Here is a 72089-nt window from a genome sequence, read left to right as displayed (position 1 = left end):
ATACAACTAAAACGAGCCTAAGTGGAAAAATACAATTTTGGCTCTAGTCCCTGTCAATCCGTCGGTCGTGGCGGTCGAGCATTTGCTGATGTACACACCACCCCCAAAGCTCTCCAACTCACGGTTGGAGAAAACGTAATTCACATGCACAAATGAAAAACATTACATATGCAGTAAAATCAGATCGATCAAGTCAATAATAACAGAACATAAGCAACCAGCTAGACAATAATAAACAATTTAATCCAACATGTAACTCAAACGCAGCTTTCAGTACAACTAGTTAAGTGTCGATGCCCTTAGGTCAAGCCCTATAGTTATTTAGCTGACCCCCGACTTGCTTAGCCGAGCTGCATTCTGCACACTTAACATCAGCCTCGACTCCCTTAGGCCAGACTTTCAGACCAAATATAACAGATAAATAGATTGTTGAACACGCAATCGAAAACAACAGGAACAAACATGCCTATCTAGATATTCTCAGACACATATATATTTACAATCTCACATATATTCATTTACAGGGGGTCTTAGCCACATTCACAACCTGAGTGCAATTTTCTTACCTCGAGTCCCGAGCTGAAGATGTAGAGCGGTCCTGAGCACGATCCTTAATCCTGAGCCTTAACAGAAACCTTAGTCACAAAGAGACAATGGATAACTATTAAAAGCTAAACCAATTAAAAGATTTAGAATAACATACTAGCCTCCAGTACCCCGAATTCTACTAAACCAGGTAGTAGAATCCTTCCCGAGCACTTAGGTTTGAGTTCCCGAGCCCAAAAACCTGATTTGGCTATTTCTCTCAATTAGAGATGCGGCCCACCCCCTAGGGCCGCAGCGCACTACAAGTTAGAGAGCCCCGAGGCTCTCTTCTGGGGGACGCGAGCCGTGACGCGCCTCTACCTGCGCCTGGGCAAAAATTCAAAGGCTCCTAGCCTCTTCGCACACTCGGGTAGGGACTCGAGTCCAAAACCTAGAATAAACCTGCATATTTTCACTATGTTTTTCCTTAGCCTAATCCATCAAAATCCAACATAACGTGAACCAAATCCATAATTGGTCCTCTACACCTCAATAGTATACTCAAATAAACATAATCACCTAGAAATCTAACCGAAAATCCTCGTAGGAACTAAGAATTCAGCAATACCTTTGAAATTTAAAGAACTTAAGAAAACCTATTCTAACAGCTGAATTTCACCATGAAATCAAGACTTGGACCTTACCTTGATGATGAATTCGACCCTGAGTTGCACCTCAACCAATCCTATCTTTAATTCTTCATAAAGAAATTCAACCCTTCCCTTGAATCACCAAAACTTTAAATGTCTCCCAAGGCTCTAGAGAGAGAGAGAGAGAGAGAGAGAAAACGAGAGAGAGTTGAGAGAGAGTGTTATTCTTCTTTTCTCTTCTGACTGTTTCTCAATTCAGCTAAGTCTATCTTCTAACATCAACAATAAGGTCTAAATTTCCCCTAAGTCAAAACCTCTCATTTTAATGCCCTCAAGGGCAAAACAGTCATTTGCCTCACTTCTCGCTAATTCCTCGAGTAGTCCTACAAATTCCCAATTAATACCCAACTAATCACCAAAATAATTGTATGTTAACCAATAAATCCAAAATACACACTAAGTCCCTAAAATACCCTAGGCTTACCCCGAGCCGAGTATTAGACCCCATTGTGACTATTCCATGAATCCACTCACCAGGATCGTCTCATGTCGAATACTAAAAATATATCCACATGATAATGTGGTCTCAATCATTTCATACATATAATCGCATTTATGCCATCATCGAGCCAAAATTACAAATATGCCCTTATTAACAAGAACAGGCTCACATGTGTATTTAATACACCTAAACATGCATTTATATCAATATTATCATATAAATCATGTATGCCACATAGTTACACATTTAATCAATTAATTTCCCACATATATCGAATTAGGCCCTCCTGACACACTAATCAAGGCATTAAGCCTTGTTAGCATTTTTGGGACGTTACAATAACCATCCCGGTAGGATGTTTGATAACTGCTACTGGCTTCTGGGTCATTTATCCGCTATTTCTCCTTGGAGGATGACCATGATTGCACCCAACTGAATGATAACATTGAGGTTGTTGGCCCCAATTTTGACTCGCTGGTCGTTCGTTCTTTAGTCACCGGAACTACTGACAAGGTCCTGGATTTTTTGGATTAGGAGGTTACCCCCCTCTCGAGGATGCACGCCTCGGTTTCCCCTTAGAATTCCTTCCAACTCCAGACGCTTGTCTACCATAGACTTAACCTTGGTCATAATTGGGTAGCACTTGTTCATCTTGGTGGAGTTGACACTGTACTCCCGGTTGAGCTCCCCTGTTCAAGTGATGACTTTGAGCTTGGGATAGGGGAACCACTTAGTCTCGGGGCCTTACTAGTTGAGTAGGCTTTGGGGCACAACCAGTTGGCCTTTGAACCTCAGCATTTGCTCGACCAACATTCTTAGGTTGACGATTCATTGATCGAGCTCTTGCAGGATGACTTCAAGCAGCCTTACTGCTTTGACATTACAACGGTCATCTTCTTCTTGACGAGCATCAAGGGCTCACTGTTGGTAATCCATCCAAGACTAAAAGCCTTGTCTCTGCTTGTTCAAGGCTTCAGATACAACTTCTTGGGATGTTGCATGATTTTCATGCATAACAACAAACTACTCCTGCATCTATCCCACAACTTCCTTCAGCTGTTCAATATCGGGGTTGAAGTCTTCCCCCAAATCTACGTGGGGCTGATCACGCCCAAATGTTCCTCGTGCAGGCCGGTCGCTAGGTAGAGGAACCTGGTGCAGGGTGCAGAGGAGAAATCTGACTGCTCAATGGGCAGTCATACTGTCCTGTGGTAGAGTTTCCCCCTTGTGGTTCTTGGCTTTGGCTTCTAGTAGTGATACCCATTGATTCAGATAGATATGGTAGATCGTGATCTTAGACTTCAACTTTTAATGAAAGCACCAAAATGTTGACCACTGTGTTGGTCAACGACACTGAGTCAATATGGACGACAGTATATTGTTGGTATTAAAAGAGCAAATCAAAGATACGCAGTGGAGAATGGGCCATTTTTAATATTTATTAATACCAGCCAAGCTCATACACACACACACACACACACACACACACATATATATTAAATCACATACAATCAGATTAGAGATTACCTCTTGTAGACTATCAAGTGTCCTCAATTCTTTTTGTATAAATCAACGATCTTCCTATCCAAGTTCTGAAAGTTCACACCTTGATCTTCCAGACCAATCCTCAAACACACAAGGACATGTTTGGACACGTAGGATTCAAAACGTTGATTTATGACTCTCTAGATGTACTAAACACATGAGATCTAGAGATGTTTGATTGAGAGAAGAGGAATTGAACAATTTTTATGTTTAGGAAAACTATCTCTTCTGTCTCAGAGAAAAAGTCTATTTTTTAATCACATAAAAAAATCATATTCCTCTTGAAAGTATCGCTCTATCAATTTTTATAAAGATAATTAATTTAATTAATTAATCTTTATTTTATTGAAAATAGAATTCAAATTAAAATTATAACTATTTAATTATTTAATCTAATTCATATTTAAAAAGGAATAATTAAATAACTGATTAAACAAATAATTTGAAATTCAAAATTCAAATCCCATGGATTGGGGAATACCTGTTTGTGGTGCCACACTCACTACATAGTGAGTGTGTCGCCCCACATATTATGGTTTTCCCTAATTTTCTCATTTGTTTGTTTAATCAACTCTTAAGACAAGATATTTATCCCAACATAAATATTAGTTAATTCAAATGAACTTTATCTTAAAATATCAGTTTTAAATAAATAAATAAAGATCATATTCTAAATAAGATATTTATTATTCTCTCTCTATATATTAATCCAAACAAGAATAATATTAATTTTAACCTATAGTTTTTCAAAATAAAAATTATATAGTTAAATAATTAATTAATTACTCATAACTATCACATAATTATTTCCTTGCCCTGGAAAATTAATTCATTTGCAATTAAGTCATTATTTCTACAAATCTTTTTTTTGACATCCTTACCCTAGACAATGTAGGACAGAGTTGATCTGGGGATCATGGACATATAATACAAAGCTCCAATAAACCAGATTATTAATTAAACTCTTTAATCCAATATTCTTATTTATTAATTTCATGATTACTCCACTATAAATATGGCATTGCACTCTAAGTATTTATAGAATTATATTTACAAACTTTTCTCTTGTAGTCCATTGATATAATCAATAAATGTAGTTCTGTCCTCCATTTATTGGTTCATTAATTAGAGCTAGTCAAGATTACTGTTTTACCCTTCTAATTACCTCTTAATCCTTAAGTAGCATTAATTCACTAGTGAATAATTAATCAATAATCAAATTATAGATTTGAGCTTAATAACTATTCAGTTCCAGAATTAACACTTAAGGGAACCAATATTCGATCCGTCAGGAAAGTATGGATTTCATAATTGTAATTCATGTTCCCGGCCATTCATGATATTGAATCTCCAAAACAAAAGTCATTAGCCTCATTATACTAAGAAACATTAACAAGTGAATCAAAAGATCTAATAAATACAAAGAGGAGTTCACGAATACTCGAGATTTAGACTAATCAACAAATGATCGTCTATTATGAGAAGAATCAAATCTTTATCTCAAACAATAAGTTTATAAAGATAATTAATTCTTATTGGTCATGTCATATATAATTTCTATTGTATACAACACATTTACTAAGATGTCTATCCACATGAGCAATATGAATCTAGATCACTTGCATCTCGTATGCATAGTAAACTGCACTAGTAACCATTCATTAAAGATTTCATAGTTTAATATGTTACTGACTATTTTTTTCATTATGTATGATCTTAATTCTCTCGTACTAATACAAGATCATATTCTCATGAATGAATAAGGAATTTTCTTGTTATTATCATATACTTAATTCAAACAATAATTAGAATATTCAAGTATAATAAAATTTTTCTTTTATTTAATTTAATAAAATGTATTTACATGATTTTAGAGCATTAATCCTAACAGTGTGAGATTATTACAACAGATTACATATTCAAATAATACTAGAAAAATACATTCAAATAACAGTTGCATAAATATATTGTAATATTTCATGATATCTCAAAAAAATTGGGTCATTCTGTTTGAATGACTTGTTCTTCGAGCAAGCCTTCCTTAAAGAAGCTTCATAAGGTAATTGTGCCTTTGACCAACCTCCTTCCCCTCGAGTAGCAAGCTTGGTAGGTCTTTAATAAGCAGACTGCTGCCTTCATGACGATGAAGCCTACTTGAGCAACTGACTTATCTCGACTAGCTTTAAGGAGTTTTGATGTTTCTTAATGCCACGTGTCATCTTCAAACGCCACGGCATTATGTCCAATTTTAGGTTAAACAAGTACATACAAAGTATGTGCTGCAATTATAATTTAATTTATTTAGAAAAAAATATAATAAAAAAAGTGTGATTGATAAAATTTAAATATGAAAATAGTTGTATATTTTTTATTCTTAGTGATATATTTTTTTACAATATAATAAAATCATTTACAACTAAAACTGAATACATTATCAAAAAGCTAAATGTACAAAGTAATTTTATTATCTCATTTACGTTATTTTATCATTTTTTTATTTAATATTTTAAAGTTATAAATTTTATATCAATTAAATAAAATTTTAAGTGTATTTAGATAGCAATTTTTAAGTGTAAAACTACGACAACTAAACAAAATCTAAAATAAATAAAAAATTAAAAAGCATAACATTAATATTTATGAACTAATTTGTGTATGAGTGTTTTTTCTTTAGCAAATTATATAAATTTAAGGTTATTTGTGTGTGCTTAAAAGGTAAATTATTTTATATTTTTTATTAGTTTGAAATTTAGTGTTCATAATAATTTAAAATTTAGTATTTTTTATGTTTTGATTTATATATCATGAGGATTCTAGTTTTAAAATTAAATATTTTTTAAAAAAAAGAACCTATATATATTTCAATATAAGAAAATATTCAAAAATTCTAAATAAAAAATATGAATTTAAGAAGTTTATTTGATCAACTTTTATTTATTTAATTTAAAACCAAAAAAAAATTATATGTAAATATATATTATTTAATTAATGGCTAGAGCATTAAAATAAGTAATTTCGTATTTAAAAAAAATTGACGAAAAAAATAAATATGTATTTTTATGTCTTATGCCACTATTACATATATGTTTGGATAAACAAAATAGGTTTAATGACAAAATAAATAATTAATAAAAAAAAACAAATAATAAATTTAAGCACATAAATATATTTCGGTTGTAGTTTTGAAAATATAATTAAAAGAGTAATTTAAATACTTTAATATAAAATTTTAAAAAATGTGATGAGAAATTATTATGGCTCGTTAATATTTTTTTTTTCAATTTACTTTCCTTATTTTGATGACTTTATTACTAATTGTTTACTTTATTTAAATAACGATGTTAGAAAAAAAATATTAAATCTAACTGAAAACAACAATTTATCTAAATATCAAATTTAAAATATATAAATAAATATATTCTTTTAGTAGAAAAAATCTCAGACTTATTTATAGACCTTAAATTTGTGGCTCCCCCCTTTTTTTTTTTTAATTAATCTGCAATTTAATCACTGGACCATATATAAGACCTAGACATGGGTTAGAATAATGGACACCCTCACTAGCTATAAGCTAGTACCTAACCTTATCCCGTACGTTTCAGTTTACATTAATTTCAGTGGTTGATAATTTGATTATTCTACGGTGACTATGATATATGGAATATATATTTTTTAATTTTTAAAAATGAAGACTTTGGTATAGAAATTAAAACAACGAAATTATAGTATAAATTACTATTCATGAGATGATCATTCAATTCACAAATGTGGTTGAAATACTAGATGGAATTAATATCTGTGAATTATCAAAATGACTATTTTATTGGTAAGTTTTGATATTTTTTTGCAAAATGACTTCTGTCTAAAATTTCGATTAGCTGTCTGAAAAATTTCGACCAGCTGTTTAGAGTGTCGAATGTCATTTTGCAAAAAATTATCAAAACTAGACCAGAGTGTAAAATAACTTTAAAAAATAGATTATTTTGCCAAATGACCCTTATAAGTATATAAAGACACGTATTCCTAAAAAAACAAGAAGTCAAGTATAGCTTATTTGCCTGAAAAAAGTATAGCAAAGTAATTAATTTATAGGGAAATCTCGGGTGCATTCCCCAAAAAGGGGTACACCGGTGCAACTCCTCTTTAGTTTTTAGTTTTGGAAAGTATTTTTTGGTACAATTTTTTTTATATTCGTGTATATTGTAATTATTTAGAACATTCTGGATATTTTCAAGAAATTTCGAATTTTACAGTACCGAAAAACAAGGATAAAATAGTTTGTTGCACTGTGACGACTTTTTTTATGCACGTGGATGAACATTTTTTTCGGTACAGTAAATTATTCGGAATTTTCTGAAAATTTGTATGATGCTCTAAATAACTACAATATACACGTATATAAAAAAAAATATGTCAAAAATACTTCATAAGCCAAAAATTGGAGAGTGCACCAGCGTGCCCCTTTTTGGAGGGTGCATCGGAAAACTACCATAATTTATATATAGGAGAGTTTAACGTTGTATATATGTTGTCCTTGCTCTAAAATATGTGAATACTTGAATGGTTTAAGCTTTTTTTTTTTTTTTTTTTTGAGAAATACTTAAATGGTTTATGTTGGGTCTACTTTGATGGATGTAAATAAATTATTAACTTCATACTTCTACAAAAAAGTATATTTCATGTCACTAAAAAAATGTCAGTAAAAAATGTTTACCGAAGCTTCTTAAACATGGAATGTTAGGTATTATTCCAAAATGCTATAGGACACATATGGTGCTCAACATCATAAATTAATTGGTGAAATTGAGTACGAGTCCCACTTAAAATGTACGAGACCTGATTCTAAATTGCACCAATAACAGTATGTTATGTCAAGTGGCCTATTATTAGTGTTGGGTACCATTAGTGTCCCTTTGCAATACTTGTCCAAAAATAATGGTAAAAAATATTGCGGTATAGGCATTTTGAAAAGTGACGTCTATTCCAAAGACAAAAGGCATAAGACTAACATCTATAATCCAAATTGAAAGACAAAAAAAAGGCCCACATGAGCTAAAGCCCAAGTCTTTGGCCCTTTTTGAGTAAGTTTATTTTAAGCTTTTAAGATTAAAAAAACACTTTGGAGAATGTTTGGGTGAAAAATAAAAAGTTTTTTTTTTTAATTTAAAAAGTCTTTTTGAAGAAGCACTATAACAATTTTCACTTTTAATGACTCTCTATAATGACTTACACCAATGGTGTAAGTCATTAAAAGTATTCAGGGATATTTAAAGTCTAATGGTCTAAGTCATTAAAAGTTCTTGTTGATGACTACCAAGGTAAGTCATTAAAAGTGGTGGGAGACGTTATTTGTTATAAATTAAAAAGTCGAAAAAAAATAATTAAATCTGACAATGGGAGCCCTCTAACGTTTCCCTTGGGTAGACATGTACACATCCAACGTCTCCCCTGGGAAGACGTGTACACATCGGACGTCTTCCCAGGGGAGACGTTGGAAGTGTACACGTCTTCCCAGGGGAGACGTTGGATGTGTACACGTCTTCCCAGGGAAGACGTTGGAAGCCTCCCCTATATATCTCCTTCCCCGAGCCATTCACCAACCAGACGAAACCAGAGGCGATTTCTGGGCATTTCTTTGGCGATTTTTCTTCCGTTTTCCTCCTCCGAAAATTGATTTGAGGTAAGTTTTTAAGTTTAATTCATGTTTAATAGTTAGGATAATGTACTATTATTTATTTTCTCTAACTATAATAGGTTAATATTGGGATTTTAGGGTATTTTGTGGGTTGCGATTTTGGGTATTGTGGGTGATTTTGGGTGAAATTGATACCGATTTTGGCCGATTTTATCCTCTAAAAACTAATTTTAGGTATGTTTGTTCATTTTAATTAATGTATAATAGTTATGATAATAAATTTTTATTTATTTTCTTTAATTATAATGAGTTAATATTGAGATTTTAGGGTATTGTGGGTTGCGGTTTTGGGTAATATTTGCTTGATTTGAAGAAGATTTGAGATATGATTTCATTATTAAAACAATGCATTATAGTTAGAATGATAGAAATAATTATTTTTGTGCATTTTTTTTATGATTTGTGAGTTTATTATAAATATTTTTTTAAAGTTTGAAAAATGTATTTAATGAAGATTTGAGATATACACAATTGGGATTTAATAGTTATACCATGTTATTTACTATTTTTTTATTTTTTTTACTATATAATTCGAAAATTGTAGATTTTTTTTAATTAAATTTTTAGGTTGATTAAGTATATATATGTGTCTAAAATAAGGAAAATAATTTAATTTTAATTTACATACTAAATTGCATGTATAGAAATAAGTAATTCAAGTATATATGTTTATGATTTTTTATTTATATTATTATATTATTCAAAAATTATATATTTGTATTTATATTTTAATTATTTTATTAACATTGAAGTAGGTTGATTATATATATTATGTTTTATTTATTTATTTATTTAGTAATTTCTTATTTATTAATTAATTTAATTTTTTTGGTTGTGAATTTAATAGCAAAGTGCATTGCAAAGTGAAGTAAATTTTCTAGCTAGGACTATTAATTGCAAGAGGTACGTACATTATCTTATCTCTCGTTTTAGTATTATTAAATTTTTGTTAGAGGAGTTTGAATATCTTAAATATTCATCCATAGTGAAGTAGGTTCTGAGATTAAAATTGTGTGTTGCGGTGATAACAGAAGGTTGAGAACTGTGTGTTTTAGTGAAGTAGGTTCTGGAAAATTTGTTTGTGTGCTGTGGAGCTATAAGGAAGAAACTTATTGTGTGCTGTTTGAATTGTTTGACTTGTTGTTAACAGATGGTTAGATCAGGGAAATGCTGTCCGATTTTGTCTAGAATTATGTATTCTATTATTATATTTGAATTGTGTTGTGCTTATTTGATTGGATTTGATAAGATTAACTAATGGCTAGGTTACTAATATAGAAGAAATGCTGCCCAATTTTTCATACGCTAGCTCGGCCATATGCTTATGTAGTTTTTATTGTTTAATTTTTCATAGACATAGGAGAAGATATGGATAGAAAATGGATGTCAGCGAATAGGTTATCCGTGGAATATAAAAACAGGGTCGATTTATTCTTAAGATTTTGTTCGGAGAATGTGAAAGAACTAAAATTTACTCGTTGCCCATGTATTAAGTGTGGAAATGTAAGGAAAATGGATCTTAGTAAGATCAAACAACACTTATTTTTCAATGGAATCGACAAAAGTTACACGGTTTGGTATATGCATGGGGAGAGAATGCATGTTGCGCCAACTCCACCAAGTAGACCCAATGAAGTAAGGAGGAATATAGTAAAGGAGAATTGTGATGCATTAGATGATATGATTGATGACGCACATTATGGATCCGGAGTAGACCCAGATAAGTTTGAGACACTACTTAGTGATGCTGAGAAACCGATTTTCCCCGGTTGTAAAAAATTTACAAAGTTATCCGCACTCCTTAGGTTGTACAATTTGAAAGCTAAACACGGTTGGAGTGATAAAGGGAAGACTGATCTACTTTGTTTTTTGAATGATTTGTTGCCGGAGTGTAATGAAATGCCAACTTCATTTTATGAAGCAAAGAAAACATTATGCTCATTGGGCATGCAATATGAAAAAATTCATGCATGTCCTAATGATTGCATGTTATATCGGAATGACTTTGCAGATGCAAAAATGTGTCCTACTTGTGGTGAGTCACGATGGCAAAAGAAAAGAAATTGGCCCCATATGCATATTACGTTTGTTGTTGTGATCCGGTGAACTCAGAACTGGAAAACCGTGAAGAAATTGTGGCAGTAATAGTCAATGCTTTCAACCTTTTTCTGACCAGTCTACCAAAACCTCCTGAGATTCCAAATAATATAGAAATTGTGCAACCGAAAGTAAGTAACTACGACTTTAATTATACTTGAATTTTACTGATATTTTTTATATTAATTGCTTGATATTTTATTTAAATATTAGTGTTCGCACCAACCAGACAATGTGGCATGTGGATATTATGTGATGAGAATGTTCAAGGATTACATTGAACATTCACGACCTGGACGTTACTTGAAGAAAGAGGTATGTATATAAATTTATACAAAGTTAACAATTTATTTATTATTAAAGTATATATAATCAAATAATTCAAAATTTAAATTCAAAATTCAATTTTTTTGTATATAATTTAAATTCAAAATTCGGTTTTATTAATGAAAATTCAAAATTTAAATTTGTATATAATTTAGATTTTTTAATTAATATATTTAATTCTATTTCAAAAAAATTAATATATTTAATTCTATTAATTAATATACTGAAAACAATTATTTAATTTTTTTTTTTAAAAAAAATACAAAAACCTATGACGTCTCCCTATGACGTCTCCCAGGAGGAGACGTTGGATGTCTACAACGTCTCCCCATGGGGAGACATCAAATGTCTACAATGTCTCCCCCATATAGTCATTAAATGCCTATTTTGTTGTAGTGAAGTTAGGATTTCTAGCTTTTTTTTAAAACTCTTTTTTGAGAATCTATTTTTTAAATTAGGGTAATTTTATCATTTCTAATTTACTTATAAAATATAGTTTTTAATTAATATCCAAACACTTTAAAAATAACTTTTCATTAAAAAAAAAAGAAAGATCTTTGTATAATTATTATCCAAACAGAAAAAATAAGTTAAAACTTCTATTTATCTTATACTAACCCTAACATCTCATTTTCAACTATTCATAAACTGCCCCATCTCTACTCTTTACTCTCTCTTTGTCCACCTATTCCTCTCTCTCTCTCTCAACCACAACGAAACTCTCAACTCTCGCAATATATATTCTCCTTCTCATATGGCGGTCGTTGCATTGGAATATTGTCCACAACATGCTTAACTATAGTTGGCTAAAGGAGTTTTGTGGCATCATGGCTCGAGCCACAGACCGATATTCATCAAGCACCTCCGTGCCGAAGCCAAGGCGAGTGTTTCACTAGGGTAAACCCATTTCAAACTTTTCTTCAGAGAGACTTCCCTAGCTATCTTTTAGAGTGTTATAACCATTATTGGTTAATTAGTTATTGTAACAGTTTTATACCTTTTCTGTTGTAACAGTCTCTTGTCTAAAACAAACTCTTGTTAGCCTATATATATATATATATATATATGGCTAACTCTCTTCTTGTACTGATATTGAGTGAAATACAAATAACAGAGAGCTTTCTTCTAATATGGTATCAGAAGTCACTACCCTCTTCGATTGATTGCTCTTTTTTTCTCCTCCGGCGTTGATGGCTCGCACCAGACGAAACCTTCCTTCAACCGGTCCAGACCTCTCTAATGGTGCCACTGAAAATCTTGGTCATGCGAGCTCTAACTCTAATCGCTTTGACCCCATCGCACCAGAAGAACCAGAACAAACTCAGCCACCGATTGCCAAATCTCCGGTTGCTCCGTCTCCGATTGGACCCCAACCTTCAGTCGCTCAACCTCCAATCCATCTTTCCTCGATTGGACAACAACCACCGACTGTTCAGACTCCAATTCCACCCATGCTCAGTACCCCTCTGCCTCGTCCAACTCATGAAGACGATCCATATTTTCTAGGGACTGGTGATCATCCCGGTCTTATTCTTGCCTCACCTCCTCTCACAGACAAAAATTTCCTCCAATGGCGCCGTGATTTTAAGATTTCTATTGGGGCAAAGAACAAGACTGCTTTTCTCAATGGCTCCCTCCCACAACCTTCTCCATCTGATTCTCACTTCAACGCCTGGCTTCGTTGCAATCAGATGGTTATGTCGTGGATTATACATTCTGTCTCTCCAGAAATCAAGAGTAGCATTATGTTCTTGGATACTGCAGCAGCCATGTGGATGGAGCTCAATAACAGATTCGACCAAGGCAATGGCCCTAGAATCTTTGAACTCAATGAAAGTCTCATTAGTCTTCATCAAGGTGATGATTCTGTAAGTGCTTATTTCACTAAACTCAAATCAATGTGGGATGAAATCAATAAATTAAGGCCTAGAACTCCTTGTACTTGTGCTGCCTCTGTTGATAACTTTCATTTTCTGAATCAAGATCAAGTCTTGCAGTTTTTAACAGGTCTTAATGAATCATTTCATGCTGTAAGAGCTCAGATTTTGTTGATTGATCCCTTTCCCCCTTTATCCAAAGTTTTTTCCATGATCATTCAAGAAGAACGCCAAAGAAAACTTGGTTCTTCTATTAATCACAACTTGGTGGCTGCTGTTCCAACTACCAATACCCGGCCCAAGAAAATGCGCCCAACATGTTCTAATTGCCACAAACCAGGACATCTCAAAGAAAAGTGTTACTTCCTCCATGGCTTTCCTCCGGGATATGGTGACAAGAGGCGCACTGATGACAACCCTAAAGCCAATATCAACTTGGCTACTGACACTAACCAAACTGGTAGTACCACTATGACCCCTCCCATAATTGATGCTACTGCCAGCAATGCCTCAATTCAGAGCCTTATCTCTCTACTCAGTCAACAACTTTAGAAGAGTGAATCCTCCACCCCCTAAACTCAGCCAATGGTTTCCAACATTACTGGTAACTCATTTTCTTTTCCATCATCTCATTGGATAATTGATAGTGGGGCTACCCACCATATTTGTTATGATCTTGCTTGTTTTTCCTCGTTTAATGATACTAATATTGCAAACACTGTCTCTTTACCCACTGGTTTGCATATTAAGATTCACAAAACAGGGACAATACACTTGAATGACCAATTAACTCTTCATGATGTTCTATATGTACCAGAATTTAGGTTCAATCTATTTTCTGTTAATGCACATCTGAAAATTTATGCTCATTCTTTCTTGTTTACTGCCTGCCATTGCATCATTCAGGATCATACTCGGATTTCCAAGATTGGGATGGCTAATCGAGTTGGCAATCTCTATATAATTGCTCAAGACAAGTCATTAATTTCCTCTTGTTCTAATGTTTTTTCCAATAATTCTGTATGTACTAATGGAAACCTATGGCATAATCGCCTAGGTCATCCTTCAATGTTAATCTCTAATAACATCAATAAAAGTTTGAGTTTTTCTACTGATAAATCTTATGATAGGCATTGCTCAATCTATCATTTTGCTAAACAAAAGAGACTGCCATTTATTTGCAATAACAATATATCTGATACTCCCTTTGCTTTAATTCACATTGATATTTGGGGTCCATTTCAAGTCACTACTACTGAAGGGTATAGATATTTTCTCACCATTGTTGATGATCATACTAGATTTACATGGCTTTATATGTTAAAATTAAAATATGGTGTTCAAACAATAATTCCAGCTTTTTTTGCATTTATTTCCACTCAGTTTTCTACTACAATTAAAGCCATTCGTTCTGATAATGCTAAGGAATTCAATTTGACATCTTTTTATGCTACTAAGGGAATTCAACATTACCATTCATGTGTTGATAGACCTCAACAAAACTCAGTAGTAGAAAGAAAGCACCAACATATTTTGAATGTAGCTCGTGCCCTGGCTTTTCAATCAAATCTTCCACTATCATATTGGAATTATACTGTCATTACAGCTGCATATCTCATTAACAGGACACCATCTTTTTTTTTTTAAAATTCAAAACTCCATTTGAATTACTTCATAATAAAGTTCCTAACTATACACACCTTCGAAGTTTTGGTTGTCTTGCATATATGTCTACTCTTGACAGCAAAAGACATAAATTCACCCCTCGATCTCAAGCTTGCATCTTCATTGGGTTTCCTACAGGTATGAAAGCTTACACTCTTCTTGATATTGAAACAAAACAAGTTCACCATTCACGAGATGTTATTTTCCATGAGGATATTTTTCCTCTATATAAGTCTAACCATAATGTTGATATCACCAATTTTTTTCATAACTCCTTGCTGCCAAAATCAGAATCTGTTTCATACAGGCCTCCTCTCATGCCTTCCGCTTCATCTCCTCTGGCCAACAATAATCCTTCCCAGCAGGATGACACTTCACAAGCTTTACCTGTACACACAAAATCTGGCCGTCTTACTACTCGACCAAGTCATTTAAATGACTATATCTGTACTCATAGTGTTTCTACTTCATCTACTGCTCATCCAATACATAAATATCTCTCTTATGACAGATTTTCTCCTTCTTTTCGTGCAGCCATTCTTACTGCTCATACTACTACAGAACCCTCTACGTATGCCAAAGCTTCTACCAAGCCTGAATGGCAACAAGCTATGATGGACGAACTTACTGCCCTTGAGCTTAATAATACTTGGCAAATAGTTTCTCTTCCTCACGGCAAACATACCATTGGAAGCAAATGGGATTATAAAATAAAACATCAACCCAATGGAGCCATAGACAGATATAAAGCTAGACTCGTTGCAAAAGGATATACGCAACAACAAGGTATTGACTACATTGACACTTTTGCTCCTGTTGCAAAATTCAATACTTTAAAACTTCTTATAGCTCTTGCTGCCACTTTTAATTGGTCTTTACATCAAATGGATATTAATAATGCTTTTTTACATGGTGATTTAGAAGAGGAAATTTATATGAATATTCCCCAAGGATATATACCTAAGGTGAATCTTCCTCCTAATCCGGTATGTAAATTAAACAAAAGCCTATATGGCCTAAAACAAGCCTCTCGACAGTGGTATGCTAAACTCATCTCCACTTTAATTGAAGATGGCTTCAAACAATCACATTCAGATCATTCTCTTTTCATTAAAAATATGTCAGGTGTTTTTATAGCAATTTTGATCTATGTTGATGGCATTGTCATCGCCACTAACAATGATCAAGCTATTCATGACTTCAAAATTCACCTAGACTCAAAATACAAATTAAAAGACCTTGGTCCTCTTCGTTTTTTTCTTGGTCTTGAAATAGGCAGATCTAACTCTGGCATTTCTGTTTCTCAAAGACCCTTTCTCTTACAGCTCTTAAGTGATACAGGATATCTTGGCACTAAAGCTTCATCCACACCTATGGAGCCTAATCTAAAGTTAAGCAAAGATGAAGGAGATGCCCTTACCGATCCTACATCATACAGAAGCTTAATTGGCAAGTTGATTTATCTTACCATTACACGGCCTGATATATCCTTTGCTGTTAATCGGTTGAGTCAATTTTTATCTTTGCCTAGATTACCTCATCTAAAGGCTGCCCAAAAGATTCTCCAATATTTGAAAGGAAGTCCTGGTCAAGGCCTTTTCTTCCCATCAAATAGTCAGCCTCAATTAACTGCTTATGCTGAATCCAATTTTACTGCTCATGATCTCCATCTTAAAGTTTTTTCAGATGTTGATTGGGGTTCTTGTTTAGATACTAGACGGTCTGTCACAGGCTATTGCATATTTCTTGGTAAATCTCTTATTTCCTGGAAATCAAAAAAACAAGTCACAGTATCTAGATCTTCAGCTGAAGCCGAATACAGGGCCATGGCAAACGCAACATGTGAGCTCACTTGGTTACTCAATATTCTCCAAGACTTCGGCATTCATCACAAACAGCCCGCCATTCTCTTTTGCGATAACAACGCTGCCATTCACATCTCCGAAAATCCTGTCTTTCACGAGCGTACAAAGCATGTTGAAATAGACTGTCACATTGTCCGAGAGAAAGTTCACAATGGCTCCATCAAGTTCATTCATGTTCCATCCAAAAATAACATTGCTGATCTTCTCACAAAAGCTCTATTTCCAACTCACTTCAGGGAATTGTTATCCAAGATGAGTGTCAGAAATCTCTACACTTCATCTTGAGGGGGAGTTTTAGAGTTATAACCATTATTGGTTAATTAGTTATTGTAACAGTTTTATACATTTTCTGTTGTAACAGTCTCTTGTCTAAAACAAACTCTTGTTAGCCTCTATATATATATATATATATATATGGCTAACTCTCTTCTTGTACTGATATTGAGTGAAATACAAATAACCGAGAGCTTTATTCTAATACTATCTCCCATCTCTATTCTTACTTTATAGTCAACGTTCATGATTCATTGTCCTCAACATTTTGTGGTTATCCTCGCCTCTGTAAGAAGTATTCATAATGATGATATGTTATTGATGACTATCATCCTGCTGTGGTAATTCTGAATAGTTCCTTGTACTTTCACATGGACTTTCCTTTTTTTTTTTACTTTCACATTATCTTATTTTATGAATAAAATATATTTCTTTATATTTGGTGTTGTCTATAATTTAATAATTACATAGATTATGGTGTTATGTCTACTACTATTGTTTCGATCTCATGCAAGTGTGGTGATCCATCTAGATCCCACTCGAGTAACTACATCATGCGAGTCAGGAATATAATTTACTTTATATCTCAATATACAAATTATTTTTCGATTAATATCTTCTTATTATCTTAACACGTTACAAATGTAGCACATCCTTCAAGAAGAAGATCCAAGTATATAAAAAAAAACTCCACACACACAAAAAATATATCTATTTTGAAGACAATCCTCTTCAATGCAAGTTTTTTATTTACTGCAAATAAAAAAAATTTGAGTATAAAAGTGTATTATTTTGAAGACATTAGCTATATTTACTACCAAAAAAATTGGATATAAAAGTGCAAATTTTGGTATTTTAAAGGCCATTTAATTTTTATTTATTTTCTTTAGGGAAGTGGCGATGAGTAATTATTTTAATAATCCTATTATTTCCATATAAAATTAATTCAATTAAAGTCATCACACACATTTCGGATCGTGACAAGCCTCTACATATATACTCCTAATTAATTTTTCAATAGCCAATATTAATAAAATTTCAAACATATAAAATAAAAAACAAAACTATAGATGTATATCACAGAGAGTAAAGAACAATTACAACGGAGAAGAATCTCTCGTCAAATTAAAGAAGAATATTGATATAAGGATAATATCACTACAAAAATCAGGGCCTATACCGAGAACAAATGTCCTCGGTATAAGCCGAAATGTCCTCGGTATATCTTCTACCGAGACAATGTCGTCGGTATAAAGTTGTCGGTACAGCCGCGTCGGTAAAACAAAACTTCTACCGACGACATTAAAAATGTTCTCGGTATAAGTTTTACCGAGGATAATGTCCTCGGTAGAAAGTGACAAATGTCCTCAGTACAACAAACCCCAATTTCTCATCGTACTGGTATATACCGACATCTTGGTGGTATATACCGAGGACATTGTCCTCGGTATAGACTTGTCCCCAATTTTTTTTATATTTGTTATTCCCTTATTTATTTATTTTGAATTAAATATAAGAAAATAGAATAAAATTAAAACACTTATATTAAAAATATAAATAAAAACATAAGAGTGTATTCGTTGAATTAAAATAAAGACTTGTCTTAAACATGATAATGTAATAGTCAATTGTAATAAAATTCATACATAAGTCCTACTGAGTCGGTGCTCCAACATCAGGATCATCGGGTGGTGGTGGTGGGGCAGATTGAGATCCCGGGGTGATACAATGAGTCCGGACATGCTCCTCTAACTGTCGAAGACGCTCTCTCATCTCAGACAACTCTTCATCTCTAGTTTGTGAAGGACGAAAATCAAATGGAGTTCGATCCCTTATGTTAAGGATACGTCCATATCCTTTCTGGTGGCCCCGTCGTTTTCCGAAGACATTTTGTACCAAAGATATGTCTTCATCTTCAGGCGCACTCGAAACTGGTGTGGAACTCTCAGTATCAGTTGCCTGTGTCTGCTGTGTGTCGCGGTATGCACGCAATTCCTCCTGTGATACAATGTATAATGTAATTAAAATTTTGAAACAATTAAAAATTTGAAAAATGTTTAAAAAAACTTAACGTACCCAAGTATTTTTTGCTGTCTCTGTCACCCACCCTGTGCCTGATTTATGGTGAGTATCCATCCAGCTATCCAGGATGGACTCAAGTTGCTCAGTCTCTAAATTGCGCTGTCACGTACATATATTTTTATAAAATTAAAAATTAAACGTAAATAAGAAAAATAAACTAAAAAATAATTAATTAACTAACCTTTTTATAGCGTAAGGCTGGGATTGACTGAGAACCTCCATAGCTAAGCTCTTTCAGTTTCTTTCTATTTTCCTTGTTGACCACAGAACGTTTCTGCAAAAAGTTATCGTTAGTAATATATTTAATTAAGATAGTTAAGTTTAGCAAGAAATTAATACCGTAATTTCTGGGCGACGGAAAAAATCAATTGCTTTTTGCCACTGCGTATCCGTGCAACCACCATAACGATTTTGTGGCCCATTAATCGTTAAGTGCCCTTTAATATCGTACTTCCAGTCAGAATACTTTTTAGCACACGAAGTATCAATGCCTCTCAAGATCCCAGGCATATGCCCTTCTCCATATCTAGTACGCCCAATATCAAACAAATCATCCTAATTTACAAACATTTATTAGTAAATATCATATATAACATAAAATGAGAATTAACATAAAAATACATAAACTACTTACTTCCAAATGTGCAAGTATTCTTTCTTTCGAGGCATTTGGTACTTTTGACCATTGAGGACAGTCCGGATCTGTGTACTGTCGAACAAGTAATCCGAGCTCTCTTGAGAAATTTGAGCTGTACTCTCCGATCTCTTTATATGTTCTCCCCCGCACATCCCACTCGAGAGGGAGAGGACGCCCCAACTGTTCCCTCTTTTCCCGCGTGTTCAATCCCTTATGGCGTCCACGTTTACTTGGAGGCGCTATTGTATGCAAATTCAATATTTTAAAATTAATATGGATTAATTGTTAAATTTTAAGGAGTATATCAATGTGTAAAATATTACCTCGTTCACAATCAGCTGGGATATCTGCCGGTCCACGTGGAGGATCGCATCCTCCACCATCACCCCCGTGAGATTGAGCAATAACATCAGCCATATCTGTCAAATTAATCGATATTAAAATTACATTTATCAGTTAAAAATGACAATATAAAATTATTTATTGTTAAAAATAATTACTTCAACATATTATAAAATTACCACTTAATTATCACTATAATAATCTTCACTATCATCATTGGTTTCTATGTGTTCATCTTCCTCTTCATCATCTTCATATTCAACATCCTCCTCCTCCTCCTCCACTTCCTCTTCCTCCTCCTCCTCTTCTTCTTCCATTTCCTCCTCCCTCTCCTCCTCAATTGCAACATTATCTATCTCAACAAATTGTAATGGAGCCCCCGTACGTTCAAAGCTGATTTGTGGCAACGGTCCAAGATCAACGAATAATTGGAAATTAGAGGAACTAGTGTCGTGCATAACATCTACTTCTACATCCTCCGCTTGTTCTTCAACTAGTGGGATGTCCCACACATTTCTGTGATGCACTTCTTGGACGACTTTCCAATGAGATTTATTTATAAGGTCTTCAATGTAGAAAACTTGGTTAGCCTGAGTTGCTAAGATAAATTTATCATCTTTGAAGGCCTCCGAACTGGTTTTGATACTCGTTATGTTTTGCTCAAACTTTAATCCTGAAGACCGATTAGTGTCAAACCATTTGCACTTAAATAATACAACAGAACAACCAGAAAGATAAGACATCACTAAAACTTCTTCCAACTGGCCGTAATAAGTACATTATGTTGGCCCAATATGGGAGCTCAAAAAATATACTTTTTTTCCGCCAACCAACTTGCTCTTTTGTACGCTTTCTTTTTTGGCCGCCATAACTGACATGCTTACCAGGAAGAGAATCAGGTATAAAACTCATTTGTGTGAACATTTCTTGCATGGTTAATGGCTGTGGTGGTAATCTCTTTTCAACGACACCATATGTCTTCTTGTCCCTTCTAATGGCATGTTTGATTGGTAAAAAATGTCTATGACCATAAAAAGCAACCTTCTTTTGTAAACGAATAGATGGTGTTGCCACATTGCAAGTAGAGCAAGCATGATAACCTTGAGCAGTCCATCCAGAAAGGCTACTCCTTGCTGGGTAATCGTTTATAGTCCACATCAAAGCTGCCCGAAGAGTGAAGAAACTGCCATCGACTGCATCTCGAGTCTGTACACCAGTCACCCATAATTCTTTTAACTCATCAATCAATGGTCTTAAGAAAACATCAAAATCTTTTCCTGGCGAATGAGGTCCCGGAATTAATAAACTCAACATGAAATTAGTTTCTCTCATGCACAACCATGGTGGCAAGTTATATGTCGTCAACACTACTGGCCACATACTATAAGACAGACTCATATTACCAAAGGGATTGAATCCATCTGCAGCCAATCCAAGCCGCACATTCCTGTGTTCCATTGCAAATGTTGGATTATTTCGGTCAAAGTCCTTCCAAGCTTTCCCATCAGCAGGATGACGCAATACACCATCTTTTTTTATACGTTGCTCGTGATGCCATCTCATATGTTGAGCAATGTGCCTCGATGCATATTTTCGCATTAACCTAGGGGTTAAAGGAAAATAACGCATCACTTTATGAGGCACTTTCTTTCCCTTGGTGTTCTTGTCCACCCATCGATCCTCTCCACAAACAGGACATTTGCTTTTTCCAGCATGTTCTTTCCAAAACAGTGCGCAATCATGCTTGCAGACATGGATTTACTCGTAGCCCAATCCAAGTTTCCGCAACAACCTTTTCGCTGCATAGTGCGATTTTGGAAGCTTATTTGGGGCTGGAAATGCATCATGTAACAACTCCAGCATTCCATCAAATATTTTGTTGGGAATTTTTCCCAACACTTTGAAATGCATTAACTTCACTAGGAAATTCAATGAAGTGTAATTTTGACACCCGGGGAATAATGGAGCCTCGATCTCAGCAAACAAATCGTTATAATGTTGCCCACTCCTGTAGTCAGTTGTAGGTATCTCTTGACCGCGCTCATTCTCCGCTTGTTCGTCATTGTCATTTTGCATAAGATCAGTGAGAACATCCATCATTTCATCTTCATCATTTTGATCTATCCGAGCTCTCATTGGTATTATTTCATCCTTTCCATGCCAATGCCAATTGGTATATTTCCGTAGAAAACCATTTACAAAAAGATGATTTTCTAATACATCAATCGTCTGAAATTCAACGTTGACACACCTCCTACACGGACATTTCACCAATCCCCTTGAGTCAACGCACTGCCGGGCTCTCTGGAGAAAATCCATCACACCAGCCTCATACTCATCGGATAATCGATCTGTCAAATTAATCCAACTCTTGTCGATCGACATTGTATGAATGTAGCACTGCACGTAACACTAATCATCAAACTTACAATCAATTTGTGTGTGTCCTAATTCAGAGAGAGGCAAATGTAAGAGTCTTCAATGACTCACCCTCTCTAAACGGGTCTAAGGCTTCTTGTGATGAACACTAAAAAAATATAATATTATCACTATGTGATAATAACACTATTATATCTTTGGTAATAATTTCTTATTACCAAAGAAAAAAGCAAATATAATTAAATATGTTTTTTTTAATGTCTTATGCTTTTTGAAGTTAATTATGTTGTTTTATGATATCTAACTATAATATATTTCAGTGTAAATATTATTAAACTTATTTAAATTTGACATATTAATTTAGTATTTATTAAATTACATATTTTACTTATGCTTTATTGAATAGTTTGATTAATTTAAACAAAATTTCTAAAATTTGTTTAAAATTTATTTAACTACTTTAGGATTAATTTTTATTTTTATTAAAATTTAGTTGCATAATGTTAATGTTAATTTTTTTTAATCTTAATTTTAAAATATATTATTTATATAAAATAAATAAATTATTCAAAAATTGAAAAAAAATATTAAAAAAAATACAGAAAAATTAAAAACAACTAACAAATAATATTAAAAACATATTTTTAAAATTTTAATTTTAATAATGATTAAAACTAAGAAATATTAAATTTAATTTTTTTAATTTTAATTTTAATTTTAATAATGGTTTTCTAATAATATATTTGTTAATTTTATTTAATCAGAACTAACACATATTATTTTTTTACATATTAATTTAGTATTTATTAAATTACATATTTTACTTATGCTTTATTGAATAGTTTGATTAATTTAAACAAAATTTCTAAGATTTATTAAAATTTAGTTGCATAATGTTAATGTTAATTTTTTTAATCTTAATTTTAAAATATATTATTTTACTTATCAATTCACTATTTATTAAATTAGAAATTTTATTGAGTACTTCTACTAATATTCACAATATCTCTAAATTTTACAATTCTAAAAAAATATTAAATATGTTTACTAATATGTTTAATACACATAAAATTCACCAAAACAACATAGAATTTATTTTAAAAAAAATACTAATCAATCATATAACAATTTTCCAATTCCTAATATCATTTTTACTAATACATATTTTGAAAACCTAAAAATAAATACATTCTATCTAATATAATAATTTCATATTTTTATTAAAATTAATATTATATTATTTATATAAAAAAACATAAATTATTCAAAAATTGAAATTTTTTTTTTAAAAAATACAGAAAAATTTAAAAAAACTTACCAATGCCTTCAATATCTTGCTAGCAATCTCTTTAGTCCAACAAAAACCGAATACCCAACCTTCAAACAAAAATTACAAAATATCATTATACAATTTCATAAATATATATATATATATAAAATGAATAAATCGTTAGAATTACTTTAAGATTTATTACTTATTTAAATAAAATTTCAGGATTAATGTTTATTTTTATTAAAATTTGGTTGCATAATGTTATTGTTAATTTGATTTAATCATGATTAAAAATATGTTATACAACTTATCAATTCACTATTTCTTAAATTATAAATTTTATTGAGTATTTTTAATTCTAAAAAAAATTGGGCAGCATAACGGCTGTATTTTCATATATCCCAAAATTTAAAAACCTGCAAATAATACATAAAAAAATATCCAGTCGCAGAACATACACAAAGCAATACAAATACATTGTAAATGACTATATAATTTATAATTATTACTCTAAATTTTATTAATTATTCAATTTTCTATTTAAAATATCATAATTCTACTAAAAATTAACAACAAAAACAAAGCATCAATATTCATCAACACTAAGAATAAAAAAATTAACAACAACAACAAAATTCAAATTAAATAAACAAAACTCACTCTAATAATCAAAATTTATTAACCAAATCTAATAATCTAAAACTAAAATTATTTAACTCAATCTAAAAAACAAACAATCAAATATTAAATTTTCATATAAACATATATTTATAACTAAAAGTCAAATTATATACCTAAAAAATAAATTATTAAATAATAAATTTTCATACTAATAAATTAATTATTTATCATAGGATTAAACTAACTAAATCTTAAAACTATATATGTATTTTACAAAAATACTACACAATATATTATTTCCTCTAAATTGGATATCACTAAATTTTTAACTAATTTTCATCACAAATTATTATTTTTACCTATTTTAATTACATAATCAGAAATTATATATATAATATAACAAATAACAATATATTAACAATATTAAACAAATTATAAATAAAACCCTAAATATATTTATGCAAAAAATATAAATAAAACCAAAAAATTACAAAGAAAATGTGAAATACCTCTAAAACCGCTGATATACAATGCAAAACCTGAAAAAAATACCATGAAAAACTCATTATAAAAAATCAAAACTGAAAAAAAATTTAACAATTTATACAAAAAAAAAAACTGAAATATTTGTAAATCATTACCTCAATAAGCCTTATAGCCACTTAAATCACCTTTGGAAGGGAAACTTTGACCAAAAACAAAGTTTGTGGGGGCCGAAATCCAGGAAAACAGAAATGGGGGGCGGAGAAATTGGGGTTTGGTGTTTTTCCGTTTCAGAGAAATGAGCTCTCTGTTTGGGGAAGATGAAGATTATAAAGACCCTATACCGAGAACATGTTCTCGGTATAGGGTCCTCGGTACACAAACTAAAATGAAATAACCGCGTAAAAAAGGCGGGAGTCTGAATTAACTATACCGAGTACACGTTCTCGGTAAAGACCTCGGTAAAGACCCTATACCGAGAATCTGTTCTCGGTATAGGGTCATCGGTACACAAACTAGGATAAAAAACCGCGTAAATGAGGCGGGTGTGTAAAAGATCTATACCTAGAACTTGTACTCGGTACGATGTTCTCGGTATAGGACGTTTTTTTTGTAGTGTATCGAGTGAAGAACAAAGCACGTAGTTTTTGTCTCTTTTATGCGTTTTGTTTTACATGGGAAAAGATGAAAGTAATTTGGATAAAAATGAACATATTTGAGGCGTTTATAATATTGGACCACATTTTTCTATAATATGAACATTTTGTTACTTTAGTCCATTATTTGGAAGCATTCTCAATGTTGAAAAAATAAAACAACAACAATATATTAGTCTACACTAATTAACCACATATATTAAATAATTTGTGAGTTACATTATTATTAATGAAAGAAATTTGTCTATAATACAAAAGATATTACAACAGGCAGGAGCTATAGCCTATAACCTCACTATAAATTTGATTATTTGTTTGTCGAACACTATATTGAAACGCCCAGTGGAGTTGCTCAAATATTGATCGACTATTATATTATATTATAAGCAGTCAAATAAGAAAGTTCAAAAGTTGAAGCCAAATAATAATTGGCAACGCAGCCGGCCCCAACATTTCATTTTGTCATATTTAACTTAATTAAAATTAACTTAGTCTTGGCTCAACTTACGCCCATGGCCATGCAAAATCTTACACAGTGTCGCATTAATTAAACTCACCTCCTCATAAATACCACTATATATATATATTTACACTTTCACAAAAAACAAAAACTGTTTATATTTATATAGATCATCACTTCTGTTAATCTTTCTGTAAATAATAAAATCAATAACACATTTACAGTAGTAATGGAGCTTCCAGCGAACCTCATTCCAGATGAGGCAAGCCCGGAGTGGATGAACAAGGGGGACAACGCGTGGCAGTTGACGGCGGCCACGCTCGTAGGCCTCCAAAGCATTCCGGGCCTAGTCATCCTCTACGGAAGCATGGGGAAGAAGAAATGGGCGGTAAACTCGGCCTTCATGGCCTTCTACGCCTTCGCCGCGGTTTTAGTGTGCTGGGTTGGGTGGGGTTTCCGCATGTCGTTTGGAGAGAAGCTTGTCGTTTTCTTGGGGAAGCCAGCGGTTGCCTTGGACGAGAAGTTTCTACTAGGGCAGGCGTTTCTAGGGTTGTTTCCAACGGCCACGATGGTGTACTTTCAGGGAATGTTTGCAGGGTTGACGTTGATTTTGGTTGCCGGTGCTCTACTGGGAAGGATGAACTTTCGTGCATGGATGTTGTTTGTGCCTCTTTGGCTTACGTTCTCTTACACTGTGGTGGCTTTTAGTATATGGTCCCCTGATGGGTGGTTGGCCAAGCTTGGGGTTATTGATTACGCCGGTGGCTTTGTTGTTCACCTCTCTTCTGGTGTAGCTGGTTTCACTGCTGCATTTTGGGTACGTAATAACCACACCTACAGGAATATAATATCTTTCTACGACTAGCTTAATTGTTATCCACTAAATTATCATTAATTTTTGTTTGTTAATAAACTCCAAACCATGGAATATGTAATAAATAATTTTTTATAATTAGTAAATACAATGAGTTAACAGATGAAAATCGTTAAGCTATTAATTAATATTGATCATCAGTTGGGTAAATTTTCCCTCTAGCTGATGTGGCATGATTAATGTGAACATGTCAGGTGGGGCCTAGAACAGAAAAGGACAGAGAAAGATTTCCACCACCAAACAACATCATTCTGATGCTTGCAGGCGCAGGCCTGCTTTGGATGGGCTGGAGTGGATTCAACGGTGGAGATCCATACGTGGCAAGCACGGACGCATCTCTTGCCATCCTTAATACCCACGTGTGCGCTGCCACTAGCTTGCTGACGTGGGTCATCCTTGACACGTTTTTCTCCGGCAAACCGTCGGTCGTTGGCGCCGTACAGGGAATGATCACCGGCTTGGTCTGCATCACCCCCGCCGCTGGTACAGATATCTAAAAAACTCCTAAAGATTTTATTTTTCCTTATTTATTTTATTACAATTCTATATTATTACTACTAATGCTAATCATTACGTTTGAGATCAAAATTTACAAGGCTAGAATATAAAAATAATTTAATGACGTAGGTAATTTAAGAATTAAACACCAAAATAAGTTTTTAATTATGTAACCTTCTTCTTGTAGTTGGGCACTAGCAACTAATTATCATGATTGATGACACAATTATTACTTTTAATTATAAAAAATTTAGGAAACAATATTGGGATGTTGTTAAACTCCGTGATGCGGCATTCGATCATTTTTATAATTTAATTAATATTAATCTTACATATTTTATTTATTTTAAATTTTAATTGTATGATTTTATATTAAATTACACTAATTATATTCGTGGCATAATGTGTGTTTGAATATTGAACCCTAAAAGATATATTTATAGATCATTATTGTTAAGGGCACCAATAATGTCTAATACTTCATGAATTGACATATTATTATTGTTATAAGAGTCTCCTGATCACAAAATGACTTTTTTTTTTTAAAATTATTCTCGCCTAACTTTGAATTTTTTTAAATGATGTCTATCTAATCTAATATCAAGATGTGTTATAAGCACTTTAACGTGCCAATAACTATGGTACTTTATAATGAACTTTTTTAGAAAGATAAAGATTTGACACAATCGTTGGATTAACTTTTTTTGTGAATCATTTTGGAACACGCAGGAGTAGTTCAAGGTTGGGCAGCCATTATAATGGGTGTAATATCAGGTAGCGTTCCATGGTACACGATGATGGTGCTTCACGACAAGGTAAAGATCTTGAGACACGTGGACGATCCGATGGCCATGTTCCACACCCACGCCATCGCCGGCAGCTTAGGAGGAATCCTCGCCGGGCTATTCGCAGTGCCGAAGCTCTGTCGAATCTTCTACATGGTTCCGGATTGGGAGAAATACATCGGACTATTGTACGGCCTACAGAGCGGACGAACTTCGGCCGGGTTTCGACAGATCGGACTTCAATTGGGAGGCATTCTCTTCGTGACCGTCGTAAACGTGGTGGTTACTAGTTTGATCTGCTTGTTCATTCAGCTCTTTGTTCCGCTCAGGTTAAATGACGATGAGTTGCAGATCGGCGATGGTGCCGTACATGGAGAAGAAGCTTTTGTGTTAATCGATGGGGAGAATATTAGTGAGGGGTTTGAGATCAATGCCAAGAAGAATATGGCTTTTGATGTGGAAGAGTATTCGTCTGTAGCGTCGAGATCGATTATGAGTGAACTTCAATTAGTTTAATAAATAATCATGATCGATCAAGTCACACTAGAGAGCAATTTTTGGTAATTAGATTTCAGCTGATTTGATCTTCTCCATAATATATTGCATATATATATTGAACTTATGTAAAACCTGAAAATTTTATCTTATTAACACAAAATGCTAAAATTAAAAGAAATTCATTTATAGGTCTAATATTTGGAACTTTTTATAAATTGATTAGAAAATATATATTTTTACGGTATTTTTAAGTGACAAAGTTACCCAACACTATTTGATATTGTGTCGTACATATCTTAGTTTAGATTACAAATATTTTAGTACGACTTGTACTAACTGTATATCACATGAAGTAGTTGGATATGGACCTTATACTTGAGAAAATTTCTACAATAAATTTTCTTGGTCAATGTCAAAATTATTTGTTGTCATTTTAAGATGTCGAATATCACATGAGTTGTCAATAGTTATATCTAATAATATTTATTAAATTTAAATAAGTGGAACCATATTAAATTACACTAATAGCAGAATGTGTGATATTGAGCAGCAATTCTCAATTTTTTTTACTGATTACTTAACTATCATGAAATACCAAGAAATCAATGTATGTGCATGTAGCATTTTAATTTAATATGTGCTTATAATTCAATAATAAGATAAACTTGAATACCATTAGTTTTATTTAATTTATGTCGACAGAGCTACATAATTAGTCCACCATGGACACAAGTTGAACTGTCGATGTAGGTTATTATTTGCTCGTCATAATTATTTAAAACGAACACGATGATGATGACGATTAAGCCCCAAACCGCTTCTGAAGAAACTGAACCACATCCTTGTCCAGCATGAATGCCTTAGCGAGAACATCAGGGTTGATGGGAGGGTCGGATCCAAACACGGCATTAGCTATGGTAATCACTCCCGGATTCTGGCTTCCTAATCCGGCGAAAGCTAAGGCTGGAGTATTTCCAATATTGAACTGGAAGTGAATCATTCCGACGGGGAACACAAAGACGTCTCCTTTGTAGAGAACCTTGGTGAAGAGTCGGTACCCGTCTCCGTTCGACGAAACGAACCCTACGTACAGTGTTCCCTCTGCCACGAACAGGATTTCAGAGGCGCGAGGGTGGATGTGAGGTGGGTTCAGTCCGTACGGGGCATAGTCGATACGCGCAAGGGATACTCCTAGCTAGTGTGTTAAGCCCTGGTAGGTTGTCGACGAAGACGGCCGTGACGTTGGACCCGACTGCGTTGTCCGTGTTGCCCGGATGTTGATTCCTGAGAAGAAAAAGTCCTCTGCCTTTACCAGCTCCGGGTTCTTGCAGAACCTCCCGTTCACGAACACTGGCATACACATCGCCATAGAAAGGAAAAACAATTAACTTTAAAAGTATGATAATGATGATAATTAGAAATATGCAAAGTTATAGACTTATAAATTTACGTACGCATATGTTTGGGATCATCGATTGCTACGCAAAAGTCCTGAAGAGGGCTGGGGTCGTACGCGCAAGCAATACGAGTTGCCAAAGCTACAACAACAAGTGCTGAAAGGAAACTAGGAGTCTTCATATCTTAATATTATCACTCTTTTTTTAAAAGCAGAAAGTAGTCAATTGAAGTACTTTGCTCTAATGTGTTTCTTTATAGAAATCTTGGCGGCTTAACATGTATTTATAGATGGCCATTCCAGGCGTTCGTAGTGAGCTTCTCTTTTATTGGTCTTTGGTTATTTTATCTTTCGTCTCTATGTTTTTATTTTCCTGAAAAAGATAGGAGGGGGTTTATTGATTTGATGTTTACGTTAGCTATCTTAAGATGTTACTTATATATAGGATATGATATATTCATATCAAACAGATAGTATGTTTTTTTATGTGATCCATCAACTAGTTATGTGTATATATATGTACATGTGTAAATTATTTTCAACTAATTGCTGGTGGCGGGTCGATATTTACTCATGATCCCTTTGTTTTTTACAGGGAAATATCAAAAGGTGCTTAGTTTCTTTAGAGATAATTAATTTTGTATTTATTAATTAGCATTATTCTTTCAATGCTAAATACTATTAAAAGAAACATTGGTTCATACGTTTACAGTTTTTTGAGTTTCTAATTAATTATACATTTTGAGAAACAAAAACAAAATGTCCAAATAATATAATTAGTTGTTAGGCATTTTTCAAAAAACCATAATTATGTTTGCTTAGTTACCAACTTAGTTAAATTCATCAAAGAGTATTAATATAATATACGTACTAATTGAATTATTGTAAGTTATGTAATTTAACGAGTTCTAACTAGCTAGCACTATTTTATTTTCCTTGTTGGAGAGGTCGATTTATCATCTAATATTTTAGCTGACTATTGTATATTCATCGTAAATTCATATATTTACAAACCCGCGCAAAAATAAGGTAAACCTCCTAGTTCCTCTGAGAACTTCTTGACCGTGGTAGTCAAGCGGCTGCATATGTACACATCACCACCTAAGCTCTCCACTCCAGGCTGGGTGAACTTTTTTTTCCCTTTACCTGTACCACATAGCACCCATGAGCCAAAGCCCAACAAAAAAACACAGTAATGCATATAAATATTAACAAATGAGAATTATTATAATCACACAGAGCTTATAGTTCTGAGCAGATGAGTGAATATCACTTGAGGGTCTGGTAAACCATAATGAGTGACTGACAAGCAAGTCACTAGCTTAAACAGATGAGTGACTACTGGGTAAGTCACTAGCTTAAACAGATGAGTGATTGCTGGGTAAGTCACTAACTTAAACAGATGAATGACTGTTAGGTAAGTCACACGGGGCTCAGCACCCACAACCATATGACTAAATAGTCACTGTGGCTCTAAGTACTAGCATTTGGCTAGACAAACGCTTATAGTATTCATCGAACTTGAGGTCAGTCCGAAATTAATGCTCTTCTGAGTCGTTTAATGCAGATGTCGATTAGATCTAATCTTTGTTGGCTTGCGTTGAACACGTTAAGGTTGTTCCTGACTTATGAGTCAGCACTATGTGACCAATGCCCAGTACCACTGCCGAACTTGACTAATAAGTTACAGCTTCACAATTAATACTAACACCTTTGCCAATTCTGACTAATTAGTCAATGCTATGCGCAAGTGAGCGAGATTTGCTAAACATTCCATAATCAATCCATGTCCACATTTACACATTCAACATGCCTCATGAATAACCATGCATGTCACATATGGGGTGCAGTTTTCTTACCTCTGATTCGAGCAAGAATGAATAAAAGAACGACCCTTGAGAACGGTCTGACTCTTAGTCCTTTAGCGGTCACCTAGTCATAACCAAATATAGAATAACATTAATAAAATGAATAACAAAGGATCCCAAACCAAGATCTAGCCTCCGGGACATCAATCCCCACTAATCCGGGTAGTAAAACAATCTTGAGGTCTAAAACCAAGTTCCCGAGGTCAAAACACTCAAACGGCCTCAAAACCACCCAAGAGCCATGACCCTAGAAGCTTGAGTCGCGGCCCCCAGCCATATCAGGAACAAGGGCCGTGGCGCCCAGCACAGGCCAAACCCCACCAGCTGCTTCTTCGAGCTCGGGCCGCAGCACCCAAGAACAAGACCGCGACCCCCCACCCAGAACCAGCCAAAAACTTGATCCTCTTCATCCCAAACCCTCCAAAACATACCTAAACACTTCCAAATCCAAAAATCAAAGTTCCCAAACTTCCCAATGATCTAAAACCATCAAATCCCGAGGCTCAAACGAACCAAAAACTCAAAGATCCACAAAATCCAATTCGAAACCTAGAAACTCTAAAAACTCAAAACTTAAAGCTTAGATTAGCTTTGATTGGGTTGTTTCTAGTCAAATCCTTCAGTCAAGAAGCTTCTAATCTTTCATAGGTCGATATGCCTCGATCCTCGCTTGATTCCGACTCCTAGAACTCAAGATTTCTTCGAAAATGCATCGAACGATAAAATGAACTAACGGGAAGAGAGAAAGTGTTTTTCTAACGTACGTTCTATCTGACAAGCTACTTCAAGCTTAAGTAACCTCAAATAAAACATAGTGCTCGGGGTCCCGAAAACACCCCAGGGACATTACAGTCAAAACTCTCAGAATTTCCTCCTAATCTCAATAACTCCCAATTTATCATCAAATAACATTCTCATTACTCAATATTCCAATAAAAGACTATGTTATGACAAAACCGCTAATTTGAAATATAAGACTGTCTCATGTCGAATAGCTCAAATATATCCCCATAGTAATGAGATCTCATTCATAAATCACAATATGCACCAAAATACACAAATATGCCCTCAACGGGCCAAATTACCAAAACACCATAATAATCAAATGTGGACCCACATGCATGCATATAACATCATATTATAATATAATTCACATAAACATGCTTATTATCAGTTAATGGCATAAAACAGTTATGACCCTCTTGGCCTACTAATCCAGCCATTAAACCGCATTAGGGATTTCGGGGCATTACAATTTAGGTACTTGATTAGGAGGCCGGGAGGGCTATAATTGATTTATTATGCTATTGAATGATTATATGCATGTTTATGTGAATTATATTATTATATGATGATAAATGCATGCATATGGGTCCACATTCTATTATAAGGGCATTTTGGTAATTTGGCCAGTCGATGGTGTAATTGTGTATTTTCATACATGTGGGTGAGTTATGAATAATACCACATTATATGTGGATTTTTTCGAGTCATTCGACATGAGACGATCTTTGAATGCAAGTTTTTGGTCTGGTCATAACAGGGTTAATTTCAGGCCTCGGGGTAAGTCTCGAGGTGATTTGAGGATTAGAAAATTACTGGAAATTAAAGGGTAATGGGATATGATTTATTATCATTTGAGAATATTGGGAATAGCGGGAATTTGAGAGTGTTAATTATGATTAACGAGATAGGTGGGAGATGACAATTTTGCCCTTGGTGGATGTTAAGGCTTTTACTTAGGCATAAGGGCAGTTAGGTCTTTTCACCCTAAAGGATATGTTTCAGCCATTAAGTCTTAGAAGGCTGTAGAAAAAACAGAGCATCATCCTTTCCTTCTCCCGTGCATCATTTCTCTCCCATTTCTCTTTAGATTTTGAAGCTTCTTTTGAGGAACCAAGCTAGGGAACCAAGCCTTAAGGGTTTTGGGTTATGCTCTACCATTAAAGAGGGTTCTAAGCTGAGATTGAGGTGATTTTTTAACCATGGAATCTCTTGTTCTTGCTCTGTTTTCTCATTGAGTTTCAGTTGGGTTTTTGGTTTGAAAGTTGAGTTTCAATGGGAGTTTTTGGTAAAGGATACTTGGGCTATGATGCCTAGGACTTGTGTATATGGTATTTGGGTTCATTTGGGGGTTTGAAAGAAGTTTGGAAGCTTTTTTTTTCGGTTGGAAATGGAGGATTCGAAGGAGGGGAAAAAACCAGGGTGATCTGCCTAGTGCTAGCGCAACAGCGCCCAAAGGGGGGCAGCACTGTAGCGCTACCCTATTTTCTCTGATGCATGTTTTGGGTGTTTATAAGGGTTTTTAGCTCGGGGTCTCAATTCCTAAGTCCCGGGATCGAATCTACTCACCGTTTGGGTATAATTCGGGGTCCCGGGAGTGAGGTTTAGGTCAAGACCCTATTATTGTGGATTTCATTAATCGGAGATTGTATTTGGTTATGACTAGGTGAACGCTAAGGGATTAAAGGATCGATCATTTTCAAGGATCATTCATTTGTTATTTCTCGCTCAAACCAAAGGTAAGAAAGCTGCACCCCATATGTGACATGCATGGTTATTATTGAGGCATGTTGAGTGTTTAAATGTGGACATTGATTGCATATCAAATGCTTATCAAACCTTGCTTACTTGTGAATGACACTGACTTACTAGTCAGAATCAGCAGTGGTGTCAGAACTAGTTGTGAAGCTATGACTTACTAGTTAAGTTCGACAGTAGTTTTGAGCCCTGGTCGTATGTTACTGACCTAAGAGTCAGGAGCGACATAAGTGTCATGAACGCAGAGACGATAAAAGATTAGATCTAATCAACATCTGCATTAGATGACTCATCATGTGCATTAATGCCAGACCAACCTCAAGTTCGATGAAAACTAAAAGTGTTTGTCTAGTCTAAAGGCTAGTTACTTAGAGCCAGAGTCAGAAAGACTATGGTGACCTACACGTCACATGGCTAGGAGGGTATGGGACCTTCGAGATTGACTTACTAGTCATCTGATTGAGATTGACTTACTAGTCATCTATCTCAGAGTGAGAGGCTTACTAGTCATCTACTCAGAGTGCAGGACTCCACAAACATTTATTTGTGCCTACTTGCATGTGTGTCAAGGCTATTATTGCTAGGCATGCACATTATGATTTGATGACATGCTATTACTGTTCATGAGCATATTGAGTTTTCTTGCTGGGTTTCGGCTCACGGGTGCTATGTGGTGCAGTTAAAGGCAAAAAAAAGCTAGACCATCCTTGAGTTGAAGAGCTTAGGTGACGATGTGTACATATGCAGTTGCTCGACCGCCACGGCCAAGGGTTGAAAGAGGAACTAGGGTTAAACCCTATTTTGCCGCTTAGATCGACTGGTTGTAAATATTTTCTTGTAATTGACCTTTAAATTATATTTTTGGGATCCCAATGTATACAGTAAACGTTTTAGTGAAACGTTATATCTTAACCAAAAAATTTAACCCTAAACTGCTAATCATACTTAGTTACACGATTATGGCCAAATGACTCGATTAGCGAGTTTAGCACTGTTTAAAATGCACACCGTAACAGTCCTTGGAGTTTAGGGCGTTACACTCCATCTCTAGCTGATATTGGTAAAAAAAAATTGTGTCAACAACAATTTTGCTCATGCCTTTACTCCTGTTAGTTCCACGAGTTCTTTTCTTGGGTTGGGCTATTAAAAAGGAAAAAAATCTCATAAAAACATTAGATAAATATACTAAGGCAAGCTACATAAATTTAAATATTAAAAAAAACATACCAACAGGTTCTAAATCTTGTTGCTCATTTTCAGTACTTCCTCTTGGTTGTGTTGTAGTATAAGTACTAACTCTTGAAATAGGTAGAGGCAGAGTAGTAGCGGGGATCTCCGATGGTTGTTCAGAAGTACCCTAGATTGATGAAGTAGTATTGGGGGTCTCTAATGGAAACCGTTTTGGTGCCATTTTCCTATACAAATTTAAATAACTAAATTTTAAGTGTTACTAAATAAAAATTTAAAGTATAAAAAGTTATAAAATAACATAAAATAAATTACTTATGAGCTTTCATCAGTTTCATCTGTATTTGAACATTCGCCATGTTGTAATTCCTCATCAATATCCTCTACATCAGTCTCATAATCCCCTACATCATCATCACCACTTTCCATTACATTAGTTTCATTCAAAATTTGATCACTATTATTTATTTCAAGATTAATATTTGATGTGTTAATCTCGATCATCTCTGTGTTTTCATGGTGAAGAGGAATTTCAACATTTGTATCATCATATGTTATTTCAATATCATTTGATCTCTCTTCTTGGTAAGCTTCAGTACAACTATTAGAATTCTCTTCTTGTGCACCTACACTTTTAAGTACTATTTATGGAATATCCCATAAGTGGCGATGATTTACCTTATTCACCAACCTCCATTTTCTACCAAATTTGTAATCTTGCAAATATAATACTTGATTTGCTTGGTCTACAAGGATGAAAGGTTCATCCTTATAACATTTCGAGCTCACATTTATGCTTGTGATATGGTATTGTTGGTGTTTTCTTTTCTTTTTGGTATCAGTGTCATACCATTCAAACTTAAAAAGTACCACTTTGTGGTCTAATATCTACGATACTTCTAAAATTTGTGTTATGACACCATAAAAATCACACATACTGCCACCATGTTCACCCTCAACCTAAACACCATAGTTTTGAGTGATTTGTCCAATGTCCCAACTTTCTGTGTGATACCACACACCATTAGCTATACATCCATTATATGAGAATATTCGTCGATATGGCATATTTGCAAGAGCAAACATTGACTCACTAATTTCACAAGGAGATGATTTATATTATGCAACTATCTGTAAAATTATTTAAACTATTAGCTTTTAGTAAATTTATACTTAATTTAACTATGTCTAAATATTTTAAATAATAAAAAAAAAACTAGTTACTTTTTCTTTGAACCAAGATGGAAACTCTAATTCTTGAGCTTGAATGATGTCTACTATGCCTTTAGATTGCAATAATTGTTTGTGCTCACTGTTAAATAATGACCTAATATAATTATTTATGAAAAATCTCGAAACTAAAAAAAATATATATGTGATGAAAAGAAGCCGTACTCAATATAAGGTTGCAACTCGGCATAATTATTTAAAATGTACCAAAGCACCTTGTTATACTCCATAGGTTGTAACTCGAGTAATTCTTTTCTACCAAATAGTCTCGTAGGTTGATCAAAAACTGATAATGTTTATTTATTTCGTACTTCATCGTGATCCCAATTACGTTCTGGACGATTAAATCGTGTTTCAATCCCATGAAGATACATTGAACAAAATGTTAAAGCCTCATTAGCAACATATCCTTCAGCAATTGAACCTTCTAGTCGTGCTTTATTCTTGGCTAATTTTTTCAAAAAACCTAAGAACCTGATTATGATTCATTACTTGGAAAATAAATATTAAATTTTAAAATAAGATGCACACTTCAAAATATATTATTTTACCTTTCAACTGGATACATCCAACGTGTATGTACAGGATCGCCCAACTTTGCCTCGGAAGGTAAGTGAACTGCTAATTGGATCATGACATCAAAAAATGCTGGGGGGAAAAATGAATTCAAGCTTACATAAGCATTTTACAATTCCTTGTTCTAGTGAATCCAAGTCTTCAACATGTAATGATTTTGCACACAACTTTCGAAAAAATAATGAGAGCTCAGAAATGGAAAGTAGCACATCTTTTTTCACATATGCTCGCAACCCAACTGGCAATAGTCTTTGTAACAAAACATAGCAATCATGACTTTTAAGCCAATAATCTTGCCTTCACTTATGTTGACATTCCTTGAAATATTTGCGGCATACCCATCTGGAAATTTAACCACCAGATATGTTTGGAGAATTTTGTTGTGGTTGCTGTGGCATCGACGACGTCCCCGGGCTTTGATTAGATGTACTACCTTGTTGTTGAGAAGGTAAGAACTGCTGCAATAAACTTTCATAGCGTGGGTCATGGAGGGAAGAATCAGTCTGAAAATTTCCTGACTCGACCTTATCACGCATCTTAACCCACATCTCAGCCAAAACTCCCATCATCTCTGGAGTCACATTAGTAGGAACTTGTGACTGAGTTTGGCTTGAACTTCGACTTGTGGAGCTAGATGCTGATTTCTTCCCTTTGCCTTTAGGCTTGTATCCCACTCCTATTTGATAATCAGACCTCGAGCCAAGAACTTTATCCATAACCTTATACTGTATTGATTTAGCAGTAGAACCTTCACTAGAAGCAGATTCAGAACCTGACCGACTACTTTGAATATTTTGTCTCTCCATCTCTTGGGTCATTTGTTCCTGCCAAAAGAAAATGTTAAAAAACCAATATTACTATAATATAAGATCAATAAAGAAAGAAAAAACTTTAACTTACATGTAGTTCTTTGCAAGTTTTGCTAACCCAAGTCTTCGTAGATTTTTTTATATGAGTATCTTTCCAAGCATCAATAGCATGGTCATCAGGTTCATCCTACAAAATAATAGTGTTAGTTTAATTAATAATATAATAATATCAAATAAAGTTAAGTATTTTACTTACATATTCGTTACGGATCGCTGCCATTGATTTAGAGCCTTGCGTCGACAAATACTTCATTTCCTTTCTATTTTTCTTGTTCTGCGAGGATCGCACTATAAACTTTGGGCTCAGAAACAAATCGACGATTTCTTTCCAACTCTCCTTCGAGCACAAGTCAGGAATAGCATTGAGAGCACTATCCAAATCATTCGGATTTCCAGAATAATATTTTTGGAAATGAGAATGCCTAATATTCTTTCTCTCTGAATATCTTTTGCGCATCTCCGTATACAGAGTTCCCATAACTCTTTCAGGTTCTGGATGCCCATCGATATTATAGTAATACTAAAAAAAAAATTGTTAGTTTAAATTTTTATAGACTAAAATGTATAATATAAAAAAAATTATATATTTTTTTTTACCTTCATCTTTTGAACGACCTGGTCTTTATATTGCTGAGGAACATCTTTAAAATCTAAATAATGTCCTGGCAATAGTAATGTAACTTCAGTACTCAATTGACGAACAAAAGCTTGGTGCTTAGTACCAACCACTTTGTCTGTCGCCGGATCAAGTTGCAATTCAAGTGGTTTGCCAGCATCCCACCTTCGTTTTTCAATATTAACATTACTGGCAGGGCCACGTCCCCTCCTTCTTGCAGGACGATCTATTAATTTGTTTAATACATAAAAATAAAAATATTAGTAAATCTTAAACATTTAAACAGATTGCGATTATAATATATCACATAACTAAAATTTAGATATTAACCTGACTCGCAAGTTGAGGGTATCCTGCTAGGATCTGTGGGGTCTTGACCACCACCATCTCCACCGTGATATGATACTATATCAGCTGACATGTCTCTTGTATTCATAAATATTTAAGATTTAATAATAAGAATAGAAATCAAATTTAAGATTTAATATCATCAAATTTAATTAAGTAATGAAATAACATTAAACAAAATCAATATCAACATAAATTGGAAAATACAAATCAAATTCAAATTTTTGTGTTTGTTACAAAGGTAATCATTACATAAAACTAATAATCACTATCACTTCCATCATTAACTAAATTAGCATTAACATCATCTTCACAAAAATCAATTAATAAATCATCTTCTTCATCTAATTCTTCATCTGCTTCTTCATCGCCTAACTCGTGATCCTCTTTACTAACATTTAAATTTTGTACTGTACTAATGTCAATCGAATTTTGAGTAGGTAGCATAACCAACTCGCCGAGATCCACAGTCAACACAAAATTTGATGAGCTAATATCATGTACCACATCAATGTCTGAATTAGCTTCATAGTTCTCGACGTCCCAAATTTGTCGATGGTTTACACCCTCAACAACTTTCCACTGATTTCCTCTAAGTAAATCATCGAGATAAAATACTTACTTCGCTTGATTTGCAAGTATATATGGGTCATCCTTGTACCATTCCCCGCTAGTGTTTATACTAGTAATATTATTCTCTATAATTATTTTTTTCCTTCTTGGATATGTATTAAACCACTTACACTTGAACAATGTCACAGAATATGTGCCAGTAAATGTTAACTTTAATACTTCTTCAAGTATTCCATAATAGTTAAAATCTTCTATTCCAGCAACAAATACTCCACTGTTTTGAGTGCTCCTCTTTAAATCTCGTTTGGTTGACATAAATCGAACACCATTCACTATACAACCTTCATAATAAGCTCCTAAATGATCTGATCCAGATGTTAAAGCTAGCAACTCGTCACCATTATCTAACGATCCAAGCTTTTGTAAGTCGTATATCTAAAAGAATAAATAAAATTATTATAGAATTGAAAACAACACTTAAAAGGATGAAATAATATAGGGTAGGTTTTTTTTTCACCTTCTTGTGAAACCATCGCTGAAAATATTTCTTATGTAAAATGTTATGATCTCCATCCTGATATTTCTGTTTGATTTCTTCTAAGTGTTCACTATAAATAAGAACAAAAATTTTGAATCAGTTGAAAGCATTTTCAATGAAATAAAAGCAACTTTTGGGAAGAAACTTACTCCAAATATTTCTGAATTTCAGGTGAATTGTTGTATATGTACCACTCTGCTTGTTCACGAGTCGCACGATCAAGAGGCTTTAGAGTTTCTTTTGTTATAGGTCGACATTGCGATTGAAATACAAAAAGATTTCTTGGTGTCACCTCATCTTCATTGCGATCAAGACGATTAAATCTTGTTTCAACACCTTTGAAATACATCGAACAAAATGTCAAAGCCTCATCTGCAACATAACCCTCGGCTATTGACCCTTCAGGACGAGCTTTATTTCCAACGTAATTCTTTAATTTTTTCATGTATCTTTCAAAAGGATACATCCAACGCATAAATACCGGTCCACCCAGAATTGCTTCTTCAAGCAAATGTAAAATCAAATGCACCATTATATCAAAAAAGGCTGGAGGAAATATGAGTTCCATTTTACATAATATTAGAATAAGATCTTTTTGTGCTTCCTCCATATCTCTAACCTTTATAGTTCTTGCACAAATTTGCCTGAAAAAGTTACATAACTCAGAAATGGTAGTCGATATACTCTTTGAAAGAAACTTGTGAACACCCACTGATAGTAATCGTTGCATTATTACATGACTGTCGTGGGACTTTAAACCGCTGATATTTGTTAAATCAGCATTTACTTTCTTCTTTAAATTGGAACAAAAATTATCTGGAAATTTCACATCTCGAATAAATTTACAAAACTGCATTCTTTGATCAGATGTGAGAACATAAGGGGCATGAGGCTTCATTAACTTTCCGCTGTCATCTTCATATATCCACAACGATTCCCTTACTCCAAACTTTTTCAAATCATGTCTTGCATTAGTGGTGTCCTTGGATTTATCATTATCCAAGATTGTGCCTAACAAACTATCACACACATTCTTCTCCACATGCATGACATCAATGTTGTGTTTTAAAGTGTTCGAAGACCAATAATCAAGCTCATAAAATATGCTTTTCTTCCTCCAATTTTGATATTCTGCAATACGCCTACGTTTGACACCTCCAAACATCTCGTGTTTTCCAGGAACTTGTGGTACAAGTTTGTTTACTTGTTCTAATATTTCCTCACAAGTAAAACGTATTGGTGGACGTCTTCTCTCGATTTGTCCGTCAAACTGAGTGTCTCTTCTCATTCGATGGTTACTTGGAAGGAATCTTCTGTGACCAATGTAGGATGTCTTACCGATCACTCGAACAAAAGTTGTGTCTTCATTACACGTCGGACAAGCTTTGTATCCCTGACCACTCCATCCAGATAAATAGCTACGAGCAGGAAAATCATTAACTGTCCACAATAAGGTTGCACGCAACTTGAACATAGTGTTGGTTATACTATCTCTTGTATCGACACCATTAACCCACAACTCCTTTAACTCATCCACCAATGGTCTCAAGAATATATCCATGTCCTTTCCCGGTGATTTTGGTCCAGGAATAAGAATGGATAATATGAAATTATTATCTTTCATAAACATCCAAGGTGGAAGATTGTAGTTAGCCAACACCACAGGCCACATACTATATGCTTGACTCATGTTGCCAAACGGATTGAAACCATCTGCAGCTAAACCTAAACGAACATTCCGAGGTTCACTAGCAAAATCAGGATGTTTGGCATCGAAATCCTTCCACGCTAACCCATCCACTGGGTGTCTCATTATCCCATCATCTTTTGATTTCCCAGTATAGTGCCATAACATTTGCTTCGCTGTAAGTCTTGAACTGTATAGTCTTTTTAATCGAGAAGTCAATGGAAAGTAACGCATCACCTTATGTGGTACCTCTTTTCCATCAGTTTTTTCAGGAGAAATCCATCTACTACTTCCGCAAATTGGACAAGTCTCTTTAGTTGAATGCTCTTTGTAAAACAAACAACAATCATGTTCACATACATGAATTGACTCATACCCTAACCCTAATTTCTGTAATCTTTTTTTAGCCTCGTAGTAGGTTGATGGAATTTTATTTCCCTTCGGAAATGCAAGCTTTAGTAATTTCAGTAATTCATCGAAGATTTTATTCGGAATCTTGCCTCTAACTTTCAAATGCAATAATTTTGCTAAAAAGTTAAGAGAAGATATCCAATTACAACTAGGATATAACTCAGCCTCTATCTCGTCAAACAGATCGTCATAAAATTGTCCCGCCGCAGGATTATTTTCAACTTCTTCGGTTGTAGGTAGAAGGAAGTCTTCGACCATCGGAATCATCTCATCAACATCATCATCGTTGGCGTCCACCACATTGGCAACATCTGCTTCTCCTTCACCGTGATATATCCACTTTTCGTAACCTCAATGAAAACCCCAATCGAATACGTGTGCTTTCACCATAGGTAAAGTTTCAAGCCTATTGTTTATGCATCTAACACACGGACACCTAATTCTACCAGAGGAATCCTTATATTCCGACGCCATCGTCAAAAAAGCTTGTAGACCGTTCCAATATTCTCGACAAGCACGATTTCTTAATGTCGTCCAAGTCTTGTCAATCGCCATCTAAAGTGTTATAAATGTATATAAGTTTACGATATGTGAATAGTCTTATATTTTAAAGTGTTATAAAATGTTTATAATAGTCTATTATAAACATTTAATAGTTTTAAACTACTTTAAAATGTTTTATAATATAAACAATTATAATTGTTATATTATGTTATCCCCATTTTCCTGTCAGGGTTTTGGGCCCTTGCCCCGGCCCGCGGTCAGAGGGACCGGTTCGGTATTTGGGCCTGGTCCGAGGACTACGGACTGGGCCTATGTAGAAGGGTCCGGGACGTTTCTCCGGGTTCATGTTCAGCTTGAACGGTCTCGGCACTGTCCGGAGTGCCCCGAACCATCGCGGCCATCGCGTCCCTATCCCGGGCCCGGAATGGTCCTGGCCCGAAGTAAACGAAGCGGGCCAAAGGTAAACGAACCTGGGCCGTTTCATCCCCAGGCTACGGGTCAGGCGTCCAGGACACTGAAACCGCCTCATTTCGCGTGGACATTGTCCCCCCACTTTTCACCTGCAGAAAGGGTCACCTTGGGATTATCTGCTGGCGTGTCAGGACTGCGCAGCCAAGTATTCTGACCGGTCTTGTCTCCTGAATCGGCCTCGTGATTCGAAGTGGTCAGAGCCAAAGTGTCGTTTTGTCGGGAGAATGCTTGCGCCTCAGGGCAACTAATTGGGCCTGAGCTGGTTCGGGTTTGGTGTACTGTATATCTTTTTAGCGTGGGCCTCCACTAGGAAGGCCCCTTGTATACATTCCCCAGATGGGTCCGGGTCGGGCCCGGCCCAAACCTGATGTCCCCCTCGACCTATAAATATGAGTTGTAATGCAACGTAGAAGAGGGGAGAGAAGGCAGAAACTCTGCTCAAATACAGTTAAACAACTCCATTGTAAAAGCTTATCCTAGCTCTAATACAGACTTATATACAGACTCGTGGACTAAGGCTAGTTAACGCCCCAACCACGTAAAAATCTTGTGTCAATCTTCCATTTTCATTATTATTATCAGTAAACATCCTTCCTTAAGATAGTTGCCGAAAATCTCGGTTAACAGTTTGGTGCTTTCATTGAGAGCTGAAGGAAGCTAGCGCCGACGCCAGGCCTTTGCTACGATGGTGAACACGCGTCACACCACCTTCGACCCTACCAACCCAGAGCAGGGTAACGGAGACCCACTGCCTTCTCAGCACGTTCCTCAGGACCCGCCTGAAGACGTGCCTCTTCAGACGTCTCACCAGGACGAGTCGCAAGACTACGAGGGTGAGGCAGAGTACGAAGTAGAAAACGAAGAGTACTACGAGGAGAACGAAGGGGAGTATCACGATGAAGTCGCAGACCCCGAAGTCCCTCTCGACGGTCAGCAAGACTCGGAGGTGACTAGGCTGAGGCAGCAGATCCTGGACCAGGAGGCCAGGATGGTCGAGCAAGCGGAGGCGCACCGCCGGGTGCAGGAGTCTCTGCAAGCCCTGCAAGCACTGATGGTCGCGCAGGGCCCGGCAGCCAACCCCACAGCTGGCCCACAACTAGAAACGCAACAACCCGCTCCCCAAGCGCAAGCCGGGGGCCCCAGGGGTGCCAGTCCGATCCGTCCGCCAGAGCATCTCCCCGACGCGGCTCCGAAAGTCCCGGACAAGGAACGACGGACAACTCGGAAAAAGACTACCCCCGTCAATAAAGCCGGGGCACGTTCACGGCCGTTACCCAGGAAAGAGAAGGTGCGCCCTGTCCCAGGACGAGGCCACCCTTTCAATCTGCAGGGGGTACGGCCGCATGACGGTCAGCCCCGGCCCGCCCTAAGGGCGAACGGGAGGGAAAAGTCTTTACACCCGAGTGCCTCGGTCAACAAGAACCATCGGGAACGATCCCGCCGCGAGGATCGTAACGCTCTTAGCTCCGGGGACGACACTTCCCGGGTAGATTTGCGTGACGGACTAAATGCCCGGAAAGAGCGGGCCCGCAAGCAAAAAATCCTTCCTCGAAACGGCGACCTCAGGAACGACATAAACGACAGGCGGAACGAGAGAATCCCCCTGGAGGATAGCGCGGCCAGGCAGCTCATGGAGCAAATGGCAGCATTAAAAAAGGTCACCGACCGCTTGGTCCGCAAGCAGGAAGGCGCGGACACTGACTCTGACGAAGAGGACAAGGAGCCGTGCGCAAGACATATCCTGGACGCCGTATTGCCCAAGGGGTTCAAGATGCCAAGTCTCGCCGCCTACACTGGAAGCATGGATCCTAGGGATCATCTGTCCCGGTACAACCGACTCATGACCATGGCTCATGTCAGCGACGACGGCAAGTGCCTCTGCTTCTCCATCACGTTGGGCGGTCCCGCCGAAGAGTGGTGGAAAAGGCTTAAACCGGGGTCCATTCAAACATGGTCCGGGCCACAGTCGGCTTTCCGAAAGCAATTCGTGGCCGCCATGAGGATGGACATGCAAATCAGTGCCCTCGACAATATTAAGCAAATGCCCGCAGAAACATTGAGGGCCTACATCCAACGCTTCACTGAAGAAGCCTCCAAGACAAAGGTCGATGACGGACAGCGCCTGGTGGCACTACAGTCTGGAATCCGGGCCGGGTCCCCGCTCTGGGACGACATGCAGCGCAATAAAGCCGCCACTCTAGAAGAGTTTATTAGGAGGGCCCAAGGATTCATCAACTGGGAGGAGGCTCAGATCTAGGCCTTTGGATGGCCCTCGGCTCCTCATCCAGTCCCTCAGACGATTCCAGGAGGTGCGGGACATTTCCCCGCACAGTCCTACGCAACGCCCCCCATTGTCCCGGGGGCGGTTGTCGCGCCCGGCGTTTGTTACACGCCTACGGTGTACGGTCCTGCCGCTTCGGGATACGCCCCGGCCCAATCAACGCATTTCTCCGGGTATGGCGTCGCGCCAGCAGGGCACAGTATGGCCCCCGTCGTGGCCCAACAATCACAGACCGAAATAACCGAGGCAAGCGTGAATCCCTCCCGGGGTAAGCGGGCCGGCAAAGGCCAGAACCGGCCAGAGTTGGCCAGAAAAGGGAAGAGGGGCTATGAGCCCCAGTATTCAGAATACACTAACTTGGTGGATACCCGGGAAAACATCTACCTGGCTACAGAAAGAGCGGTCCACTACCGGAAACCTAGCCCCATGTTTAGGGGGGGAGGAATCCCAGAGACACCAGGAAACGGTGCGCCTATCACAAAGATGTGGGCCACACCACCGACGAGTGTCGGCAGCTCAAAGATGAAATTGAAAACCTCATCAAGTTGGGCCACCTCCATCAGTGGATAAGGATGCCCGTAAGCATCCCGGGCATGACAGCAAACCCCGCGCAGTCTGTGGCGCTGGCAACGACTCGTGCATTCCCACCCCAGGGGGGGTATGCGCCGGGGCTCCCGGCCCAGGCCCCTCAGGGGGCCGTCGCCACGCAGGCCCCCGGTCCTGGAATGCCCTATCCTTCCGGGGCAGCGCCCCCTCGAGTGGACGGGCACGTGTCGACTATATCAGGCGGACCCCACCTAGGAGGACCTTCGAAGAATGATCAAAAGCGCTATCTGAGCGAGCTGGACCATGACCAAGAAGTTTGCGCCCTCGTCTAGGCCCCTACTCAGCGCCCCAAATTGATGAACCTCTCCATCACGTTCACTGAAGACGACGCCCGTAACGTCCATTTCCCGCACCACGACCCATTGGTCATAGATGCTTAAATTGCCAACAAGATGGTGTCCCGAGTGTTGGTAGATGACGGAAGCTCCGTCAACTTATTGTTCAAATCCGCCATTTCCGCCATCGGCCTGACGGAGGCTGATCTGGCGTCGTACCCGACCCAAATCTACGGCTTCAACGGAGATGCGCTCCTCCCCATGGGAAAGGTCCAACTGCCTGTAACTCTGGGGGACGCGTTGCAGCAATCGTTCAAGTTCTGCACCTTTGTGGTGGTGGATTGCCCGACCGCTTACAACGTCATCTTTGGCCGGCCCGCCCTGGTCGAGTTCGGGGCCATCACCTCCATCCACCATCTATGCATGAAGTTCCCATGCAGCAACGGAGGGGTTGGGACGGTCCGCGGAGACCAGAAAAGCGCGCGAAAGTGTTACCATATCTCTGCCCGTCCCGTTTATATGGTTCGGGATGAGGACGATCTGGACCCAAGGTTGGGAGAGGAGCACGCCCTTGAGCCAATGGACGAAATAGAAAAGGTATGCATCAGCGAGTCCGACCCTGCCAGGGTCATCCAAGTGGGAAAGAGCCTGCCGGAAGACATTCGGGCCGCCATTATCGCCCAAGTCAAGGAAAACCAGGATCTTCTGGCATGGTCCCACTCCGATATGACCGGGATCGACCGCAATGTCATATGCCACGCGTTGAGTATTGACCCAAATGCGACCCCGGTCCGCCAGAAGCGCAGACCTCTGGGGACGGAAAGGGCCGAGGCCCTCAAACTGGAGGTAGAGAAGCTGTCTTCCATTAACTTCATCCGCGAAGCCGTGTACCCCGTATGGCTGGCCAACCCGGTCTTGGTGCCAAAGCCTAACGGGACCTGGAGGACCTGCATCGACTTCACGGACCTCAACAAAGCATGTCCGAAGGACTGTTTCCCGCTCCCCCGGATAGACCAAATGGTGGATGCTACGTCCGGTTACGAGACCTTGAGTTTCATGGACGCCTACTCGGGCTACAACCAGATCTCCATGCACGTGGCAGATCAGGAGCACACCAGTTTCCAAACTGACAAGGGCATCTACTGCTATGCCGTCATGCCTTTCGGACTCAAGAATGCCGGAGCAACTTACCAGAGGCTCGTCAATCGAATGTTTAGGGCCCAGCTGGGGCGAAACATGGAAGTATACATCGACGATATGCTGGTCAAGTCCACGACGTCGCGGGAACATTCGAACGATTTGGCGAAGGCTTTCGCGGTTATCCGGAAGTACGGGATGAAGCTGAACCCTAAGAAGTGCACCTTCGGCGTCGCATCCGGGAAGTTCCTGGGCTTTATAGTGAGTTCCCGAGGAATTGAAGCCAACCCCGAGAAGATCAAGGCCCTGATCAACATGGCCTCTCCCCGGAAGCACAAGGACGTTCAAAGCCTGACGGGACAAGTGGCCGCCCTGAGCCGTTTTGTCTCCAAGGCCACGGACAAGTGCGTCCCTTTTTTCAACGTCCTCCGGGGAAACCAGCGGTTCGAATGGTCACCCGAGTGTGAAGAAGCCTTCCAGAAGCTGAAAGAGCACTTGGCCAAGGCCCCCATCCTGGCGAAGCCAGTCGAAGGAGAACCTTTGTACTTATACCTGGCCGTAACCGAGCACGCCATCAGCGCCGCGTTGGTGCGCGAAGAGGAAATGACTCAACTACCGGTGTACTACGTGAGCAAGCAATTACTAGACGCCGAATCTAGATACCCACTAATCAAAAAGCTGACTTTCTGCCTGCTGACGGCATCCCGGAAGCTTCGACCTTACTTCCAGGCCCACACGATAAAGGTCTTAACCAACCACCCCCTGCGGCAGGTGTTGCAGAAACCTGAGGTGTCGGGGAGACTCCTGAAATGGGCCATGGAGCTGAGCCAATTTGATATATCTTACGTACCCCGGGTGTCCATTAAGGGACAGGCCCTAGCCGACTTCATCGTCGAATGTTCCGGGATAACCCCAGAAGAGATTACCCCCGCGGCCTACACTTCTCCCGTTTGGAAAGTCTTCGTGGACGGAGCATCGAACGAGAACGGGGCCGGCGCCGGGATCATCCTGGTATCCCCGCAGGGGCACCAGCTACAAAATGCCCTCCGTTTCCAATTCAAAGCGTCGAAAACCGAGGCGGAGCATGAGGCCGTCATAGCCGGCTTGCGTCTGGCCCGAGAAGTAGGGGCGGCAAACCTCGAAATATACAGCGATTCTCAGCTGGTAGTCAGACAGATTTCGGGGGAGTATCAGACCAAGGGAGAGCGAATGGCGGCATACGTAACCCAAACGAGGGAGATGCTCCAAGCGTTCGCGGCGCATTCCATCCGCCAGATACCCCGGGAGAATAACGTCTTCGCGGACACATTAGCGAAGCTAGCAACCGACGCAGAGGCCGAGTTGGCCGGGCTGGTCCCCGTCAACCATCTCCCCGTCCCAAGCATCGGGACTCCGACAGTCCATGCCGTCGATCACTCCAATTCATGGATGGGGCCGCTGATCCGCTACCTGTCCACCGGGGAGGTTCCGAACGAGCGAGCCGCGGCCAGGAAGCTCCTGTACCAGGCCCACCGATACGTCATGATGGACGGGAAACTTTATCGCCGGGGACTGTCTATGCCTTACCTCAGGTGCGTGTCCGGGACTGAGCTGGGCGCCATCATGCATGAGGTCCACGAAGGCTTTTGCGGAGATCACACAGCCGGACCCAGTTTGTCCAAGAAGATTCTGCGCCAAGGATACTTCTGGCCCACCATGAAAAGGGACTGCATAGACTACGTCCGCAAGTGCGAGCAATGCCAGAGGTACGCGAAGATCCCTCGGGCCCCCCCAACAGAGATAACCTTGATGAACAGTCCCTGGCCCTTTGCAGTGTGGGGGATCGATCTTGTGGGATCCCTCCCAACCGGGAAAGGAGGAGTGAAGTATGCCATTGTGGCGGTAGACTATTTCACAAAATGGGTTGAGGCGGAGCCTATGAACACGATCACGTCCAAGAAGGCCTTAGATTTCGTCGTTAACAACATAGTGTGTCGGTATGGCCTCCCCTACAAAATCGTGTCTGACAACGGGAAACAATTTGACAGCCTCCACTTCACGGATTTCTGCGAGAGGCACGGTATAGTGAAGAGTTTCTCCGCCGTGGCCAGGCCCCAGGCGAACGGACAGGCAGAAGCCGTGAACAAAATCCTAAAAGGAACACTGAAGAAAAAGCTTCAGGCCTGCAAGAGTAAGTGGCCCGAAGAGCTCCCCCGCGTGTTGTGGGCCTACCGGACAACCGAACGGACGTCAACCGGGCATACCCCATACTCAATGACGTACGGATGCGAAGCCGTCATCCCAATTGAAACGACCATCCCGTCCCATCGTCGCGACACGTATGATCCCACCCAGAACCACACCCTACTCCAAGAATCTCTAGACCTTATCGAGGAGATCCGGGAAGAGTCGCAAGTACAGTTAAAGATGTACCAGGGCAAGATCGCTTGGCTCTTCAACTCGAGAGTCAAGAGCCGTAAGTTCGAAACCGGCGATCTGGTCCTGCGGAGGGTCTTCCTAGCCACTCAGGATCCGGGGGTAGGGGTTCTGGGCCCCAATTGGGAAGGGCCGTATGAGATCCAGCAAGAGATCTGCCCCGGAACATACCGCTTGAAGAGGCTCGATGGTTCCGAGGTTCCGCGAGCCTAGAACGCAGAACACCTCCGTAAATACTACCAGTAGCCCAAGGGCTCGTCCCAGTTTAATGTTTACGCTTTAACATGCACGCCTCAGGGCTAATTCCCTTTTTTTTTCGAACAATGAAAATGACGTGTGCAAAACGTCATAAAGGGCTATTATTTCCATGAAAATGTGTGCCTCAGGGCTATTACCTCAAGTGACCCCAGACCAGTCTCCGCTCACTTGCAGGGGGTGTCATCCCAGGCGCAAAAATAAAAAAGGGGACCGAGCCCAAGGCCGGTCCCACCCCGGACGAACGACGTCCGGGGGTATAAATAAAAAAGGACCGAGCCAAAGGCCGGTCCCACCCCGGACGAACGATGTCCGGGAGTAAAAATAAGAGGACCGAGCCGAAGGCCGGTCCCACCCCAGACGAACGACGTCCGGGGGTATAAATAAAAAAGGACCGAGCCAAAGGCCGCCCCCCCCCCCCCCCCGGACGAACGACGTCCGGGGGTATAAACAAAAGAGGACCGAGCCAAAGGCCGGTCCCACCCCGGACGAACGACGTCCGTGCGTATAAATAAAAGAGGACTAAGCCAAAGGCCAGTCCCACCCCGGACGAACGATGTCCGGGAGTAAAAATAAGAGGACCGAGCCGAAGGCTGGTCCCACCCCGGACGAACGACGTCCGGGGGTATAAATAAAAAAGGACCGAGCCAAAGGCCGGCCCCCCCCAGACCAACGACGTCCGGGGGTATAAATAAAAGAGGACCGAGCCAAAGGTCGGTCCCACCCCTGACGAACGAAGTCCGGGGGTATAAATAAAAGAGGACTGAGCGAAAGGCCGGTCCCACCCCGGACGAACGATGTCCGGGAGTAAAAATAAGAGGACCGAGCCGAAGGCCGGTCCCACCCCGGACGAACGACGTCCGGGGATATAAAAAAAAGGGGACCGAGCCCAAGGCCGGTCCCACCCCGGACGAACGACGTTCGGGGGTATAAATAAAAAAAACGGACCGGGCCGAAGGCCGGTCCCACCCCGGACGAACGACGTCTGGGGGTATAAATAAAAAAGGACCGAGCCAAAGGCCGGCCCCCCCCCCTGACAAACGACGTCCGGGGGTATAAATAAAAGAGGACTTTGCCAAAGGCCGATCCCGCCCCAGACGAACGATGTCCGGGAGTAAAAATAAGAGGAGCGAGCCGAAGGCCGGTCCCACCCCGGACGAACGACGTCCGGGGGTATAAATAAAAAAGGACCGAGCCAAAGGCCGGCCCCCCCCGGACAAACGACGTCCAAGGGTATAAATAAAAGAGGACCGAGCCAAAGGCCGGTCCCACCGCGGACGAACGACGTCCGGGGGTATAAATAAAAGAGGACTGAGCCAAAGGCCGGTCCTACCCCGGACGTACGATGTCCGGGAGTAAAAATAAGAGGATCGAGCCGAAGGCCGGTCCCACCCCGGATGAACGACGTCCGGGGGTATAAATATAAAAGGGGACCGAGCCCAAGGCCGATCCCACCCCGGACGAACGTTGTCCGAGAGTATAAAAATAAAGGGAACCAAGCCAAAGGCCGGTCCCGCCCCGGACGAACGACATCTGGGGGTATAAATAAAAAAGGACCGAGCCAAAGGCCGGTCCCACCCCGGACGAACGATGTCCGGGAGTAAAAATAAGAGGACCGAGCCAAAGGCCGGTCCCACCCCGGACGAACGATGTCCGGGAGTATAAAAATAAAGGGAACCGAGCCAAAGGCCGGTCCCGCCCCGGACGAACGACGTCCGGGGGTATTAATAAAAAAGGACCGAGCCAAAGGCCGATCCCACCCCGGACGAATGATGTCCGGGAGTAAAAATAAGAGGACCGAGCCAAAGGCCGGTCCCACCCTGGACGAACGACGTCCGGGGGTATAAATAAAAGAGGACCGAACCCAAGGCTGGTCCCACCCCGGACGAACGATGTCCGGGGGTATAGAATTAAAAGGATCGGACCAGGGCCTGTCCCGCCCCGAGCGAACATCGTCCGACCCGAAGAAACTAGTCTCCGGGTTCGGAGTGCAAAAGCATCCGATCGACCCTAGGCGCTCCGGGGCAAACAAAGACCCAAGTGCCCCGAGCAGCGCCGTGGCTAGTCGTGGGGTCCAGTCCCGGCCGTTGGAACCAGGACAAAACCCCCCGCAATCAGTTAGTCTCGACTACAACTTATTGAACGGTGAAAGGAAAATCTCTTGAAAACCAAAGGAAAAAGCAGTGTTTAAAATTTAATTACAAGTTAAACACATTAACAAAAGAACAAGGCCGAGACAAGGGCCTACAGCGCGTCCGCCCGGAGGTCCACATCCTCCCTCTCCTTGGCCTCGTACTCGGCACGCTTCGAGTCGGGATCGAAGAAGATCAGGAGGTTCATGTTCTTGTCCTTGCACCAGGCCATATAAATGGCCTCGTTAAAGGTGACATCCACTAAGTTGTCGGCCTCCTCCTTCTCCCGACGGGTGGTTTCGTGCGCCGCCTTCTCCTGAAGAAGGGAGTCACCCAGCTCAAGGACACGGGCTTTCAGGATCCGGATCTCCTCCTTGTCCAGGACGGACTGTGCCGCAGTCGTCTCCAAGAGAGTTGCCCTTTCGTCAGCAACCTTTGTCGTCCGGGACAACTCCTCTTCCACCCCGGTCTTGGCACGGCTAATTTCCTCGCGCTCCGCCTTCGCGCGGGCCAACTCTTCTTGGAGGCGAGCTGTCTCCTTGCTGAGATTTTCCTTGACGGCCTCCCTCTGGTTCACGACCGCCTCTATTTCCAGCTTGGCCGTCTCCATCTTGAGGGCAAGCTCGGCCATCAAATCGGCACTCCTTTGAGATAACAAGGAAACCTAGAGCAAACGAAAGTTAGAAAAAGAAGTCACCACCAACGAATGACTAAAGGACATGAGTTGAAAATTACCGCGGTAGCCTGGTGGCGGAGAGCCTGAGAGATGAACAGCCCGTCCGGATTGGCTATCGTGCCGTACCTCTTCAGCTGGAGGTTAGACATAGTGCTCCCGACCTGATCGAGCAGATCAGCGGCCATGGGGGCAATGTCCTGGCCCAGCTTAGGGCGGAAGCCCATCTCAGCAGCTAGCCGATCCACGATCGGCTGAGGAGCGCTGAACTCGGCGGGACAATCCGAAAACTCGACCTGACGACGGATCGTCAGGGCCTTGTAAGCATCGTCTCTCCAGGATCGGCAGCTCTCCCAGGTCCGGTTAACCAGCCGGGACTGCTCATCCCGCAGAGCGGACTCCCCCTCCTCGAGAAGGGTTGGGCGGAAGGGAAGGACGGGCGGAGAAGGGATCTCCTTCGCGGTTAGCCTACTCTCCCCGTGTGACTCCTCGGCCGTCTCTGACAACGTCGTCCGAGGCCTCTTCCCGAGTCTGCCCTCCCGGGCATCATCTCCGGGGCCTCTCTTCCCAGAGCTCCGGCTTGCGGCTTCGCCCGCTTCCAAATCAATAACCGGGGGCTGGTCCGGGAGACCGTCTGCGGCCGGCTCCACGGCCCGGAATGGTACCACGGCCAGTTCCTCGCCTGGGCCGGGCGTTGTCCCGGGTTTTTCACTGGTTGGGGGGAGCTCCGCGCCGGCCACGACATTCGACCTCCTGGCCGCCCTCAAGGTTGACCTTTCCTTGATGAGCCTCCTCATCTCGCTAGCCGGGTCAGACATGTTGGAATCCTCTGCAAAAATACAGGAAAACGAAGTTAGTATGATAAGCCGAACGGGAAAGCACAACAGAAAGGAGAAAGTATAGTCCGGGACAAACCCTCGTCTAGGCCCCGGGCGAGACTCAATTCCCTTAAAGCAAACGAGTGTATCCGGTCTCCTACGTCGTCCGGGATTAGATACCCCCCGTACTGGAGGAACCCGGACAGGAACATTAGGGTTTCCGATCCTACAGGGATGGGAGATGAAGGCCTCATCTCCCCATCAGCCCCAAACGCGGGGCCCGGCGGCTCTAGCCTATCCCTAGCTAAGTCCCCAACTTGAGGGGCATAAATTAAGACTAAAGGGGAGTTACCTCGCCCCGATACGCTAGCCCCGGGAGTCCCAACGTTTGGTAGGGCATCTTCGAAAAGCTCTTCCAGCTCTTCCGAGGTGGCCTCTTCCACCGGAAGCAAATTCTTCTTACGCTGGGCTGCGGTGGCCCGCGCCGCTCTCACCACCTCGGCGATGTGGTCAAGGGCTAGCCGCTCCCGGGCCTCGGCGTTCTTCTCAAACGGGATGCCCCGGAGGCTAGGGGCAACAATGATCTGGGTGGCCGCGAGTAACCCTACTAGCCGGAGGTTTTTTTCGTTGACATAGCCCCCTACGTCCAGCTCCTCCGCGGTCAGCTTGGCGTAGAACCTCCTCCTTTCCAGAAGGGAGGCGGTGAGGGGGGTTTGCATGAAGGGACCTGCGACCCAGAAGATACGATGAGAAATGGAAAGTGAAAGAGGAGTGAAATAGAGGGTCCGAGGAAATACTTACCCACTCGCTGGAAGTCTAGCAGCAGCGTGGGATTCTTGTCAATAAGGAACCCGGATGTCATAAACTAGTAATGCCTGACATCCGGGGGGTGCTTCCAGGTGCTAGTAGGAGACGGATAGCCACTCCACGGCTGCAGCCTGTAAAAGCCGTCCAGGCTCTTGTCTTTGGCGCTGACCTGCGGCACCAGCTTGTAGAAGTACAGGATTTCCGCCGGGGTGGGTTCCGCGATCTCGTTCGCGACACAAAACACAAGCAGGCGATATGCCTGTCCCCACGTACGTAAGGAACCGCACGAAATAATCATGAAGCGGGAGCGTAGCTCCCGCGCTGATGTGGCCGGCACTCCAGGCCCCGAATCCATCCACGGACGTATGCGCCTGTTAGGACTAGTTTCGGTATGTTTTTATGGTGTGTTTTAAGATGCAATTTTAATCTTTTATTTGGTTTTGTGCGGTATTATGTCGGTGTTTATTGTGTTTTCAGGATTAAGTGTGGTTATGGAAGAAATAGCTTGAAATTGGAGGAAAAGTGCTTAATTTTTTAAGAAACGGTGTTAAACGGGCTAAGGAATGGAAACTAGGCGAAACCGGGGGTTAAATTGATGATTTGGTGAAAAGTTGGAATTAGAGCCGCGGCTCTATGGTGTAGAGCCGCGGCCCTATGAGTTACAGAGAAGGAAAAACAAATCTGTCAGCATTAGAGCTGAGGCTCTATCAGATATAGCTGAGGCTCTATTAAAATCTGAATTAGAGCTGCGGCTCTATCAAGTAGAGCTGCGGCGCTACATGAAGTCAGAGAGGAAATTCGGGTTGCGAAATGCACTAGAGCTGCGGCTCTATCAAGTGGAGCCGCGGCGCCAGTCCGTACGGAAGCCGAAGTTAGGGCATTTTTCAAGGGCAATTTTGTCCTTTCGCACGTAATTAATTAGGGATTATAAAAGCTTTCTTAATGACGTTTTTAGAGGGGATTAACCTAAGGAGACGGCTGAAGGCACATTGTAGAGGATTGCAAGCGGATTTGAAGAATTCATCACAGTTTTCTTCTTTTCTACTTTGAATTTCTGTATTTTGGATGCTTTTAATTTCTTCTATGGTTATTATGGATTTAATCATGAACTAAACTATTAGTCTAGGGTGTTAATGGATTCTCCTGAACCTTTATTTTAAATTAATGCAAGTTTTATGATTTCAATTTTATCTTGTGATTTATTCAAGTCGAACCTAATGCTTGTGAATGATTGATCACCATTAACATGAAATATATGACTTTGATTCGAAATCTGAAAAGTGAGAATTGAACATGCTGTAATTGAATAAACATAGATTTCATATTAGGACGAGAGTACCTGTGTGATCTGTGTAGTTTTAGGGTTGTTAATCTTAATGCCTTTCTTATGGTTATTTATCACAGAAATGTAGAAAAATTGCATAAGATTGAGACTTATATATCCTAGTACGAATATAAGTTATTATTGTTGACCTGCTATCACAAGAGAAGAATTGAATAGTAAGATTTGTGTTAAGGAAAATTAAAGAGGATGGTTGATGAAATTAATTGCCCTAGTTTTTAATCCATTGAATTTCCGTCACGTTATTTATTTTCAGTTATTGAAGTTAATTTTAGATTTTTGTTTTACAATTTTAGTTAATTATTGTGACTCAATTATTGTTAGCCAAATAGAAATAGGAATTAAGTTTGGGTACTTAGTATACAGTCCTCGTGGGAACGATCTCACTTACTCTTTATTACTTGTTACGATTACGTGCACTTGCGTATCGATTTTATACAACAGTGCACGCTCCTCTAACCTGGCCATACGATTGTGGAATAGGCCCGGAGTCGATTCGATGCCCAGCCCCGTCTCCAGGAGCTGCATCATCCGGTAGTTCCGGAACAGGTTGGGCGTTACGTCCATCTCCCACCTGTTGCCTTTGGGCGTCGTGGAGCCGGGAATGACTACAGGAGCCCTATTAACCTCCTCTTCGGAGTGAAGTGTGACGCCCGTGGCCATGATTGACGATCTGGGAATAAAGAAAGAAAGACCAAGCAATCAGTACCTAAACCCAAAAGAGTCGGTTGAGGTACAGGGAGTGTCCTAAGGACTGCTCGGAGTCCCGACGGATCAGGCTTGGGACCCCAAAAAGCCCCGGGACCCTGATCGGGAGGAAAGGCTACTACGGTCCATCCCTTGTCCAGGGATCGTCCGAAGCGGTGCCACCCATCCGGGCAGCCTTCCTAGTAAATTCTAAAGCACGGAGCCTAGGTGCATGCGTCTAGAAAGCCTAGATTCACAAAGTTGACAATAGAATCAGAAGATACTTACTGTGTGGAGTCGACGGCTGAAGCTGGCGGTTGTCTGATCGCAAGGACGGCAGGACCTCGTTCCTGAAGTGGCACAGCCGGTGCAGCAGTTCGTCGGCGGGGCAAACCCGAGAAGCGCCGTCAGGTTGCAGAACGAAGTTTGAGGCCCTGGGAAACAGGCGGTGACACAGAACTAGTAAACGGCGAAGTATTTCGTCGGCGAAGTTGGACATGCAAAGCTCTGGCGAGCGTTCTGGTTTTTCTTTTTCTTAAGCTGGGTCGGAAGTGGAAAAGTGCCGAATGTTTGTAGTCCGAGTCTTTATATCAGCCCCCCAAATCCTGGCCCCCGATCCAACGGTCAAGTGCCTCTTCATCCAACGGCCGAGGATCGTGCAGAGGACATTTATGAGCTCTTTTTTGGTCTGGATCCTCAGCACCTCCAATCCGACGGTCCAGGAGTGGTGGATGTCAAAGGACGCCCCATCCTATGGTCCACCCCATTCCAAGGAAATTAATGATGACTCTCCCCGTGCGGATGGGATGCCTCGTGACGTGCGCTGACACCCTAACCCATGCCTAGCAGACTTTGGGAGGCCTAGGCGACTCTTCGAGGCCCTTGCAACAGTCACGTGGCGACACGTGTGTCGCTATTCTTGAAGCAGGCCAAGGGTAAACGTCCCCGGGGTACATCAAATGGTCTGGGCTGGGTAACCTGCCCCAGCCATGGCCTTCCCGCGAGCCTCCTGGCCCTGGCAGAAATTGGGGAGGCAACTCGGCAAGAACCGCGAGGGTGGTGCAACCCTCCCCCCGGCTAGCCCGGGTGAAGGCTTGGGGGGTAAATGTTATCCCCATTTTCCTGTCAGGGTTTTGGGCCCTCGCCCCGGCCCGCGGTCAGAGGGACCGGTTCGGTATTTGGGCTTGGTCCGAGGACTACGGACTGGGCCTGTGTAGAAGGGTCCGGGATGTTTCTCCGGGTTCATGTTCAGCTTGAACGGTCCCGGCACTGTCCGGAGTGCCCCGGACCATCGCGTCCCTGTCCCGGGCCCGGAATGGTCCGGGCCCGAAGTAAACGAAGCGGGCCAAAGGTAAACGAACCTGGACCGTTTCATCCCCAGGCTACGGGTCAGGCGTCCAGGACACTGAAACCGCCTCATTTCGCGTGGGCATTGTCCCCCCACTTTTCACCTGCAGAAAGGGTCACCTTGGGATTATCTGCTGGCGTGTCAGGACTGCGCAGCCAAGTATTCTGACCGGTCTTGTCCCCTGAATCGGCCTCGTGATTCGAAGTGGTCAGAGCCAAAGTGTCGTTTTGTCGGGAGAATGCTTGCGCCTCAGGGCAACTAATTGGGCCTGAGCTGGTTCGGGTTTGGTGTACTGTATATCTTTTTAGCGTGGGCCTCCACTAGGAAGGCCCCTTGTATACATTCCCCAGATGGGTCCGGGTCGGGCCCGGCCCAAACCTGATGTCCCCCTCGACCTATAAATATGAGTTGTAATGCAACGTAGAAGAGGGGTGTGACGCCCCACATCACTATGGCTGCTTTCTGGAATGACGACTAGCCCTACAAACTAAGACAAGTCTTTCCAGAGTGCTTTGTCCTCACTCGCACACTTCCTGGGAAATCTTCCCAGGAGGTCACCCATCCCTAGATTACTCCAGGCCAAGCACGGTTAACCATGGAGTTCTCAAGTGATGGGCTACCGAAAAGAAGATGCATCTTCCTGATATAGGTAGTACCCATCAATCCATTTAAGCCATCTTCAACTGTGTAGTCCCATACCTACACAGTCTTAGAATCATTACACTTGACCTTCCCCAGGCGGTGTGGGATTGCACAGCTTACCCGGTCTTTCCTCTTACGGATCACGGGATTCTGACTGTCACAAGGGGAGAGAAGGCAGAAACTCTGCTCAAATACAGTTAAACAACTCCATTGTAAAAGCTTATCCTAGCTCTAATACAGACTTATATACAGACTCGTATACTAAGGCTAGTTAACGCTCCAACCACGTAAAAATCTTGTGTCAATCTTCCATTTTCATTATTATTATCAGTAAACATCCTTCCTTAAGATAGTTGCCGAAAATCTCGGTTAACATATTATATTATAAAACATTTAATAGTTTTATGCTACTTTATAATGCTTTTATAATATAATTGTTATATTATATTATAAAACATTTAATAGTTTTATGCTACTTTATAATGCTTTTATAATATAATTGTTATATTAAATTATAAAACATTTAATAATTTTATACTATATTATAACACATTTAATAATTTTATGCTATTTTATGTTTTGTCATCATATTTTATGCTATTTTATCTAATTTATCCTAATATTATTAATTTATTTATTTATTATTATCTAATGTTTACTAAAAAATTAATTATTTAATTAATAATTATTTATTTATTTATTTATCAAATTATTAATCATATTATTAATTTAAATGTTTACTTATTATTTAATTAATTAGTTAATTATTATCTAATTTTTCCTTTATTTAAATAAATTATTATTATCTAATGTTTACTAATTATTTAATTTATACATAATTAATTAATTATTTATTTATTTATTTAATTAGTTATCTATTATCTAATTTTTCCTTTACTTAAAATAAATTATTTAATTAATACTTAATTACTTATTTATTTATTTATCAAATTATTAAACATTTTATTAATTTAAATGTTTACTTATTATTTAATTAATTAGTTAATTATTATCTATTTTTTCCTTTATTTAAATAAATTATTATTATCTAATGTTTACTAATTATTTAATTTATACTTAATTAATTAATTATTTATTTATTTATTTAATTAGTTATCCATTATCTAATTTTTCCTTTATTTAAATAACTTATTATTATCTAATGTTTACTAATTATTTAATTTATACTTAATTAATTAATTAATTATCCATTATCTAATTTTCCATTTACTAAAAAATTAATTATTTAATTAATACTTAATTAATTATTTATTTAATATTCATTTAATTATTTATTTATCATATTATTAATTTAAATATTTCCTAATTATTTAATTAATTATTAATTAATAATAAATTAATTAATTACTAAATTATTAATTTATTTAATTAATTAATTATCTATTATCTAATTTTTCCTTTACTTAAAATAAATTATTTAATTAATACTTAATTATTTATTTATTTATCAATTTATTAATCATATTATTAATTTAAATGATTACTTATTATTTAATTAATTAGTTAATTATTATCTAATTTTTGCTTTATTTAAATAAATTATTATTATCTAATGTTTACTAATTATTTAATTTATACTTAATTATTTATTTATTTATTTAATTAGTTATCTATTATCTAATTTTTCCTTTATTTAAATAACTTATTATTATCTAATGTTTACTAATTATTTAATTTATACTTAATTAATTAATTAATTATCTATTATCTAATTTTTCATTTACTAAAAAATTATTTATTTAATTAATACTTAATTATTTATTTATTTAATATTCATTTAATTAATAATAAATTAATTAATTATTTACTTAATTAATTAATTATTTATTTATTTATTTAACATATTTAATTATAACTATTTTAAAAGCTGAATAATTAATATGTAATTAATTGAAATTATTTTTATTTAAATAATTCTATAACTACTCTTTTATATAATTACTTAATAATTGTTTACATATATTATTTAATACTTACTTTTTAATAAATACATTTTTAATTATTTAATTTTTATTATTCTCATATCAATTCCTATCTAAGTTATTAAAATAACTTTTTTCTATAATTTAATATTTATTAATATTTTATTTATCTACCATTAAACTATTTTCTTAATAATTAATAACAAATTTATTAAAATCTAAACTTCATAATATTAAAATAATTTTAATTAAACTATAACAAAAATACATTATAACATTCTAACAATATAATAACAATTTAACAATAATAAAAAATTATCCATTAATAATATCTAACAATATTTTAATATTCTTTAAAACTAAATGAACAAAATAAAAATGTATGAAATACAAAATTACTTACCTGTAGTACAACAATAGCAAGATTCAGTACTCCCAATGAAGCCCTGAAATATAAACATATATATATTAGTTGTAAATTAATGGAATATTTAAATTCAATATATATAATTAAGAAAATTGTTCATAACCAAATATTAACCCAAACTTTTTATTATATATGTATTTGATGAAAAATACAATCAGCCAAAAAATTATGAAAAGATATACATGAATTTATTCATGAAACAAAGCATGATATTAGAAACATGATGCATAGAAGAACAAAAATTATAATCAGAACCCAACTCAAAAATATAACTCAAACAACAATCCCATCAGAAAAATCTAATAGATTACAACAAAAAAACATACAACTACATACCCAGACTGATTGTGATGAAACAAAGCTGAATACAATCCCAAAAAGCTTTTAAAAATGGTGGTTATTGCCTCTGCTCTGCGTTCAGATATTTAGATAGTTTTGGAGAGTCGGACGAACAGAGGCGAAGAAGACGGATGGGCAGGATATATAGAATATTATTGCCGGCGGAGGTCTGCCGGCAATAATAGTTCCGCCGGTAATAGCATTTAAAGGTAATATTTTTATTATTATTACCGGCGGAGCCCGCCAGTAATAATCCGCCGGCAATAAGCGAAATATAATTGGGCGGCAGGTTTGCCGCGTGAATAAAATCTGATTATTGCCGGCAGATTGTCCGCCGGTAATAATAGATTTTCTGCCGGTAATAATTAAATAATTTTTTAAAAAAAAACAAAAAAAAAACATGATTAATACCAGCGGACTCAGTTTTCCGCCGGTAAAGATAGTATTATTAACGGCGAACTGGCTCCGCCGGTAATAGTTCTGCCGGTATACAATATTTTTGTTGTAGTGCAAGTCGTGCTTTTTCAGTATCTTTTGACTTCTTGTCTATGCATAACATTGTCCCGTAAACATTTTCACAAATATTCTTCTCGATGTGCATCACATCCAAATTGTGTCTAACCTTTAACTTTGACCAGTACTCTAACTCCCACAAAATCCATTTTCGATTCCAAATAGGCTTATTTTATTGTTTTTTCCATCATTCACATCACACTTTAATTTTTTTTCTCTTGTGTACAACTTCTTCGGATAATTCTCCATTATCTTCTTTTGGTATTTTTCCTGGTATAAATTCATCAACAATATCTAACTGTTTTAAGACATCATCTTCTAATAATAATTTAGGAGGAGGACAATTCTCAATTTTACCATCATATCGTTTATCTTTGCGCCATGGATGATCCAAAGGCAAAAAACGATGATGCCCCATATAACTAATCTTACCTAATATCGGAAACGAAGAAGCATCCACATTACAAACAGGACATGCCTTGTAGCCTTTTGTGCTCCACCCAGATATTGTACCATAAGCTGGAAAGTCATCTATCGTCCATAATATTGCAGCACGCATCATAAATTCGTTTTTACTCGATACATCATATGTTTTTACACCTTCTTCCCATAATTCTTTTAGCTCATCAATTAGAGGTCATAAGTAAACATCGATGTCCTTTCCTGGCGATTTGGGACCAGGAATTAATAATGCCATTATAAAATTATTTTCTTTCATACATTTCCATGGTGGCATGTTGTATGGTACTAACACAACAGGCCATATACTATAGCTAGTACTCATATTTCCAAATGGATTGACTCCGTCTGTTGCAAGCCCCAATCTGACATTTCTTGGGTCTATTGCAAACTCTGGATATTGTTTGTCAAAATCTTTCCAAGCTTATCCATCTACATGATGTCTAAGCACACCTTCAGTATTTAGACGTTTTTCTTTATGCCACCTCATTTCTTCTGAAGTATGTCATGACATAAAGAGTCTTTGTAGATGTGGAGTAATTAGAAAGTAATCCATTTTTTTTACTGCAGGTACATTTTTTCTCCTTTTTTCCTTGAGTTTGTATCTTGAAAATCCACAAATAGGGCATTCAGTAGCATCCTTATGTTCTTTCCAAAATAGAGTGCAATCATTTTCACATACATGAATTGTCTCATAGCCCAATTCAAGTTTACGTAACATTCATTTAGCTTCATAATGAGACCTTGGTATTTTATGGTCAGTTGGAAGAACTTCACGAAATATATTAAGTATCATGTCAAAATATTTGTTACTTAATTTATTTAGCACCTTGATATGCATCATTTTCACCAAAAAATTTAGAGAAGAAAACTTCGAACACCCAGGATATAACTCTTTCTTTACTTCTTCAAATAATTCTTTAAATTTTGTCGGTTCATAATGAGATTCTTCCTCTACAATTTTGTCATCTTGATAAGTTTCAAAATTTATTCCACCAACAACATCTTGAATTGCCTCTATCATGTCATCATCATCCTCAGAATCTACACTATCTTTATTTATGTCGGACTCTAATTCATCAACATTGAAGTTGGAACTAGTCTTGTCCTCACCGTGGAATACCCAATTTGTATATGACTTAGAAAATCCATTGACCCATAGGTGTCGTTCTACTGTTTCTGATTCGTAATAATAGAAGTTCACACATTGGGTGCATGGACAACGAGTTTTATTCTCATCATTCAAGTGACCACGCGCAAGTGTAATAAAATTACTAACCCCATTGGTGTATTCCATGGACAATTTATCATTGGACCATAACCAATTTTTATCCATTGTTATTCCTATACACTACAAAAAAAAAAAAAAAAAACCCACTATTAAGTGGTCACAAATTGTAATTACCCCTACTAAATATATAATACAAAATGGCAATTTCAAGCTAATTTATATAGGATTTTGAGTTTTTTTGTCTTCATATAATAAAATGGGATGGTTTGTTATTGTAAGTTAAGCACTTAAAAATCTAAATCTTAGTTAATAAGTATAAGCCATTAAGTTATTAAAAAAATATTACATCAAACAATTAATTAACATTAAAATTATTAAAAAAATAATTAAATTATATTTAATAATGACATAAGTTATTTGTTGCTAAAAAAAATTAATTATAAAAAAATACATACATTAATTTGTTTTCCACTTCTGTAATTTAGTATCTTCAGCAAACTATAAAAAAAAATAACAATATAGCAATATACCCATTGTTAAGTTATATAATTTTACACTTATTCTTAAAGATTATAACATGTGGATTTAAATATTAGTCATCTAACCCTTTTTTAAAAACATACAACTAAAACAAAATATTACATATATGTTTGGACAAACAAAATATATGAAGTGACAAAATAAATAATTAATAAAAGAAAGAAAAAATAAATTTAAATACATAAATATTTTTTTGTTATAGTTTTTAAAATATAGTTAATTTAAATACTTTAATATGAAATTTTAAAATATGTGATGAAGATTTATTATGCCTAACTTATTATTTTTAATTTTTAATTTATTTACTTTATTTAGATAACTTTATTATTTTTTTTATTTTTTTTAATGTATTGACCTTATTTAGATGATTTTAAAACTAACGTTGTTAGAAAATAATAAAAAAATGTTAAATCTAACGAAAACCAACAATTTCTGCTAAACTCACATTTATAATATATAAAAATATATAACAAAGTAATTATAAATTCATTATGAAAAACACAATTAACCCAAATTAATTATAATAATATAAGACATAACAGATTATACATATTTAAATAAACATAATCTCTCATTAGTTATTAAATCCACAAATCACTCACTATAAAACATAATTTCTTAAAATATCTAACACTAATCAAATAAAAATTATTAATTGTAAGAACAAAATATATGACTTAATCTTTTTTAAGTATATAAAACTTCAATCATTCAATATATACACTCAAACGAGTTAAAATAATAATAATACAGATTCAAGCACAATAAGATAAGAATCGTTCTAAAAACAAATGAGACACTAGTCAAACTACCACAAACATAAATTTTGACCACTAACAAATTTCCAATTTCAAATAGACTTAGGATACCAAATGGTCTCCAATACCAAAATATAAAGACATTTATTTAAAGATCTATTTGGAAACAAAAAACAAATGATCAAAAAATCTTTTAGTAATTTAGTAATTTTTTTTTGTTTGCATGTTGTTACCCATAAATAGTTTACATATACAGAGAGAAAGAATATACTATCTTGAAGCTTGACATCTAAATTTCAAACTTTTTGACAAATTAATGGAAAGATATTTTGATTTGAAATTTGAAAAAAAAAAGTTGTTATGTTTCCGTATATATAGAATTTAAAGATATAATAATATATCAAAGATATACACATGAATACAAATATAGTATTTGGTTATATTAAATTTTGACTAAAAAAACTATATATATATATATAATTTATAGAAAACGTGTCAACATATAAATTTGTCAAAAGAGTAAGTCATTTATACATTTACTTCACTAACAAAAATCAAAACATATAAGGAATATAATCGTATATTGAAATTGAAATCATTTTATAATGGGTTATTTACGGCAATAATGTCTTTGTAGTTAATTTTGTTGCACTTAAATGCTTATGTAAAAATTTTGGTGGCAATAATGCCTACCGTTAATGTTTTGGTGCAGTCGTTGGTCCCTGAGCCATTAGGGGTATATATGATACACGTGGCATGACCCGATTGGGTTAAATTATTAAATTTAAAACAAAAACAACTAATATTTCTGGTTTCTAATTTAAAACAAAAAAAAACTAACCGTGATTAATTAATGTAACCAAAAAAACCGATTGTCTAAAACCAAGTTCTAAAACTAATCTAAAACCAAAAAATCTCAAAATTCCATACCCAAAAAAACGATCTAAGCTTTCCCCCCTACGATCGAAGAGACGATCGACCCAGCACGGAAGAGACGACGACGACTTTGCCTCCACAATGCCAACCATTCGACAACCGGAGGAACAACCACCCGACTACGGTGAGTTCTTTTCTGTTGTACAGAGTTCTTTTACCCTAAGTTCTTTTCTGTTGATTGGGTTTCATTTCTCAAAGTGTTCATGCAGCAATTTTTTGGGGAGAATGATAATGATACTCTATATAGAGCAGTTTGGGCGGGGAAGTGTGTTGGTTTTCAAATTTTTTGGGGGTGAGAATATTGTTGATTTATAGTAGGTGGTATTATTAAATTTGGGTAAAAATGTTGTTGGGAAGCATGTGCATACAATTGACAGAGTGGGGTCCATTGAAATATATACTTTGTTTATTGAAAGGAATCTTTGTTGTTGTGGTCCATGGTTCAATCGTGTGGTAGACTATGTTGTTCTTCAAGTGTGTGAACTATATTGTGTTTCGGTTTGTGTGTGTGTGAAGTGTTGACATTGCATTTTTTATTTCTATTGACTAGGGCAGTATTCTAAACTAGAGTTGTCTTTATTTAACAGGTGGTCATACTAACATCTTCACTATTGCAATACACCATGGGGGAAGCTGGTTTACTCCATTCGGCAATAGAAGATATGAAGGAGGTAAAGTTGATTATGTTGATTGGGTAGATACTGATTACTTCACTAGGATGGAATTGGATGGAATGACCTTGGACTTAGGACATAAACTTCCAGTGGGTTTTATGTACATACCAATAGGAAAGGTGCTTAATATGGGCTTCATGGTGGTAGAGGATAAGGAGATCCTAAGAATTGTAGAGGATATTGAGAGGAATCGGGCTACAAAGATTGACATATATCTTGTTTTTCCTGAAACAGTTCTACCTTTAGATTGGAAGGAAGATTCAGAAGCTATTAAACATGTCCCTGCTACCACTTTACCTCCTCTGAAAAGATGTATTATAAAGGAACTACCAGATGATTGTGATGTCCCTACAGATGTTGTTGGTATCCCTGTTGATGCAACCATTGATGGGGAACAAGAAGAGTTTGATGCTGATCAATATTCTGAAGAATTTCATGATGCTGACTTTGATGAACCTGATAAAGAGGAATATGAAGAAGAGTTTGACTACATGGATTATGAAAGTGATGTGGAGAACCAAATACCAGAGGTGGTTGTGCTTTCAGATTCAAAGGATGATATTGGTGATGTGAGGGAAGATACAGTTTAGGAGAACCAAGACTTGGTTCAGAGTGACAGAAATAGGAAAGGAAAGCAAGCTGATGTGAGGGAAAATACAGCTGAGGAGAGCCAAGACAAAGTTCAGCGTGACAGAAAAGGGAAAGGAAAGCAAACTGATGAAGATTTCATATTGGAGGAGGAAGAGTTTGAGCAAGATGTTGAAGCTGAGATAGAGATGTGTACACAATCTGACCCTAGGAGGTGGTGGCGATCAGTTTCAGATTTTTGTACTCAAAATCTTGATGATGGAGACTCAGATGGTATATGTTCTGAGGAGGAGTTACACGAATTGAAGTCAGATGATGAGTTTGATGCTGGTAAAAATTCCAAAGAATTCAACCCGAAAACCAAAATGCAAAACTTCCAATTTGTTCTTGGCATGGAATTTGCCACTGTTACAATTTTAAGGAATGCAATAAGGGAGTACTTTATTGAAGGTGATCGAGAATATGTATTTATTGCCAATTATTCAAATAGATTTAGAGTTAAGTGCAAGGGTGCAAACTGTGAATGGATGTTGTTTGCTTCAATAGTTAACAAGATATATGGCAAAACAATGAGGGTCAAAACACTTGTTGACAAGCATAGTTGTGGCATTGTTTTGGACAATAAAAAGCTGACCTCAACTTGGCTTGCAAAGCACTTTTTGGAGCAATTTAGGCTAAATCCGAGTATGGAATACAATGCATTTAGGGAGATAACTGCAAAGACCAAGTACTCACGTGTGTCTAGCTGGACATTTTACAGGGCCAAGACAAAAGCAAGGAAGATGTTGGATGGGTCTGTCAAGGAATAATACGCCATTCTTGATGGCTACTGTAAAAGGTTGTTGTCTACCAATCCTGGCTCTACTGTGAAGTTGAAAACTGAATTGGTTAATGGGAGAAGGCAATTTCAGCGTATTTATATTTGTCTTAAGGCATGTAGAGATGGCTGGTTGGGGGGTTGTAGACCTCTAATTGGTCTTGATGGCTGCTTTTTAAAAGGATATTGTAGGGGCATTTTATTGGCTGCATTAGGCCTTGACGGTAATAACTCGATGTTTCCCATTGCCTACTGTGTTGCTGAAAAGGAAAACATTGAGGTTTGGACTTGGTTCTTGGAGCTATTGAAGGCTGATATTGGGATTTTGAGTCCTACCAAGGTGACAATGATGAGTGATCGTAAAAAATGATTAGAAAATGCAGTGGGAGCCATCTTTAGTGGGTGTGAGGAGAGGTATTGTGTTAGACATCTTCATGCTAACTTTAAAAAGGAATATCCTGGACTTTTACTTAAGCAACTTTTGTGGGCAGCAGCTAATACTACAACACAAGCTGAGTTTGCTCGAGCAATGCAAGAAGTCAAGGATGTCTCGGATGGTGCTTACAATTGGCTGGCAGGGAAGAACCCCACAAAATGGAGTAAGTCACATATTTCAGAGAACCCAAAATGTGACATTTTGGTGAATAATTTGTGTAAGAGTTTCAAAGAAGCCATACTTGATGCTCGCAACAAGCCAATTATAACTTTACTAGAGAAAATTAGATTTTGGTTGATGTCTCGGTTTTATAACAAAAAAGCTGAATTGGAGAAGATGACTCAACCTGTGGGGAAGATAATTTTGAAGATAATTGAGAAGTAAAATGAGGTTGCAAAGCATTGTTTGGTTACTAGGTCTGACAAGTTTCAGTTTCAAGTTCAATGCAGCAATGGTAGTGCCTTGGTTGTCGATTTGGAATTCAGAACTTGTACATGTAGGAGGTTTCAACTATCTGGGCTTCCTTGTGGCCATGCACTAGCTACTATCTAGATCATGGGAGGTAATGTCTTTGATTATGTCCACGGATTCTATAAAAAAGAATCATTGCAAAAAGCATATGAATAGAGTGTGCATCCTATGCCTAGTCCAGATATGTGGCCTCAGACAGGACTCAACCCAATTGATCCACCACCTGAGACAAAGCTGCCTGGAAGACCTAAGAAAGTTAGGAGAAGGGAGACAGATGAACCTCCACCTGCTTTAAAGAAAGCTCGAAGAACTGGACAAGTTAAAACATGCAGTAATTTTCTGAAAACAGGCCACAGGAGAGAAACATGCAAATCTGCTAAGGTGGTTGAGGTATAAACTTTATGCTTTCTTCTCTTCCTAGATAATTTTTATCATTGATTAGTTGCTTTATCATTGTTTTGTGAATTTGGAGCTAAATATTTGTTTGTTCAACCTATTTTAGAATCGTGTGGTCAAAAAGCGAGGTCGTCCACCACTGCAGAAACCAACTGAAGCCACACTTTTAAGGAAGGAAAGAAGACTGAAACAACATGCTAAAGGAGGAACTAGTGGTGCAAAGAATGCTCAACCTGATACTGTCTGACTGGAAGGAGTTTCATCTTTTGATTTTATTTTGAACTAGTGGTCGAATCTTGTATTTTGGTATATGTTATGTGTTATGCAAAGTTGGTATTTGGATGTTGTGGTTGATGGCTGTTTTTTGAGTCATGAAGTGTTATGTTGACCATTTTAGAGTCATGTACAAATCACCTTTTGATCATATCTGTTTTTTGAGTCATGACAGGGTCATGCTGGCCATAATATTGGTCATGTACAGATCAGATACATTTGGCTTTTTAGGCCTATATTTTTGTATCTATCTCTTCTGGTAATGAATGTAACTAGTTTTTGATCATATTTATTTCACAAAATACATAAACTAGAATACTGAATTCAAAATAGACCAAGATAGATTACATTGATTCGGGGTTTCATAACAAAATTCATTACAAATCAATGCCTAGGGTGCAATAGCTTTTTCATTGTCAATACTACACATGAAGATTACCCAAAAATAAACTAACAATACCAACAACTTCTACTTTGATTTTGTAGCCCAAATAACCACAACCAATAGAATTACAGCAAAATACATAGTATTCAAAAAGTAGTAACACTGCATTCGACCTCCATCATTTACTCTACCCCTGCTTTCAGCACAACCTTCACAGCTTTCTCTTCCAACATTTTGAAGGTTGTGAGATTGTGTCTCAAATACATTTGAAGAACCACTGCATTGCCGATGACTTCCAATGTCAGTTGTCGTACTAAGGGATGTGATTTCAGTTTCAAGGTCACCAATTTTTCTTAGTAGTCCAGGGATGACCACCTTTGCTCGATGGCACATTGGAGGGTCTATCCATTCAAAGAAATTACACCCACCATGAATCTGAGTTGACCAAAACATACAAAATTTCTAGTGAACACCCATAACCATTTATTCAATGAATTAGATTACAAAAACAAATGGAGACCAATCTTACCCGATACTTGTTGCATGTTCTGAATCTTCGCCCAGGATTTTTGTTTGTCCAAGTCGTTCTTTCTACCACTGGCCTTGGTGGTCGACAATGGAAATTTTTTCCAATCTCCATTAACCTGATGCAAAAGATGCCCTAACCCCCAATTCGAAGGAATTACAAGTTTTCTTCTAGTGGGTTCACGTGCTATACTGTCGGGGGTGGATCATCTGGGTGTGGTCGGGGGGACAGCTTCATCGTTTTTCTGGGTATGGAATTTTGAGATTTTTTGGTTTTAGACAATCAGATTTTTTGGTTATATTAATTAATCATGGTTAGTTTTTTTTTTTGGTTTTAAATTAGAAACCAAAAACATTAATTGTTTTTGTTTTAAATTTTAATAATTTAACCCAATCGGGTCGTGCCACGTATATCATATATACCCCTAACGACTCAGGGACCAACAACTGCACCAAAACATTAACGGTAGGCATTATTGCTGCCAAAAATTTTACATAAGCATTTAAGTGCAACAAAATTAACTACATAGGCATTATTGCTGCAAATAACTCTTTTATAATTGTATCAAATATTTTGTTTAACAATATAAACATGATATACATATCAAACATAACTGAGTTAGTTTCCAATAAGTTTCCCACTTGAGAAGTTTTCAATTTAAATATTTTCTAACTCGTTTAATTCATTTTTTTCTCTAAATATTTAATTCAAATTTACTAGTTACGAATACAAACAAAATAAAAAATTAAAATTGTGTATTTGTATGTTAAGCACTAAAAGACCTAAGAAATGATTGACATCTATGAGCATCAAATTATTAAAAAAATAGTAAACAATGAAATAAATCAAACTAATAAATTAATATTAATTTTGTAACAATATTGTACAATAAAAATTATAAAAAGTAACCTTTGATAATAATAAATAAATAATTATATTAAGAACAACATACCTTCACCTCCTCTTTAACTGATATATACGATCTGTAATGTTTTTTTTATTAAAGATTAGTTGGATTTTTGACATATTTTTCTATAATCCATATAGAACAAATGTTTTTTTTTTTGTTTTTTTTAAAAAAATACTATTGCAACAAAAGAGTGTGAAAATAATTAAATTATTTACGTGAATCAATCGTCAAATTACTAAGGTTTGAATGAGCAAAGAAACTTCAAGATATGAAAAGCATGAATTGATAAAAAAGAGAAACTTTGAGATTTGAGAAGAAGATATAGAAAAATAAATTTTAATGAGATATCAGAAATGTTATATATTTTGAATTCAAAAAATATATTTTTTATAAGATAATATACATTTGAATTCAAATTACCTATTTTTTATAACTAATTTTCTAATTGATTTGAATGTTGTTATCTTTAATTTATGTATTTATTTATTTATTTTTGAAAGATATGCCCTCTGTTGTAATTATGTTTGCTTCCTCTTGATATTTACGTTATTATTAATCTAATATTTAGCTGAGAAAAAAATTACAATTTGTGGCAATGAATTCTGCTTTTGTTTTTTTTTTTTA

General features: G+C 37.7%; 4 protein-coding genes and 1 pseudogene across 4 annotated transcripts; 1 reads left to right on the top strand and 4 right to left on the bottom strand.

Annotated features, from left to right (window-relative positions):
- Nucleotides 1-17166: 17166 nt before the first annotated feature.
- On the bottom strand, nt 17167-20197 carry LOC133791404 (uncharacterized). Its single transcript, XM_062229333.1, has 4 exons — nt 19443-20197; nt 19285-19377; nt 18965-19019; nt 17167-17183 (listed from the first exon to the last, which is right to left on the bottom strand). Exons 1-4 carry the CDS (start codon nt 19611-19613, stop codon nt 17167-17169), a joined length of 336 nt encoding a protein of 111 aa, XP_062085317.1. The 5' UTR covers nt 19614-20197.
- Nucleotides 20198-26165: 5968 nt separating this feature from the next.
- On the top strand, nt 26166-28649 carry LOC133789473 (ammonium transporter 2 member 4-like). The gene is made up of 3 exons (XM_062227324.1): nt 26166-26771; nt 27023-27311; nt 28056-28649. The coding sequence occupies exons 1-3, from the start codon at nt 26184-26186 to the stop codon at nt 28625-28627; spliced, it is 1449 nt and encodes a 482-aa protein (XP_062083308.1). The 5' UTR covers nt 26166-26183; the 3' UTR covers nt 28628-28649.
- A 644-nt stretch (nt 28650-29293) lies between these two features.
- Nucleotides 29294-30187, bottom strand: LOC133791403 (germin-like protein subfamily 1 member 13; annotated as a pseudogene).
- Nucleotides 30188-35917: 5730 nt separating this feature from the next.
- LOC133791402 (uncharacterized) lies at nt 35918-38881 on the bottom strand. Its single transcript, XM_062229331.1, has 6 exons — nt 38474-38881; nt 38309-38404; nt 37764-38232; nt 37384-37480; nt 37164-37306; nt 35918-36228 (listed from the first exon to the last, which is right to left on the bottom strand). The coding sequence occupies exons 1-6, from the start codon at nt 38753-38755 to the stop codon at nt 35918-35920; spliced, it is 1398 nt and encodes a 465-aa protein (XP_062085315.1). The 5' UTR covers nt 38756-38881.
- Nucleotides 38882-39499: 618 nt separating this feature from the next.
- Nucleotides 39500-62627, bottom strand: LOC133791401 (uncharacterized). Its single transcript, XM_062229330.1, has 9 exons — nt 62292-62627; nt 61964-62098; nt 42897-43005; nt 41819-42800; nt 40842-41665; nt 40544-40688; nt 40332-40422; nt 39987-40249; nt 39500-39833 (listed from the first exon to the last, which is right to left on the bottom strand). Exons 1-9 carry the CDS (start codon nt 62625-62627, stop codon nt 39500-39502), a joined length of 3219 nt encoding a protein of 1072 aa, XP_062085314.1.
- Between the last annotated feature and the right edge of the window lie 9462 nt (nt 62628-72089).

The sequence above is a fragment of the Humulus lupulus genome, chromosome 7 (assembly GCF_963169125.1).
Source record: "Humulus lupulus chromosome 7, drHumLupu1.1, whole genome shotgun sequence".
Classification (NCBI taxonomy): Eukaryota; Viridiplantae; Streptophyta; class Magnoliopsida; order Rosales; family Cannabaceae; genus Humulus; species Humulus lupulus.
Note: the sequence above shows the minus strand (reverse complement) of the source record. Positions and strands in the feature narration are given on the sequence as shown.

Coding starts and splice junctions, on each gene's coding strand:
- LOC133791404 (XM_062229333.1), bottom strand. CDS start 19,613: ATGCCTGGGATCTTGAGAGGCATTGATACTTCGTGTGCTAAAAAGTAT. Junction 19,378..19,442: donor TCCGTCGCCCAGAAATTACG/GTATTAATTTCT, acceptor AACTTTTTGCAG/AAACGTTCTGTGGTCAACAA. Junction 19,020..19,284: donor CAGCCTTACGCTATAAAAAG/GTTAGTTAATTA, acceptor ATTGTATCACAG/GAGGAATTGCGTGCATACCG.
- LOC133789473 (XM_062227324.1), top strand. CDS start 26,184: ATGGAGCTTCCAGCGAACCTCATTCCAGATGAGGCAAGCCCGGAGTGG. Junction 26,772..27,022: donor GTTTCACTGCTGCATTTTGG/GTACGTAATAAC, acceptor TGAACATGTCAG/GTGGGGCCTAGAACAGAAAA. Junction 27,312..28,055: donor CTGCATCACCCCCGCCGCTG/GTACAGATATCT, acceptor TGGAACACGCAG/GAGTAGTTCAAGGTTGGGCA.
- LOC133791402 (XM_062229331.1), bottom strand. CDS start 38,755: ATGGGAACTCTGTATACGGAGATGCGCAAAAGATATTCAGAGAGAAAG. Junction 38,233..38,308: donor AAACTTGCAAAGAACTACAT/GTAAGTTAAAGT, acceptor TTCTTTTGGCAG/GAACAAATGACCCAAGAGAT. Junction 36,229..37,163: donor ACGATTTAATCGTCCAGAAC/GTAATTGGGATC, acceptor TTAAAAGTGTAG/GTGCACAAGAAGAGAATTCT.
- LOC133791401 (XM_062229330.1), bottom strand. CDS start 62,627: ATGATGCGTGCTGCAATATTATGGACGATAGATGACTTTCCAGCTTAT. Junction 43,006..61,963: donor GCGGAAAACTGAGTCCGCTG/GTATTAATCATG, acceptor ATAACACTTTAG/ATGGCGATTGACAAGACTTG. Junction 42,801..42,896: donor GGAATATAAGGATTCCTCTG/GTAGAATTAGGT, acceptor GTTTTCATTGAG/GTTACGAAAAGTGGATATAT.